Genomic DNA, 60,948 nt, shown 5'->3' with positions numbered 1-60,948 from the left:
TACTTTTTTTTTTATCAAATCTTAGGTACTTAGCCCTTATGAACAATTGTTGAAATTTCTAATTTGATCGTGATTTTGACAAATTTGGTTAAAATTTTAAATTTCAGATGTCATTAACCAAACCCTCATAATTCGTGACAATAATTGTTTCATTGTATTTTTACCAATATGTAAATAGACCTAATTTAAAAATTAATTGAATCTGAATTGTAAAATTTACAATGACCAAATATTTTTTATTTTGGACCCCCCAAAGTACCAACTAGATTCACTTTCTGATGAAAATGTATATATTATTTAAATATTATAAAAAAATAAATGTTTTTAAATTGCATTATATTTGTATAATTATTGCTGTATATTAACATAAATGGTACTACAATAATTTAACCGTGAAAAATGTAGATACATTAGGGTCAAGTATGCTCTTTTGGCAGTCTTTGAACAATAGATACCTGTACAAATCTATTATAATTAGGTGTACTGCATAGTGCATATAATGTTCATCACTTGTCATTAGTTTCTGATTTAATTTTTTCGGCGTTGTCGAGTGTCGACGACTGAAATGGATTTCAATCATCCACTGATTATATTTACTTTGTATATTATGAGTGCAGTAGCGTACAATAAAACTATGACCTGACACCTGAGAGTTATAATAGTAGCTAGGACCAATTATTGATTAGAATTTTAGGTGGAAACTGAAAAATAAACATTGAAAATTTGGGTATAAGATTTAGACATATGATTTATTCAAACTGAACAAACTAAACAACTCTTACCTATTAAAGTTTGTGTTTTATAATTTATAAAAATTGCCCTATTCAAGTCAATTTTCCAATATGGACTATTATAGTGAGGGTTGGCCGAATTGACAGTACAATAAATCCGCCTGTGATTTAACGTAATCATGCTATACGAATATGTCTAAATTAAAGGAATTTTTGTGGCTTGTGTTAAACAAATTGTGAAGAACTCTGAGTTCTGTCAGTTAAAGTATATCTACAAGTAGTTTTCCCCTTGTGTTTCAAACTAGTAAAATACAAATATACAATAAGTTATACAAATAAGTGCATACCTAGGGAATAATTTCTTCGGGATACCAGTCCAATCAATTTTAACGCAATGACTCTATATATTTAAAAAATATATTTTCAACAATGTGAACAAGAGTAATTATATTATTTTTATTTTTTGAACAACTAAAGGGGACGTAACATCTGTTTACCTGTATTTTAATTGAATAACATCTCAGCTTTAGCAGGTGCAAGATCATATCTTTCCACCTGCTACATAACACCGGGTGTAGCGGATGTACCCACAATAATATACGGCACTGGCATGACGAATGTGTTGTAGAATGTAGAGGAGGGCTGAGAACATTTTTTTTGTGAGACGTGCCATATATATATATATATATATATATATATATATATATATATATAATATACCTATAGCCTATAGGCATTTACAACTGTTTCGCTGTACGATATAATATGCTTTATTTGTAGCAAGTGTTCACAAAGCTAAGACGAAAAGCACCTGTCTCCCGGTAACATAATAATGTAATAAATAGTAATATTCAAACACGTTTTACGATGTGTAGAGCTACACAACAGGCACGATACAGATTATTTTTACAATAAAGTAAAATATAATATATTATTATTATATATTATATATGTATATATAATAAATACGTGATATATTATGTTGAATAGTTTGGTTCGTTCAGATAATATTTTAAAGAAACATTACTGTAATGTGTTTGAAAAAAAAAATAAAATTCGAGTCCACAAAGAGTAAAATACAGCACTAAAAAAATATAAAACTATAAAAAAATATAATATCCACAGTACAAATTTGAAATGAGTACTATATACCTAATGCATGAGTGGGTACAAATGATGGATACAGCTGTATAAAGCGGTCGTTTTTAAAGGATTTTACATGACCTTTATAATATCAATAATAATTTAATTATTTATAAAACAAAATGTAAACATTATATAAATAATCATTTTTTGATGTAAATAAGATCCCAATGTAACCAAAATGTAAATTTTTGTCAGTAAAAAAAAATGTAGGTACAATATATAAAATGGGCATCTTCGATCTCACGCCATAATTATATACAGTATAATATATAATAATATAATATTGTATAATAATATAGAATACTTTCTAAGAATAATATGTTCAATGATGATACAGAAATAATTGTTCAAAAAGATTTAATAAAAAAAAAATCAATTATCCTTATATTTATATTATAAGACATTTTTAATTTTAAAAATATGTAAGCAAGATTTTTTGTAAGGATGTGAAGTTTAAATTTTGAAAGAAATCATCAAAATCAAAAACATTATCAATTATTTGGTACCTAAATAAAAATGTATAAAATGTATAGCTAAGGTTTGAAAATGTTAAATCTTCAAAGTTATTCGAAAATATTTCAAATTGGGATCAAATAAATAAATATACTTAAGCAAAATTATAATTTTAGATATTCTTCGTTCAAATTTGGACGAAATTAAATATTTAAACAAATAATAACAATAAATTTAAATTTTCAGTTTTAATTAAAAAACTTTATTTGTGGGTATCTAATGTATCTATACATTCTAGAAACTTTGAAAGTATATCACTATATTATGAAATATATTTTGTACACATAAAGATATTTTCAAATGCAAAATGTTCCTAAAAAATAATATATCCTACTGTTTTATGAATAGACAATAGTAAAATAAATAACTAGACAGAAACAGTGTTCACTTAGAATCGTTTTTCGTATGAAATGATTGATCATTGAAATCAAATTTTAACACATACCTACATTATTGTATATTTTCTTCTCAGTGCTTAAGAGTTAAGGTACACTTGACAACAACTACATAGCAGAATAGTTAGGTACCTATTTAAAGATAGGAGTATTTTTCTTACTTTTTCTGACCTATTAATTATAATTGTTTCTATAGATTGTTCAATGAATGTTACTTGTCTATGTATTATCTCTCTACTTCTCAGACGTAAAATTTAGATAAAACACAATTATGCGAAATCATTTTTTTTTCTTAATATTTTTTAATAGGTAAATGAAGAGTCAAATCATAATTTACAAGATTAATATTTTTATGACTTATGAGTAGAGCGCGGATTTCTATGTAATTGCATATTTTTTTCCTTTTAATATTTTTGGATTGTTGTCAGTTATGTCCACGAATCATCATAATTTGAAGCTAATGGTGAAATTTTTTTTTGCATATTTCTGCATATTTAAAGGTTATTGCATATTTTTGCGTATTATGACAAAATTCAAAATTTATTGCATATTGAAGCGAAAATTTAAAAAAATGTATAAAATAATATTTTGTCAAGTAGAAAAATTAAAACTAAATTTCATAGTCACTAAATATTAATTTATATATATATTAATTTAAACCTTTATAAGATAAATAATCGATTACGATAAAAAATTCATTCTATTTCTGGATCGAAACCCAACACTTACTACAAAATTACGAGCTTTCCAACAAAAATTAAGGTCTGAAGATTCTACGAAAAATTAATTCAGTGTTATTAGACGAAAACGTTCAGCTCGAAGATCTTTATCAAGACCCGACAATACTAAGTTGCTTCAAATATACCTCAATAGCAGGCACGGCGCCAGAATTTTTTTTCTAGGGGGGCGGTAAAGGGCAAGTTAATTTTTTGAAGGGGCATAATGCATATTCAACAATTTTATTTATTTCAATAACAATAAATATAGTAAATAACAATAAATAATAATAGTTGTTGTCGTAAATGTTGAGACTTGAGACTAATAAAATTAAATTTCCACCGAAGACATTAATAATTATTATCTGTTATTCTGTTATATCTAAATACAAACGATATTATTCAATGCGGGTATATATATACAATGAACAATATATATCGTGCAATAACAAGTCAGGGAAACCGACTAATAGACGAACGCTGCTATTTTTAAACATTTTGAATCGTGCCACTTTTATCGATAAAGTAGAGTGAACAATGAAGATAGTCATCTTATTACGATTACGAAATAATACGTCTATCAAAAATAAATACATTCGTAAACTGTATTAACTATAAAGTATAGCGTTACAGTGATTGTATAATAATCATCGATTAAAAATTATGAGAAAATCTGGTGGCCATGGTCTGGTTATTCGAAATCACAGAATATTACTTGTGTTCAAAAACGTTTATGTTATAATAGTTGGGGAACTAGCTTTGTCTAGTGCTCCATGGTCACACACCAGTTAATAAGAGTTAAAATATCTGGGGGGGCGAGAGCAGGGCGAGAACTTATCCTGGGTGGGCAATCGCCCCCCCTCGCCACCCCTTGGCGCCGTCCCTGCTCAATAGCTTCGGTTGAAGTCGAACGTTCGTTCTCAGTCTTTAAAAATATGTTAGCCGATAAACGACACAACTTCACAGAAAAAAAAAATTGAAATGCATATAATAAATTAAATTTTAAAAATAAATTAAGATTTTAAGAAAATTCCCTAAATTTTTTTTACTAAGCATTTAAATAATTAATTATTATAAGTTTTACTATAAATTTTAAATAAATAAAAATGTTTGCATATTTTTTTAAATATTTTCATGATTTTGACTGCATATTTTTTGCATATTTTCATGATTTTTACTGCATATTATATGGCATATTTCGATACTTATAAGTGCATAAAAATCCGCGCTCTACCTATGAGTATGGCATTAATATCACTGGCGTATTTACGGGGGGGGGGGGGGTCCAGGGGTATTGGACCCCCCCAGAACCTCTCCAAAAAAAAAAAAAAAAAAAAACTAAAACTCTTACATATTCGCAGAACCCGATTTACGTAGGCGCGCGCAGTCACGCGGACATAGTATTTTCCCGTGAACAAAATATTATATAAATATACATATATAAATTTATAGTAATGTTATTCTGACGACAGTTTCCAAGTTACGGCTTAATACAAAGTACGATAATATAGTGCGAAGTAATAGGACGTATTAAGTAGGTACCCATATCTTTGAAATATAAACTTTATCGCACAGAAAAACTGATTATTGATGGATTTATGTGTATAGCGATTAGCAATAGTTGTGTAGCAAATAGCCATATACGATATACGGATATAGATATAATAAAATATAAATTAGTGGCTTTTTATCTTTTATAAGATATTACAAATTTTCAATTAGTCTCATTGCCTTCAACAGCTACACGAATACGAGTAACGAATGAACCAGTGAACAAGTTTATTGTATTTTTTTATTGTATTAAGTAAGTACACAATATATTTCTTTTATTATGTCTCAGAAAACTTCGTTAAGCCAATTTTTTAAAAAATCCAACAATACAAATGTTCTGCAATTTGACCATCACAAATCTTTAGTTTCCGTAACTTCTCCAAATAAACGACCAATTTCACCAAATATAGATAATAATGTCAAACGTACCAAACTGTCAAAACAATCTGACAATACTGAAACAGAAAATGAACATAATTTTGACAATTTTGATATTGGATTTTATTTTAACCACTCGTTAACCGTTAATATTAATTATGTATAAACTAAGGACCCCCCCCAGAAAAATTTGAAAATACGCCACTGATTAATATTATCTTGATTTGTGTAAACTTGATACATTATGTTCCTCTAACATTACTAGAATATTATTTAAAAGTTGTAAAACCAGATTTTATGTGAATGCATTTTATACGTTTTATGTATGGATCTAAGAGAAAAATCAAAATAATATATTGGCTTTCTCTATTTTAAAATTGTAAATTATTTGTATATATTAAAATATTCATAACTCACTTTAAAATTAAAATAAAATAAAAAGCCCATGAGATGTCTTAAACAATAATTTTGCTTTAATTTTCATATGAGATCAATTCACTTAAAGTTTTAAACTAACAAAGCTAAACGTGATCTGGTGAGCGTAAAATTTGCTGTTATGCCCTAGTAAGACGGAGACAACACCATGTGAGTATAGTCTTCTTATTTATCAAATGTACGCATCCAATAGTTTTAATTTCGTACAATTATCTAAAATATTAAAATCAATTGACCTATTAGTCAACTTAAATGTAAGAATATTATCTGTGAGCTCTCATTGGTTTTTTTGTATTTTACAATATTTAAATTTTTAAATGAATTATGAGCATTTTCTAATTATAATATTTTACAAACTCATAACTCGTATAAAAAATAAAATATCATAAAAACCATAGAGAGAGCACAAATTATATTCTTACATTCAAGTTTGGTGTTAGGTCAATTCATTCTAGATTTGAGTTAACAACACAAAATTGGAACTACTGGGCATACATTTTGATATATTATGCATCTATGAGTTATTAAAATGAAGACAACACCACAATATGTGGTGTACAATATCCTCTAAAAATTTTCAAATACACACAAAAAAAATTTTGAAATAAAACGAAATAACGTTTGTAATTATTCTTAATTTAAATATCCAACTGTCCAAATTTTATACTAAAATTTCAATGAAAAAAAAAAAATATATTTTCACACAATATTGTTGATTATTTAAACTTCTTATGAAGGATTTTGTATTTACCTTTAAATCCTTAGATTTAAGAAATTAATATTTTGTACATTTAATAGGCTCAAGAACCTAACTATGATCCAAAATGACACTCATATTCAATATTGTACATACTTAATATTAGGGCAAAGATTTTAATGTCCTACAAAATACCTAAAAATATAGTCTTTAAGTTTCCTTCTTAATTATGACCAGAACAAATATAAAGTTAATATAACAATATTTCAATAATGTTATGTATATGTCATAGTAAAGTTTAACAAAAAATAATATAAATTAACTGTAGGAAAAACAACTAATAAAGATTTAAATAAACTGATGATTAGAAAAATAGAAACAAACATAGGTACTAATCCATGTTAAACTTTTTTTTAAACACATAGAGTTTTTGTAGTTCAATTTAATTTGCATCTTCTATTTTTTTTTTTTTTTTTACAAGTTCTTCTTGGGTTTTTAGCATAGCTTCTTCCCTTTTTTCCAACTTATCAAGACTATTAATTATGTACAAATGAATAATTAGAAATAATCAAAATGGTTATTAGGTATCTAATATTTATTTACTAACCAACTATTGAGTTGCTTTGCATTTTCTTTTGCTGATTTCAACTGTCCAATTTTTAATTCCTCAAATTGTTTAATCCAAGAATTAATAATAAGAATTTAATTACTAGTTTTATTTAATAATGATTTTTGTACCAACCTAGAAGTTGGAGGTTCTTCTATTAGACTTGAGAAGATTCGTGAATTGAAAAATCTGATGTTTCGTGGATTGAATTTACTGAAGGTTCAGGCAATAGTCTTGTAGATGATTCGTGCAATAGATCTATAAAAGTTGCATTAATAAATTATAAAATATATAAGGATGTAAACTACAAGAACAAACATTCTACATTTAGTTTTAGGTTAGTAAAACTGTTAATTTTAACTTAACATTAAGTATATGCATATATTTTATTACTAAAATTATTAATTAACCTCTGGGTGGAGAAACTGTTTGTCTTGCTGTTGGAGATATGGAATTCTCCATAGAATCGTAATACTGCCATTTGAATTACCACTTCCCGATACCTTGGATGCATCTCTTACTTGACAAAAATGTGTTAGTATATGACGCCACTTTTCATCACACTGCCTTCGCCTTTCACTGAAATTATGATTTTTTTCTTTTTTTTCTTGTATGTTGAAATTTATCATTATACGTTGATCTGAGTGCAATCAACAATTTCATAGCTGCTGCTGTCCATAAGCCTAAAAAAAAGTATACTTCATATTTTTATCAAATTTAGTTCATGAAACAATATTAAATGTAATATTTACTGGGCATTTCAGAGTTTGGTGTAGTATGGTTAAAGGGGCTATAATCATCGTTCACAATGTCCTCACCAATAACTGGAATAATAAATTGAAAAACATTTTATAATCATAAATTATAAAATATTATGTACTTCAATACTTTATTGTAAAACCATAAAGTTTGAAGGGTTTAAAAATGTTCATACCTTCAAGGTAACTGCCAATCGCATCGTCATCAGAAATATCCCGTGAAGAAATAGTGAATTTATAGAAATGAATCGAAATAAAATTAATGATAGGTTTATTAGGGTATTAGTGCTAACTGCTAAAAGAAAATTTTCAGTCAATCGTTCAGACTTTGAACAGCCTTTTATATGAACTATGTAATTAACCTGGGTGTTCAGGTTAATTAAATATACATGTTTGTATAAGCAACCACAAAGAAAAAATGAAATTTCTTTTTAAAAACAATTCATCACGTAATTTCAACTACCTATTTATATTTAAATATAACAACTTGATATGTAGTATACATATTGTCTCCGTTCATGCAAAACACACAAAGTCCAAACATTTTTCTGGTTTATTATTCTATAGAATTGAGTTTAAAAATGTCTACATTTCTCTAATCAACTAAGTCTGAGTATTATTTAAAGACTTAAAGTTGGTAAATAAACAATTTAAAATTTCAACTAAGTCCATTAGAGATCCTGAATACGCATAACACACTAAATTTAGTTTCATTTAATATGCATTTGAAATTTGAACAAATTGCCAAAACTGATTCTCAACAATTATACTTTTGGGCTTAGTGTGTTTTACATGAACGGGGACGTTAGAGTCACATAATTTAACAATACTTAATAGTAAATACAAAGTAAACTATCGCTATGTCAATTAATATAAGTTTTATTCAAGTTTCTTAATGCAAAACTAATAGTATTAAGCTTATTAATGACAGAAATATAATATAGCTCACATTTTTATACAACTTAAAATATAAAATCTTAAGTACGACAAAAATGAATATCTAAAAACTACTACTTACTTACTGCTTAGTGCTTACTCCAAATCAAATATTGATTTAATCAAGGTATTACAAAATTATTGTATAATATATATATATATATGTATAATCAGCAATCCACTAATCGACGGTTAGTATTGAATACTTATAAAAATATAATGCATTAATATTGAGTACACTGGTTGATAGACTTTAATATGATTAATATACCTTAAAAAATAACCTTATAGACAGCTTCGATGTTCGCGTTACGAACGGGGATGTACTGCTACTGCATCAATGTCACTATTCCCAGAAAATAGTCCGATTGTAATGTATTAACCACACAATCATCATGTAGGGCATGATATAGAGATTGGGGCATTCTACGATGCAATGAGACGGCGTGCTTTAACGGAGGGGACACTTCCACGGTCAATTCTAGAAGAAGAAGTGAGGAGGTAAACAAATTCACAAAATTATTTAAATACTTAATTTAGAGTTATGTCAAAATGTACTAATACCTGAATAACAATTTTTTAGATTTCCAAATGCAGCTATAGAGGTGTCTCGTGAGCAAGCACTACGGGCAATGCGCTATGTGCGATGAAGTGTGAATCCACCAACACCAGATAATCTCAGGGCCATGGGAGAGATTATTGTGTCACCAACATGGCAAAGTCGTCTACTTTATTCCGTAGATGATAATGCACCATTCTTCCATGGAAACTTGGAGTTCATAGTCAATGAAGAATTGATTTTTGGAGGATTGATTTTTTTAAATTTAACATTTTTATGACGCATTGCTCCAAGCAAATCTTGGCAATTGATGGCACATTTGGTGTCATTCCGCGAGTTCCTGCTGATATGAAACAGATTTATGTATAACAACTTTTATGAGTTTCAAGTTAAATTTTCTTAAAACATAATATAAATTATTTATATTGAAATTAATAATAATATATGATTTTATATTAAAAAATATAACTACTAGTTTCTACATTTGGTCATCACTCATCAGGTTACATACTTACAAGTCTTTATAATAACAAATGATCATAATAAATTATATTGAATTATATTTCTCAACTCGGACAGAGTATACTTAGTACAACTTATGTATATATCATATTATATTATATCAATGTAAAATACAGTAGTATTTAAAAGAAATTAGGTACTTTAAAAAAAACTATTAACTAAAAAAAAGTTTTCTAGTTGCCTGTTTTTTTAATGTATTTCAACATTTGTGATTTACCTTAGTCAATAAAGAAATTATATTCTCAAATGCACTATTTGTTTGCAGAACATTTTACGTTTTGTCCAGACCCATAGCATGGTGACATTATTCCGTGAAAACCATCATGCTGCCACAATACTCAAAATGGTAATAAGAAATAACAATTAATGGCGGATGGATTAGGATCTAGTGATATGAGAAATTCTTACATTAATATTAACATTTTTTTTTATATAGATTATGTCTTTACCACACTTGCCACCACAACAGATGCCAGAATTGCCAGAAGACTTCCACATTCTTGGGGGTTTTCTGCCAATCACAAGATTGGCAACACGTATGGGCATACTGAACCGTATTATTCAGTTAGTGGACTATGTCAGACAATACTGGTTGACAACAGTGCGTCCATCCGGATTTTCCGTTTACGGTGTAAACATCCATACTAACAATTAAGTGGAAAGTTTTCACAGCATGCTTAAGTCTACCATAGGCATACATCCCCCAGCCTGGTCTTTTTAGGGTAATTGATTTTTAATAAAAATATATAATTGGCAATAGCTGGAATTTTGATTGGTTTTTATAATTTTTTGCAGATCGATTACGATCGGTTGAAAGTAGAGTACGGAGGGAAACGTTACAAACAATCAATGGCCAGCAAGTGAGACAATTAACTAAATATGGTTTATATTTTTGAAATTAATTTTAATTTAAATAAATCAAACTTTAAAGGTACGAAGATCTTTTGTGTCTAGCAGAGACACAAATAACTGCATTTTGGCTGATGCTCTATGGCCGCTATGACACAATGGCATATTTAAGAAGAGTGTCTTATTCGGTGAGAAGGTATATAGATATGCAAATAGGCCCTTTAACTAATGGTAGGTACCATATAAATTCAATTGGGTGTATAAACTAAATGACAGTAAAATGGAATTTTAGAAATCCTTCTCGAAGATTTTATTCCTGGACAGCTACCAACGGTTGGACTTCAGCCTCTGCCACCTGTATTGCCGCCATTCCACATTCGTGGAGCTGGTAGAGGTAGGAGGGGTTGTGGACGTCATCGGGCAGCAGCAGTTCCAGAAAATCATGGAATGGTTCGGCATCCAAATGTGCGCCAACAACCAGGTGGTGGTAACCTTGGATTAATTGAAGGTCACCATCTTCTGGGTAATAAACAACTATACATTTAAATTAAAAATACATTATATACTCTAGTTACTATACTTTAAATATAAATATTATAGGGAATACAGACAATATTGAGGTGCCAATCCAGATTTAAGGTAAGCATATAGAAATAAAATATGATAAAAAATATATTGCCCTAACAAAATATGACTTTTTTGTTTGTTTGATTAGCAAATAATGAAGACCGAAATGAGCCCCTTGATCTGCCAGAAAACGAAAGCATGCCTTAGAGTATTTCTATAAATAAAATGTTGGAGTGTCTTTGGTGGTTCTCCACCCAAGTACTAATGTTTTGTAATTTATTCTTCTACGCCCATAAGCTTATTGTAACTGTATTACAGATTATATATTATTCTAACAAATTTAAAAATAATAAATAAAATAAACTATGTATGATTAAATATTCACTTATTCTACAATTTAATTTGTTTTGAAGTTGATCAGCCACATATCGATGATACGTTAGCGGAGGAAGAGGTCTATAAAATAGTTGAGCTTGGCATAGATGATGCTTTTACCTATTGACGGTAAATTGATTTTAAATGTTATAATACTGAAACATAAGCTTAATAACTTTCCATTTTGTTTCAGAACAAAATACTCAACCAGCTCACCAGGCAGTTGATTTAGATATCCCTACATTTGAAGGCAAGTTATTATTATTATAATAATTTTCCATTAAGAGGACGTTACACTGACATTTGTTATCTCCGTCTTAGAAGTGCGTAACATACCTAATTTTACTCTCAGAAAATCATGTTTAGCTATACTAGTTTAAAAATTAAAGTGAATTTACCTCATAAAATGTAAAGGTAAGATTATTTTGTAGAGTATCTCATAGGCTTTTTCTTATATTTTAATTTTAAAGCAAGTTATAAAAATGTATTTTTTATATTATTGATATTTATTTTTAATTTTAAAATTGTAAATTTTATGTTACATATTAAAATACTCATAGCTCACTTTAAAGTTAAAATATAATACAAAGCCTACAAGATGCCATACAATAAACTTAGCTTTAAATTTTAGAAGAGGGCAATTAAATCTAATTTTTAAACTAACCGAGCTAAACGTGTTCTATCGAGCTTACAATTTACTATGATACACACTTGTAAGATGGAGACAACAAATGTCCTTGTAACGTCCTCTTAAATAGAATTGAAAAATAAGAACTCACTTATACTTTTTATTCTAAAGGTGACCCTGTAGAAGACAGATGTTTTATTTGCCTTGAAAGTTGTAGCCAAGTAAATTCGGCCAACATTTTGGTGCCTTGCGGTCACGGATAGTGCTGTGATGAGTGTGCGGCTCGATTAGATAAATGCGGAATTTGCAAAATAGAATTTCCCACAACATAGCCCATCCATATAATGCATGTTAACCTAGGAAATGGTAAATATTAATAATGATACAGTAAATTGAAGATTTTTTCTTTTATAATTAAAATATACAATTTTTATTAAAAGGTAAATGGATGTCAAATAATTCTTTACTCGATCTAACTGGAAGTCGTGTCTTGGATGTATGCGCAATGTACAATATGTACCAGACCAGGCGCAATACATACTGTTGGACTGTGGCCATGGATGGTATTGTGCAAGCTGCATCTCATCTACATCTGTGACGTCTGTGGTGATATGGTCGAAGGTACCTTAAGAATATTTTTAAATTGAAAAAATATTTCATCATTTTTTTGTTATTCATTTATATATATATAGATATATTTTTTTTATACATTACAATACTTTTTTTATATATTTATATTATATTATATTTTTATTTGTTTTGTTTATTTACTTAAATAATTTCTTGATTTGTTTAGTTATTTATTTTATACTAAAATGCTAAGATAGCTGAAATAAATATATCATTTTTATATTTTCTTATTAATTATTATTCAGGAGAAAATCTACCAAACTTCAATCAATAACAGATAATATGTTTTAATTGTTAAAATAAATTGTTACAAAAAACGTATTCCAAGAGATAAGATCACTGCATAATATTAATTTATCTACCTATCATAGAGATTGGCTCAAACGACTGTAAGACAAAATATTTATAATTAAATTACACAAAACAAATTTACTAAAACTTTTTTATAGAAACTGGAGTCAACAAATTTTATTAATAACAAATAGCTTAATGAATTTCAAATTATAAGATGTGATTGGGATCAAAGAATATCTAATAGATATTAAAAGTTTTGTGGGTCCAGCGGCAATTGTTTGTTTCAAATTATTTTAAGTAATACAAGATGGAAGAGCTTTAAATGATTACAAAGAGCGTACCTAAGAAAATATTATAATTATTACCTGTCACATTGAAGAAAAAAAATGACACTGAGATTGCCTAAAAGTCAAAACAAATATTTAACATATTAAAATATCAAATTTCTAATTTATCCATGGTATAAATTAAGATAATATTAAAAGTAAATCACATGTTATATACATTTTTATGAAAAAAGACATCAAATATAAATTTTAATATTATACTAGCTGTGACACCGTGTACTCAGTAGTGTGCTTCTGTTTTTCATTTACAAACTCTGAAGTTCTGAATACTGAGAAGATCTACTTTACACCGTGGAGCGTGGATTATACTTTAATAAAATCTATACAATGTTATAATAATGTCTATACACTTATATTAAATATATAACTTATTAATTATATAACTCATAGATATTATCTATATTACCTCATTTACATTCAGCCATTGCTGCTGCTCCTCGCGCTGCCGTATTTAATTTCTAAAGTACCTCAGTGGCAGCGTCGTAGGCAGTGAGTGTTAATATTGCCCTGCTAATATGAGCAGGTTAATTACGCTGATTAACCTGCGGCTCATACTGCTCAATTTACCGCTCTTGACTGGGGCGTCGGGCAGCGGCAAAGCGAGGAGCATGGTCAGCGTGAGTAACGAGTTTACACGCTTATGCTATGCTGCCCACTTCCCTGCTGCTGCTCACTCAGTCACTCCACGAAAATAGGCTGATTATAAATGAGGTATATTATTAATATTATTTATCATGGTTTTTACTTATCAATCATCATGTAGACATGCGGTTATCTCTATCAGTAAAATGCAAATATGTCGGAGTAATATAATATAATATCGTTATAGTTTATGTTCGAAGTAATTGATATCGGAGCAGTGTTATGGTTGACAATAAAAAATTTTGTTCGGAGTAATACAATGTCATAGTAGTATATAGTCGTAGCACTGGTGTTATCCCCGGTACAACACTGGCCGGGTACCTACAACTAGTAGAGTTCTCCCGGAGTGTGATAAGAAATGTGATAAAGCATATACACAGAATAGATGAAATATACCAGGGATCTAGCAGTGATACCAATACGAAATAAGTTACGTCAGTGATGCCATGCTAGCGGCACTCGTCGCTACGCTCCTCGGCGCTGATCGAAAATATCCCTCGACTTGCAGCTGTGCAACACCACCTCAAGTTGGTCACATGGTAACCACAGATTAACCGCCGCATAACCAATCTTATCACTCCGAGAGAACTGGGGTATCACCCAACTGGCCCTAAAACTGTGGTGATTACGACGTGTTATCACCACTTACGCTAGCGCGTCCGTTTATTATTGTCGTTACCATGTTGTTCCTAACCTTGAATTATTTGTACTTGTATTTTTTGTCTATGTTCCTTGTATTATTCACTGCGTGAATTATTTTAACTTATTGTATTTGTATATTTATTCTCTTTGTTACGTCGCCCGCTACGACTTTTAGTGCACTTTTTCTCCCGCCGCGCGTGATAGCTTTTTCGCCGTTACCGGCTCGAAGCCACCATCGCTCGCCGCGGCTCCTTACTTCCTTTTTTGCGACCGGTATGCTCTAACGTTGTTCTTCTCGATCGAACTGCCTAGTACCTACCGCTGTCGTAACGACTCGCGCGTTATTAATAATTATAAAGTATTGTTTGTTCGCTGTGCAATAAACTGTTGTTATTTGAATTCGTCTTTGCTTCTTTTTAAACCTTCTGATTTTCTGTCAGACACGTTGGCTGTTAGTGTTGAGACGGTTTTCCTCTACTAACACCACATTGGTGACCTCGCAACAAACGACGCACGTGTCGAAACCGCCGCCGAGTACACACGCCTTGTGTCTCATCGTTTTTTGGCTCTCGCCCGCGTTTCGACGTCGTGTCACGTGGTTCGCCCCCACGATTCTTACGCGACATTCCGCGCATTGGTGATCTCGTGTTCCGAGGTTTAGACAGACCGTCTTTCCGTTGTGCTTCTGTTTTTATCCGTCGTCATCCGAGTAATCTGACATGCTCTCCGACGTAGGCGCGTCGACTACCGCACCGTCCACCGTTTTACCGATTTCGGGCCCTAATACGGCAACGGCGGCATTGACCACGAGTTCGCCGCTCATGACCACGACGGTGGCGTCCGGTGGCGAGGTTTCCGCAGTCAGCAGCGTACACCTGCCACCTTTCTGGCGTCAGTCCCCGACGCAATGGTTCGTGCACGCCGACGCGATGTTTGCAAACAAACGAATCCGTTCCGACCTGACGCGCGTTAACCACGTGCTCGAGGCCCTCGACGAAGACGGCGTTCGCACGGTCATGGACCTGCTGGGCGCAGACGCCTCGTACGACGCTCTCAAACAACGGCTGATCACGACGTACACCGTTCCACAGGCGACACGTTTGCAACGCATCATACAGCCAGGAGGCATGGGTGACCGCACACCGTCTCGTCTGTTACGTGACATGCGAGAGGTCTACCCCGACGGCATGATGGACAGCACCCTGGGAGCCTTGTGGCTCGGCAAGCTACCCCCCGCTGTACGGGCCGTCATCGCCGGATTGTCGGGCACCACGGATTTTCTCGCCGAGCGCGCCGATCGGATTTGGGAAGCATGCGCCGACCCCGAGCTCCTTGCCGTCGCACGATCATGCGAGCGGACGACCAGCCGCGGGAAGTCGCGCCAGTCCAGGCGCAGTCTTCAGACGCGCGTTTCACCGCGCTGGAGAACGCGATACACGCACTCACGGCTCAAGTCGCGTCCCTCGCGACGTCGCATGCCGCAGCTCTAACGCACGCCCACGCCGACCGCGCTCCGCGTCATCAACGAGATCGTTCCCGATCACAGTCACAATCACGTTCGGGAAACCCAAAGGCCGGATGGTGCTACTATCATGATCGCTACGGCGCGGACGCACGTAAATGTCGCGAGCCGTGCACTTTCCCGCCCGCGACGCGGAAAAATCCATGAGGCGGCGGTGTTACACCAACACCTCGCCGCGCGACCGCAACATCGACTCTTCGTCGTTGACACCCGTACCGGACGTCGATTTTTAATTGACTCCGGCGCGGAAATTTCGGTGTTGCCTCGCCCCACAAATTTACGGCCAAACATCGGCCAAAATACGAGCACCGACATAAGACTCGTCGCCGCAAACGGCTCACAAATCAAAACCTACGGGCCAAAACAACTACATCTCGACCTCGGGTTCAAACGACTATTTTCCTGGACTTTCGAAGTGGCCGACGTTTCACGGTCGATTATCGGAGCCGACTTCCTGCACTACTACGGGTTGCTCGTCGATATCCGCCGAAACCGCCTCGTCGACCTCGCGGTAAAGAGTTCGGTGAAAATTACGCCCGCTACCGTATCGCCCCGTGCCACGATATGTGCCATCGCCAGACCGTCGAAATGGACCGCCATACTTCTAGACTACCCCGAAGTCACGCGTGAATCGCCTGTGCCGACAGATTTTTTACACGGAGTGGTACACGAACTGCATACCACGGGACCAGCCCTTTTCGCCCGACCACGCCGACTTCCGCCCGATCGACTACGGATCGCACGTCAAGAATTCGATTTCATGCTGCAAAAAGGCATTTGCAGGCCGTCATCGAGTTCATGGGCCAGTCCACTTCTGTTGGTGCCCAAAAAAGATGGTACGTTCCGACCGTGCGGCGACTACCGTCGACTTAACGCAGTAACAGTCGCCGATCGATACCCATTGCCGCACCTACACGATTTCACGGCAAATCTCGCCGGTAAGACCGTCTTCACAAAACTCGATCTGGTACGTGCCTATCATCAAGTTCCTATCGCCCCGAACGACGTACACAAAACCGCGGTCACGACGCCGTTCGGTTTGTTCGAGTTTCCCGTCATGTGTTTCGGACTGCGCAACGCCGCGCAAACGTTTCAACGATTTATCAACGATGTACTACGCGGACTGGATTTCGTGTTTGCGTACATCGACGACGTGTTAATCGCTTCACACGACGAAGCCGAACACATCAAACACGTTCGTACCGTTCTCGAGCGTTTTCAAAGGTACGGCGTCGCAATCAGTCCGGCGAAGTGCGTTTTCGCGGCTGACTCAATGCTATTTCTCGGGCACGTTATCGACAAAGACGCGTGCCGACCGAACGCCGAACGCGTTGTCGCTATACACGAATGGGCGCTGCCCAACACCAAGAAGGAGCTCCAGCGATTTTTGGGTTCAGTAAATTTTTATCATCGATTTATTCCGAACGCCGCCGAGATGCAAGCGCCCCTTTACAGCCTTGCGTCGCAAATCAAAAATCGCGATGGACCGCTACAATGGACCGACGACACTCGGACCGCCTTCAATGCGTGTCGCCAGGCTCTCGCCGACACCGCCAAGCTCGCTCATCTTGATCAGAACGCCCCCCTTCGCCTCAACACCGACGCATCTAACGTGGCAGTGGGCGCCGTTCTCGAGCAACGCGTCAACGATCAGTGGCAACCTCTCGGTTTCTTTTCAAAAAAGCTCTCGCCGGCCGAACAGAGGTACAGTACGTACGACCGAGAGCTTCTCGCTGCCTTTTTGGGCACACGGCATTTCATTCACATGATCGAGGGACGCAGAACAACGTTGCGTACGGATCACAAGCCGCTGACGTACATGTTCACGCTCAAGTCAGAGAAAACAATCGATCGACAGGTGCGTCAAATTTCGTTTCTATCGCAACACATACACGACGTCGTGCACATTCAAGGCACTGATAACGTCGTACCAGACGCGTTATCACGAATCGAAATCGCCGAAACAGCTGTACTGCCGACGATGCAACAGTGGGCTGCCGACCAGGCCGCCGACCCGCAGCTACAGCAGTTTATCACAGGTACCAATACGAGTTCCCTCCGCCTTCAACCACGCGTATCACCCGACGGTGTTATCTACGCGGATTACTCGACCGGCAACGCTCGTTTGTTTGTACCGTCCGTACTTCGACGTCGAGTGTTTAACGCGCTGCATGGATTAGCGCACGGCGGAAACCGCGCCACACTACGTCTCATCAAGTCTCGTTATTGCTGGCCGGACATGCACAAAGACATCACGCGATGGACACGGTGCTGCGAACCATGCCAACGCGCAAAGGTAAACAAACACGTCGTTTCTCCGATCACACCTTTCGCGCCGCCCGAACGACGATTTGGTCACATTCATGTCGACCTCGTCGGACCGTTGCCGCCATCCAACAACTGTAAGTACCTGCTCACCGTCGTCGATCGGTTCACTCGCTGGCCGGAAGCCTGGCCACTCGAGAACATGTCAGCTCACGCTGTCGCACAGACGCTAACCACGAACTGGATCGCTCGATTCGGCGTTCCCGACATCATCACGACCGATCAGGGAAGACAGTTCGAATCCGAGTTGTTACGCTCACTTTTTTCGACATTCGGCATTCAGCACGCGAGAACGTCGCCTTATCATCCTCAGTCAAACGGTATGGTCGAACGTTTTCATCGAACGCTCAAGTCCGCGCTCACCGCCCACGAATCGGCGCAGTGGTCAACGAAGTTGCCAATCGTTCTACTCGCTCTACGCAACACCGTAAAGGCTGGTTTCGAATACGCTCCAGCCGAGTTGGTCTACGGCACGACACTTCGACTTCCCGGCGAGATGTTTCATGCCGCGCCCGCGGAACCTACTCCGCCCGGACTGGTAGCAGCTCTCCGCGACTACATGGCTCAGGTACGTTTCACTCCCGGTACCAACCACAACACACGACGAGCTACGTTCGTACCAGACGACTTGAGCCAAGTTAGTCATGTTTTTCTTCGAATCGACTCCGTCCAGCCGCCGCTCCAGCCACGATACGAGGGACCTTTCGCAGTTTTGGAACGCCGCGAAAAAACGTTCAAGGTACAACGCCACCGATCAACGACGTGGGTTTCCATCGACCGGCTCAAACCAGCGTTTGTCGCGCGTGAAGACCCAGTCGCCGACCACTCATACGCCGCGCAATCAGTCGAATTTCCTCACAAAAAACGAGTCCGTTTTTTTCTCGCCGAGGGGGAGTAATGTGGTGATTACGACGTGTTATCACCACTTACGCTAGCGCGTCCGTTTATTATTGTCGTTACCATGTTGTTCCTAACCTTGAATTATTTGTACTTGTATTTTTTGTCTATGTTCCTTGTATTATTCACTGCGTGAATTATTTTAACTTATTGTATTTGTATATTTATTCTCTTTGTTACGTCGCCCGCTACGACTTTTAGTGCACTTTTTCTCCCGCCGCGCGTGATAGCTTTTTCGCCGTTACCGGCTCGAAGCCACCATCGCTCGCCGCGGCTCCTTACTTCCTTTTTTGCGACCGGTATGCTCTAACGTTGTTCTTCTCGATCGAACTGCCTAGTACCTACCGCTGTCGTAACGACTCGCGCGTTATTAATAATTATAAAGTATTGTTTGTTCGCTGTGCAATAAACTGTTGTTATTTGAATTCGTCTTTGCTTCTTTTTAAACCTTCTGATTTTCTGTCAGACACGTTGGCTGTTAGTGTTGAGACGGTTTTCCTCTACTAACACCACAAAACCATAGATATTAAAGAATGGATAGGCCATTGCTATATTAATCGAATAGAGGGAAGTGTGCCGGAATGGGGAAGAGAGAAAGACAGATTTTTATCATTACCTCTCTTTCTGGCAGAGGTCTTATCATAAATTATATTTTGTAATTATTATCATTGCTGGACGCATAGATAATACTGATAATAGATATTTGAATTTATAAATTATAATAAAATAATAATTATTATAAATGTAATATGTATATTTTATTATAATATAAATTTAATTGTATTAATTGAACCTGTTGGATGTTACCTAGTTATTGCATAATTTGACTAATTTACTCCATTTAAGTCCAAAATCCAAACTGAATATTTATATTAGAACTTACTATGGTTCATATTTGCAAAGTGTGTAATGTTTCATCTAAAGACAACAAAGATTTACCATTTCATAGGTAGGATCATAGTCCCTTATGGGTTATTTTAAATTAGTAATATCAGATATTTAATGTTAATTAATTAATAATTATGATGGTTAGATTTCCTAAGAATTTGGAAAAAAGGAAAAAATGGGCATCAGCATTAGGGTTCGGGTTGCAAGAAATTGGTGATTGGCAATATGTTTGTGGAAATCACTTCACAAAGATTGTTATATTTTTAGTAATAAATAATTATTATGTGTGATTAAACCAAATTCTGTTATCTATTTGTGTTAAGACCTCTATAACCTCAAAATAATTTCATATTCATTCCCGTATGATAAGCTCAAATGGCCTATCCATTCTTTAATATCTATGCCTAAAACTACAATATTAAAAAACATAAAATTGAAATTTGAATTAACTATAAATTATAAGTGATAACAATAATATGTAATACATGATAACGGAATGCCTGTTGAGGGGGAAGTATTAAAGTAAGGTGGGGACAAATCTCGATCGGTATTTCTCACGAGCGGATCACTGCAGCAGTGCAGCTGCTAGTTCTAAGTTCCGTACGCATTACACGCATCCGCGCGCGCTAAAAAACGAATGGATCTTCGCAGGAAAAAATTTTCGTGTCCGTACATAATATTGCCTACATTTAGCCCCTTTTTTGCAGCTATCTAAATGTAATAAGATTGATAAAATTATAACATAATTTTCATTCTTCTTCTTCATCTCAACAGCTTAGCGGTCCATGAAGGTCCATCGCTGAAATCTATTAAATATGATAGTATATATAAGTCCATCTACCATAATTTTCATTATAATTAGATTTAATGGTTTTATACATCGCTAAATTCAAATTAAAATAGTTAAATAAATTTAATGATACACAATTCGTTGCGAATACTTCAAACGAAAATATAATACACATGTTATAATTAGGCTATATTTTGTATTTTTGTTATAAATGTAAAATCGTCTTGTCCAGTATTTTAAATTCAAAATTGGATTATAAATAAATTTTACTAACTATTTGGCTCATAATTTAACACTCATATATATAATAAGCGTTTCAATGTTGTACCTTCCACAGAATCTTGAACATCATTTAATACCCTTTGAACCTAACCAGTAAAGATGATACTATACTATTATATAAAATAAAATAATATAGCTACCTGCCAATTTTGCTCTATCAGCTAAAAGATATTTTAAAACATTGCAATAAAATTATTGAATTACAAACGAATCAAAACCTATGCAAATTGAAGATAGATATGAATTCAATTAACATCAAAAAAAAAAAAAAAAATGTTGTAGCCAATGTAAACTTTACATAAAAATGACAATATTTCTATGAGCTTACCTTGAATGAGCACCTTGAAGAGAATATTAAATAGCTTATCACTTGCTCGCCGAAAAATTTTTTCATCCATTGCCACTGTCTCTAATTTTTTGTCATCACTAGTCCAAGGTTCATCTCAACTCCATGGCTATCCACACAACAATATTATGTTACACAAAGTTAAATAAATATTTCCAAAAAATATTTAATGATTCATAAATTATAAGATTTTCATTGATAATAAATGTTTATATATTATCTAATTTCTATTAAATATTGATTGAACCCTTTAGATAATTATGAATCAAAATCAAAAATTAATATTTAATAAATATAAATCATTACTAATACATTTATATTTATTTTTGATTTTGAAAATGGTTAATAAATGTACCATCAAACTTAACTTACATTGAATACCAGGAAAACAAATGTTAAATAAATTTAATATAAACAACTGACATTAATAATAATTAAACATTTTATTCTTATTAATATTAAACAATAAAAATTAAGTAATTAATTTAGTTATTTTTTTCAATTTACCTCTTCAGGTTAAATGGAGCTTGAGCAAGTATATACATACTTTATTATATCTGAGTAACTACCGTGTTTAAACTTTTCTTGAGTTTTGATGTCATCTAAAAATTAAATAAGTTATTTTCTTATATCTTAGGTAAAAGTTTTAAAATAATTTTTTTTTGATTAAATAAGATATATATATATATTACACATTTTATTTAAGTTAAAATTATTAATTATATTACAAACAAACTTTTATTTATAAATTATTTAATTTTTATCTCCAGTTTAAAAAACACATAATAAAATAAACGAATATATTTATGTACTTGATAATATTGTATTTGTATTATAATAGTTATATGTAGTCTGAATATGTACCTATTATTAACTGCTCTATTGTCTTACAAATCTTACTAAATTAATAATCATACCCACCCCTAAATTTTGAAAGACCATTACTTAAAAATGATGCATTCCCCACACCATTACTACTACATAATAAAATCAATGTGTTATGTATAAATATATAGTCATAATATATCTTACCAAATATTACTGAACAAGTTGCTAAATTTGAAAATTTCTGTTTTCCTTTCTTCCCAGTATATGAGAAGTCTTTCAATAACTTATCTTTAAATAACTTAGCCATAATCCTTTTTACTATAGATTTAACATTTTTTCCACCAATATAAGGTAATTCATTCACTTAAATAATGTGTAAATATATTATAATAATTATTTTATATATTTTATAAACCCTATAAAGGCAAAATTTTCAAAAATTTAAAAACCGTGGATCAATCACCATCATCTCCCTCATGATACAGCTAATATTTACAATATAAATACAACTCATCATCTAGGTCAGGGGTCGGGAACCTGCGGCTCCAGAGCCGCATGTGGCTCTTTAACTAGCAACCTGCAGCTCTTTGGATAATTATCAATATATCGATATCCGTAAAATATAAATTATATTATACTAAATAATATTATATTTGTATAAACAATAATAATATAAATATAAATAATAATGAATTAATGAAATAAAGTTTTCCATATTTTCTAAATTTAAGACGTATTATTATGTTTTTATTGCCTACTAAAAAAAGGTTGTTCAAACCTGCAGTGTGGCTCCTGGATATCATAGTTTTTTATTTTTTTGAAAAAATGGCTCTTTCCTACAAAAAGGTTCCCGAACCCTGCTCTATAATTTCTACAACAGAATAAACAAATAATGGTCAGTATAGGTAAGAGAAACTTGGCCATGTTCTTCAAAGTCCTTTAACTATAACCATATATGATTACTGTTATAATATCCTTAGTAATTTAGTTATTAATTAATTAAATTGCTTTTTTAGAATATATATACATAAGTAGCCAAGTAGGTATACAGCAATAATGTATTCTTAATACTACTATATTATGTAGCACAGAACTTTTATTTATTGTTTCCTCGGTTAGTAAACGCTAAAATTACTATATTTATTTGGTTACATAAGTTGATTTAAAATTCATTAAAACTTAATATTTCAACCATTTAATAACTAAATCAATGATTGTATAGTTTCTTACTAAGTTTGTGCGGAATGCTCCATCTCCCAAAATATTACTTTCCAATGTATCAAGATCTGTCATATTATCGATGGACAATGGACAACAAGTCATGTCATTTAATGATGAGGATATCTTACTATTGACAGAAGAATCTTTTGTTGGCATACTATTTAAACGTATCTCAATAAAATCAAGTCTTTGAGCCATATCTCTTTAAATTAATTATGATACGACATAATTCATGTTTGATAAATGTCAACATGTGTAAAGTTTCTTTTGAAAATCTTTGCCTGTATGAAATTAGTAAATATGTAATACTCGTATATAAAGTATATTTTTGAATCAAACTGAAGCATTACCTGGTGTACTACTGCCATGTTTTACTTTAGTTACACCTTCTGTAGATACTTCCAATAATTTAGGTGTTCTGATACATACTTCTGAACTTTTTTCATCTGTTAAAATGTAATTGAGATTTAAATTAAAAAAAGTAACTTTATTTTTATAAAAAAATATTTACCTCAATGACCATCAGAAGACTCTAATTTATCTTCAACAATGTCTTCATTACTATCTTTATCAGAGTTTGATTTTGGCACTATAAAAACAGAACATGATTAAATATATAATATTTTCTGACATATATAATTTTTAACAATTATTAGTGAATAATAAATACATAATCACTTACCTACCATTCTTATAGTTATCTGTCACATTTGACAATATATCATAATACAGCTGTTTAACTATTTATGGTTTTTGTTGACTTTTAAGCACTTAAAAAAAATATATACTTATATATAATACATGTTAAAAATAACACAGTGAAAATGTATTTATTAAATAAAAACTTACTTTTAAACTTTTTTGGAGAAGGAGACAAACCTGCATATTTTATTAATTTATGATCAGACTTATTACTGTTGTTGGATTTATCATAATCAAAATCTATGTAAAATAATAATCGTTATGGGTAAAATAATTTAAAATAAACAGATATATTATTATTTAATCGGGTAGTTAAACAAGTAAAAATAATAACCTGAATACTCAGGACAATCTGTTAAACAATTTATTTTATAAGTTCTTTTTATACATAAAATTAATAATTATAAATATAATACAACTAATTAATTAAAATATAACATCAAGAGTACCTATGTAAAATTGGGCATGCTACATTATTATTATCATTATCAAATAATATCATATATTTAGAAAATTCTGTTAACTCTATATCAATTATTATTGTGTAATCTTCTGCAACTGATAATTCATCAACTAATGATATACCTAACTTTAAGCTATTAATAGGTTTTTCAAAGAAACAACAAATTGTATTAAATTTTTTAGCCAAAAATACATAATATCTATCATTAATAGAATCTTTACAAATATTTATAACTTTAAAAATACATAATTTTTTATCATATTCATAACCTATATAATAATCTGAAATAGACATTACATCTATTTTAATTCTATTTTAGATTCTGAACAAAGTGATGAATGTATTGATTTTACAATGATGTGTGTTTTTTTTTTTTGTGTGTCTGTGTACAGCATAACTAGTCAAAATAATGCTTCGATATCAAAATTTGGGGGTGGTTTCCGATGTAAAAGTGAAGATCCTTGTGGCGTTATAGAGGTCAAAAGTTAACATTTTCCAACAGTTTTCAAAAAAATCGAAAAAACAAAAAAAAAAATGACAGAAAAACGGGAATTTTTACGCAAAACCCGTTTTCGAACAAATCAATATTTTTATATGGTTGCTTTTCAAAAACTAATCACTGTAAATACTTGAAATTTTCACCAAATGTTAATGTTAGTAAAATCTATATACAGTTTAATTTTCAAACATTTTCGACTTTTTTTGAGTTATTTATAGACCACTGAAATTTTTTTGAGAATTTTTTTTTCAAGTGTCGATAAAAAAATGTTGGACGACCAAAAAAACTTGAAAATTTAATACAAGGTTCCTTATGAGTTGTTCTTATTGTTGCTAAAAGAAAATTAAAAATCGTAAGTCACAATTTTTTTTAATAAGCGTTTACAGTTCAAAATTTTACGAAATCTGTCGAAAACGCGAAAATTTGCAAGTAATTTTGAAGTTGAAAAATCATACAATTTTCTGCGTTTATAACTAAGGATTGAAAATTCAACACTAAGTTTTCTATAAGTTTTCCTTCAAGTAGCTATAGAGAAAACTCGAAGCATCATTATAGGAAAAATTTTAAGTGCGTTTGAATTTTAAATTTTTACGAAATAGCGTAACGATAACGATTTATCCTCAAATGATTTTAAACATATGTTATTATTCAAAAAGTATAAGTCATAGACACTTGAAAAATTTTACCAGTTATTAAGATTGGCATTTTCTTTACATGATTTATTTTCAAAATATTTTGACTTTTTTTGAGGTATTTATAGACAACTGAAATATTCAATTTGTCTGAAAATTTTTTTTTGAAGTGTCGATAAAATTTTTTTGGCCCTATCAAAATACTTGAAAATTTAATACAAAATTCCTCATAAGTTATTATTATAGTGATTAAAAAATTATAAGAATACATAAGCACAATTTTTTTTTATTAGTATTTGAAGTTCAAATATTGACTTAATACGTAAAAATTACGGCGATTTTCAAATTATCTTAGATCGAAATTCATAAAAGTTTTTCTTTTTAATTCTAAGATTTGAGAATTTAATACAAGGCTCATAATATATTTTTACAATAGCAGTTGAAAAATAAAATAAAAGTATAGCCACAATTTTTTTTTACATGTCATCAAATTTTAATTTTGATAACATACGTAAAAATCACAAAAATTCGTAAATTATTTTATCCTAAAAATTCATAAAAAATTTTCCTTTTATACCTAAGATTTGAAAATTTAATACAAGGCTCCTAAAATAGTTTTACAATAGCATTTGTAAAATAAAAGAAATATATAGACACAAATTTTTTTTATAAGCATTTACAGTTCAAATTTTGACGAAATACATAAAAATTACGGCAATGTTCAAATCATCTTAGATCGAAATTCATAAAAGTTTTTCGTTTTAATTCTAAGATTTGAGAATTTAATACAAGGCTCATAATATAGTTTTGCAAAAGCAGTTGAAAAATAAAAGAAATATATAGCTACATTTTTTTTTACATGCATTCAAATTTTAATTTTGACAACATACGTAAAAATCACGAAAATTCGTAAATTATTTTATTCTAGAAATTCATTAAAAATTTTCCTTTTATACCTAAGATTTGAAAATTTAATACAAGGCTCCTTACAAGTTTTTCAATCTTTATAACAAAAAAAAATGTCCACCGGAAATTCAAATTAAATTTTTATTAGCATTTGAATTTCAAATATTGACAAAAATTCGTCAAAACTATGAATATTTGTAAATTATTTTGTAGTTCAAAATTCATAATATTGTTTGTATTTATATCTAAGGTTATACAATTTAACACCAAGTTTTCCATAAGTTTTGCTTCAAATAGCTATAGAGAAAATTTGAAGTGTCATTATAGGAAAAATGTTTTGAGCGTTTGAGTTTTAAATTTTTATGAAATCGCGTAATGATTACGATTTATCCTCAAACCAGGTATTCGTATATCTATGATAATATGAAGTATTATGAATTATGATAACTATATGATAACTACACTAATTGATTAACCGTGCCTTATGCAAAATGCGTCTTAATTGAAAAATAAAATATTTGTTTCAAAATAGAATATATGACAATATTAAAATATAATATATCCTAGACTGACAAATCATCTCCGTTAAGAATCGTTTTTCGTATACAATGATACCTATCATTGCATTCAAATTTAATCCCATCCATTACAGTAACCTACTGTACAGCAGAGCGACATCCACGGCTTACCCGCTTTTTTAATAATGATTTGGAACTGAACGGTAGTAAAATGTTCAAGTAAAGGTCCATTAACATGTTTTTTTTGTAAATTATTTCATTGTGTAGATTTTTATTTAATTTATATTCACTAAAGGTTAAAAATTCTTGATAGCGTTTAATTACTTGCTCTAATGGCCTCTCATGTTTTCTTATTATTATTTTTTTAAGAACTTCGTGTAGTTTTTAAAGGGAAAACATGATCATTCCTTTAAGGAGCCGAATTTCCTATAATCATCTTCTATATGGATTAATCCATGGATGTTATGAGATGAAAATTGAGGTCCGTATATTTCTTCAAATTTTCAACAAAATTTATTAAAAGTTTTTCACTGAAATTGGCCAATTTTTCAGTACTTACTGGGAATAAAAGAATTCTAAATGCTACATGTAAACACGTGAAATTAATATAACATTCATCTAATAAAATTCCTTTTAGCACTATTGGGCCAGTATAAAGTAAGAACTGTCTAAACTCTGTTGCTTTCCACCTCACTACATCATTTAATCCTCTAGATTTTCTTGAAAAATCAACATATTTTTTTATTAAATAAGAGACGATTGGTAATTACATGTACATTTCATCGGCTTTGTATGCGAACATTTACAGGGGATTTTTTAAATATACCCAACCATAATAAAATCAATTTCTTAACAATGCCTAAGCATAAGCATACCAAACGCATATATTCAATACAGAAATCGTCCACCATATTTATATAAGGTATTTCAGTTAAAATTAATATTGTATTGCCTATATGATGTTCATCATCGACACGGTTTATAAAATCTAAATGAGTATTTTTCCGAAAATTTGTACCTAAAAAACACATGGTATTATTTATACGTTCACCCTCAACGGTGCACCTTGGACAGGAATAATATTCAACATGCCCTTTGGTGTTTAAAATAAAACTCTTACAAAGCATTTCTTGCCTTGCGATCAGCCTTGACATCAAGAATGCGTTTAACTCCATCAAATGCCCAGGGATCTTGATAGCACTTGCAAAGTGGGATGTCCCTCCTTACCTGTACCGCATGTTCCAGTCCTACTTCTCGGAACGGTTCGGAACGGTTTCCACCCGCAATGGAAGCGTGGGTGTCGACATTTCGGGAGGTGTGCCACAGGGCTCCGTCGTTGACCCCCTTCTGTGGAATGTCACTTTTGATTCCGTTCTCAGAGCCACACTACCTCAAGGAATAGAGTTGCTTGGCTTCGCTGACGATACTCTGATGGTGGATTCGTCCAAAACCGTTGGGGAGTTGGAAGCTCTAGCGAACGATGCTCTACGGATAATGGGGGATCGCATCTCTAACCTCAGTCTCCAGATTGCAGCAGAGAAGACCGAAGCAGTACTATTCACTTTGAAATATAAACATGGGATTCCAAACATAAGGGTGTGCGGCAACCACATAATCCTATCGTCGAAAATGACATATCTTGGTATGACCATCGACAGCTCTCTTTTTCAAGGAGCACTTCGAGACAGCATCGACAAAGGCGGAAAGGATCTCCATACAATTGGCGAGGATCATGGTCCGTTCTTCTTCGGGTAGGTCTTTCAGGCACTACCTAAGGAAAATCAAAAAAGTCGACCACCCTCTCTGTGTCGACTGCAACGATCCCCTTGACAATGCCGAGCACGCTTTTTTCAAGTGTGACCGGTGGTGGCGGGCTAGGACTAAACTTGAAGCTGAAATCATGGTCAACTTCACGCCAGAAACCGTGACTGTGACAATACTGAATTCGAAGAGCCACTGGACTGCTGTAGCCAACTTCGTCAACCTTATCCTGTCTACCAGAGAGGAAGAGGAGCGCGAGAGACAGCGGCGGGGGCCAGCAGCTGCAAACACCTAGTTAAGAATTACACTCTTTGGGCTGAATGCCAGACTTATGGGAGGGTTAGAGGCCCTCCGCATGTGTATAAATATATAGCTTACTGTATTATATTGTATTGTACTTAATAAACGATGAGGGGAGTTGGCAAATAGCCTCACCAGGTATTTCCGGCCCCCTACGTTATAAAAAAAAAAGATTAGGCTGCCATCGGGCCTGCATGATCATATAAGCAATTTTATTAATATCATTAATATTATTAACTCAATAATCACGTTGATTCCCATAACTAATGTCTGATAGAGCATCTAAATTTTATAATTCATTCATTTAATTCTAGGAATAAATACTTATTTTATCCTTTTTTTGGTTTTAGTGTATACAATATGCACTCACCTGTGAATACCCTTATGTTGGTTGGTAATTCTATCTGTAATATTGAATTATTTTAATACATCACTCATCAATGAGTTAAATAAATTATCATATCAATTGTAGGGATAATGATATTTGTAAATTAAGTATTTGCATTAACTTTTGTAATTTATATATTTGTATGATATCAAATAGGTAGGTAGATAGGTTAGGTACTTGGTACTATATAATATAGACTAAAGTATACATTTGGGCTCTACTTAATATGCTTTTATTATTCTAACATTATTTTTATTAATGTTTTTTAGGTAGGTTTGTACCTAGTAGGTAGTAATAGTTGTTAGTTTTAAACTAAATGATTTTGAATGTTATAATTATTTATCTAATACACATAGATGTATTATGATACACAATGCAAACTATATACATACATAGGTATCTACTATTGTATATACATGCCATATCGCATCAGTATACATTATAATAAATATAAATTACGGGTTTAAAATAAATAATAATTTATATTAGGATTTAAGACATTAGATAAAAGATACTTTTATAAAGTAATATCAATATTAAATATTATGCAAGTACCTCTACATCATATGCCTTTTTTTACTGAACAAAATGTAGTATATTTACAATCTGTACAAGTTATACAATGGCTAATTTTGATGATAGTTTGTTGGCGGAAATGTGAAGTCACTCTTTGACGGCACCCCATGTCCCCATGATATATATAATATTTATATCTACATATAATCTACACTAGGTCCTACACATCATTATACGTTTTTGTTGTTAAAGTATTTTAAATATTATAAATCAAAACTACCTACATTATACTATGCGCATTGCATATTTATTATATATATTTCTAATTTCTATACCTAGCAAAGGTATTGGTCAATATATGAATCCTATGTGCTTGTACTAACCTGTTTACTGTCTGCTGAACAAAATACTAATGTATTATATTGTAAAAGTGCATTTGCTTCATCAAGTATTATGTTATTTAGGCAGTGTTTTAAGGAATAATATAATTCCATCCTTATACATAATACATATTTAGCTTATTGTAACGTCCCAGCATACAGGAGGACGAACGACTGGTGTTGAGGTAGATGGATTGAGGGAAATAAGTATAACAATTTGATTTGTGATTAGTTATTATATATTTATTTGATTGCTATGTAAATAAAGCACTTTTACTGCACAAAATGGTTTAATTCAAAATATTCCAAGTCCAAATGATTAATTTAGAATGGTGTCTGGCGTGAAGGTGCTTGCACTGACTCTGGTGGTTCACGTCTGATTTTGGTCTATTCGGGACTCTCCTATAATATAGTCCTACTGTTTGCATTTCCACTCCTATCGATAAGATAAGTATGTGTTCATGGTCTAACCGTGGAAATGCGGACGTGCATATCACTATAGGATACCGTAGCATCCCACGCTCGTGCGGATTTTCGGTCACATCCTACTATTCGTGAGACACGCGTAATCTCAATTTCGTACAATGAGCTTCTCTTATTTTAATATTCTACTCGTACCGGCTATCGAAGTTTGACACAATGTGATCGGTGGTGAAATCATATGCCTCAGGGACACTCACGTACACCTACGTGCAAATGCGTATTTAGTAGTCTTAGGCTAGGGTTGTCGGTTACTATGTATGCGAGTTCTGACGAATAATTGTTCTGACGAAATAATCAAACTTGTTTGAACGCTCAACTGTTTCTGACGACGTCGTGTATGTTGTGACGTACTCAACGCTACCAGTGTAAACAATCTCATTAGAAAACATGCGTTTGTTTGTTTAGACGAATACGTCAGAACTCGTCAGAACTCGCATACATAGTAACCGTAGCCTTAGCGGGACATCAGTACATAGCATTATTAGTTATTATAAGTACCTTTTTTTTTTTTTTTTTTGATATTAATCGATGATGCCCCGGGAACTGCGAGGCATTACTTCCGGGGGACCACCCTCTTTTATTGTGAAATCAAATACATATTTGTACATAATAGGAAAGATAAAACACAATACTTTTCTAACAGATGGGAGCTTCTAACCACCCTGTTAATTTTGGCCTTCGGCCTACATTCTATATTAACTTAACTAGCGATCCACGTTGGAGCCTGGTTTGCTTTTCCATTTTGCCGTTCCCTTTTATCTTCCTCCTTTGAAATCACGACCACTTCTGCGTATTCTTGTACTGCTTTCCAGAACTGTTCCTTTTCCAACATCCTCTCCGCCAGATTGTTGCTGTCCACTTGGCCTAGTATTTATAGTAGTCTTTCTCTTTCCGTTTGCCATGCAGGGCACTGAAACAAAGTATGTGCCACATCATCTTCTTCCTGCGAGCAGTGCACACACAAGGCTATCTGTGCTTTGCGAATGAGCTTCAGATATTGATTGAAGCAACCGTGGCTTGACATTATCTGAGTCAGTCTAAGCGTGAGTTGGCCGTGTCGGCGCTTTACCCAATTTTCAATGTTAGGTATTATGGTCCTGGTCCACAGTCCTTTTTCTGCCTGTCGTATTTGCCTATTCCAGATTTTCAGGGTGTTATCTCGATTCTTTCTTTTTTCTTCTGGCGTAAGTTTTGTTTTTTCGCTCTTCGCTGATTGAACGTTATCTCTCGTTCTTCTGCTAATAGATCAATCGGAGGTATTCCGGCCAAGATGTTGGAGGCTACATAACTGATCGTGCGGTAACCACATATGCTTCTGAGGGCTATTCTTCTTTGCACCTGACGTAGTTCCAGTTTGTTTTTCTTTTTGTATCGGAGTGTGTTGTTCCAAACTGGAGCTCCATATAGTAGTATTGAGTGTACTACGCTGCACAGTAGGCGTCTTCGTGGTTGCGTCGGTCTCCCTAGGTTAGGCATTAGTCAACCTAATGACGTCATAACATGTTGGCTTTTGCAGCAGTGGTTTGGATATGGTCACTGTAGTCAAGCTTTTTATCAACAATGAAGCCTAGGTATTTCATTGTCTCGCTTATCTTCCATGTCTTGCCATTAATTACAAGCTTGGGTTTGTTGTACTTGTACCTATATGCAAATAGGACTGCTTCTGTTTTCTCCACAGCCAGGCTGAATCCAGTTTGATACCTCTTCGATCGCCTTATTTGCTTGCTCTTGCTTCTAGCTCTTTGATTGTACCTGCTTCTGCTATGATGAGTGTGTCATCGGCGAAACAGATGGTTGTGGTTCCCGGAGGATCTGCACCCGCAGTACTCCGTCGAACATAGTGTTCCACAGTAGTGGTCCAAGTACAGATCCCTGGGGGACGCCACTTGTTACCATCTTTTCAATTTTTCGAGACGACGTTTCTATTTCGATCGTTCTGTTTCAGAAATACGACCGCATCATTCGCATTAAATAAGGAGGTACATTGATGTTTTTCAGTGAGGCTTAAATTCTTTCCCAGCTCACGCTCTTAAAGGCGTTCTTGATATCTAGGCTCACAGCAACGCTGAATCTCTGGCGGAAACATGAGGGTGAGACAATGCTTTCTAACTTTTTCACTGCATCCTCTATCGATCGACCCTTTTGGAACCCGTATTGTCCATTTTAAATGTCTATATTTTTCCCGCAAGTCCCCGGATTCTGTTGGCCAAGAGACTTTCCAAAATCTTTCCTATGTGATTCATTAGACACAGTGGTCTGTACAAGGAGGAGATTCCTTCCTGTTTTTGCCCTTTCCGCAACAGCACAAGTCTTCCCCTTTTCCATCGTTCAGGAAAAATTCCCGATCTGAGGTAATAGTTGAAGATTCCTGTTAGTAGTGATGGACAGGTATCATGCACTGCACCCCACATCTTACTCTGTATGTTGTCTGGGCTGGGTGATTTTTTTCCTTACTTTGAATTTATTCACTTCTGCATTCACTTCTTCCTGGCTAAAGTTTTCAATTTCTTTAATGTCATTTTCATCAGTTGCGTTCATCGGTTGGTGAAAAGGGAATAGTCCTTCTATTACTTCATTGAGTACTTTAGGTTCTAACCGGTTCGCCGCAGGGGGACCTTGTAGCTTCCTCATTACGATTTTGTAAGGTTTGCCCCATGGATCATCGTCCACCATCTTCGTGAGGTCATTCCAGCATTTGTCTTTGCTTTTTTGTATGGATATTTTTAGTTGCTTCCATGTTTCCCTGTAGACGTTGGCTTCTGCGACAGCCTCTCCTTGTTAGGTCCTTCGTGCTCTGGTTAATTTCCTCCTAGCTTTGACACATTCCTTTCTGGCCGTGGCGATTTCATCATTCCACCAAGGGACTGGTTTTTTCCCCGGTGGCGGAGCTTTCTTCCGCTTAAGGGCAATATCGCTTGTCAGCGTGATACCTCTTTCGAGCTCCATTGCAGTTTCTTCTGGCCCTAGGTTCGTTGGGTTGCATTTCCTCGTCGATTCTGCAAGGAGCAGCCCAGCCGCTAGTAGGTCCGGATCAATGCGCGTTATGGCCCATCCCCTATGGCTAGTTGGTTTTGGTGCTTCGTGTTGTCCTATCGGGTTTTCGAGCCAAAACGTGATATAGCGATGGTCAATCATATTTTCGTCATGTAGCACTTCCCAGTTCTGTATCTTCTGTATTAGCGTTCCCGATGCCAGGGAAACATCAATGATGGAACCTTTTCCTTTTTCAACAAAGGTGGGTTCACTTCCCGTGTTTGCTATCTCTAGGTTGAGAGTGTCTATCAGAGACATGAGTTCTTCTCCTCTTGTGTCTGCTGCCGTGTCCATCCACGCTGCGGCCCTTGCATTAAAATCACCTGCTATGATTGTTGCCTCTTTCTTCACACGAGCACTATGCTCGATCTCGTATAGTAGTCCTTTAAATGCTGTAATTGGTGCGTTGGGTGATGCGTAGTAGCTGTATATTACTGTTAAATTTATTGTGACCACTACATAGCCACGTTCTCGTTCAATTCCGCTCACCATGTGGGAGTTGTTAAGAATTCCAATTGCTGCTCTGCCTGTTAGATCAAGAATCCAGTTTGGGTTCTTTACTATTGTTTTCGCATACGGTTCGCTCACAATGGCTACGTCAATGTTTGTTTGTAGGAAGCGGATCATTGATGGCTGGCCGTCGTGCCTATGGGTTTTGCTTTACAATCCTTAGCCACGTGTCCTTCTTTTTTGAATCTGAAGCAGAATTTGGAGCGATCTTCTCCTTTGCACATCGCTGCGAGGTGTCCGGTTTCTAAACACTTGAAGCAAGTTCTTTTCTTCTCTTCTGGCAGTCTTATTCTACAGCAATTTCAGACAATCCTTATTTTTTGACTAGATGCTATCCTGAATGCAGTCGCTATTGGGGCCTCTATCCTTGCTGTGCACCAACCATTGAATCGTACCCGAATGCCAAATGGTTTGATATGGGTTAATTCTGGGTAAAGTTTCGCAAGTTCCGTCCGCAGTTCTTCCGGGGTGATGGACTCATCCAGTCCCAAAATGAGTACCGGTGTCGTTTTGGTGGCATGTCTTACTTGCATTTCAGTTCCTAGTTTCTCTGTTAGCTTTTCCGTGAGAAGGTTGGCCTTTTCCTTACTGTTAATTTCGAGGAGGATGTCACCTGCCGCCGTTCTTTTGGTTCCTACAACTTCTATTCCAAGTTCTTCGAGGTTCGGAACTGCCTCTTTTGCTTTTCTAATGAATTCAGCGTATGTTGGTCCATTTCGTGGCACATTTAGGATTATTGCCTCGTTTTTGGGCAGTTTTTTCCGTAGTTTGTTGGCTCTTTTTTTCGCTGTAATCTTTGCTTCTCTTTTTTCCTTTTTGTCTTTTTTTCCCTTGGTCACCGTCACGCATCGTCCATGTACTGTTCTCACTTTCACTTTCAACCTGTTCTAGTGATGGCCGTTGTGGTTGTTGTTGTGTTTGGCTCTCCTGTTATGTATCTCGCTGTTGTCGCTGATGGTAGTACTGTAGCGGTGGACTCTGTTCCTATTGTTGTTGTTGCCGCTGTTGTCCCTGCTGCTGTTGTCTGTTTATCTTCTGTATTGAGGGTTTTTGTTGCTGCTTCTTATCCTTGCCCTGCTGTGGCCGGTCCAACAGCACCTGTTGCTGATTCTTTTGCACCTCCCTCTGTTGTTGCAATACCTGTTGCTGATTCAACTTGCATGATCAACTTGGAAGTATCCTCGCTTTGTTTCAATATGAGTACCCTTAGGATTTTTATCTCCTCTGTGAGTTCTTCTTTGAAGTTCTCAGTTGATGTAGCACGGGGCTCTGGAGATGGAGACGTCTTCTCCTTTTATTTCACCAGTACAAACTGGCTTAATACCAACTTAGTGTTTGCCGTGTACTCTTTTAGTTCTCGGTGGACATTCTTGTTGTTACTGGCAAAGAGTGCCATGGTGCTCACATATTTCTGCAGCATGTTAAGCAGCTCCTCTTCGTTTAATGTTGTTATATTAATAGTCTTCTTGGCATGCTTTTCTAAGCTAAGGTTAGGTCCGATTCAGTCCGATTCTCCAACTTGGCCGTGGTTCCGTTGCGAACCCATGGAAATGGGTTCGACTGTCTCAGCTGTTATGTTACCCGATGGAAGGGCCACGCTGGACACCCCCCCTGAGGGCTTCAGGGCGAGATTCATTTTTCTTCGTTGTGCTGTTCATGTTTGTATGGTTGGCTTGTCAGCCATCGACGAAGCCAGCCTCGCTCCGTCCGTCTTGTGTCGGGTGTGGTCCTGTTGGTCCAAGCACCACCGAGGGTCGACGGTTCCCCCGGAGGTCGGTTTACTGTTTTCCCCAGGGTCCTTTTACTGGTGGTAGCAAGTGGTTACCATGCCTGCCACCCCCAACAAAAGGCGGTTCTGGATGATCCGGCCCCAACTATTTAAAGTCAGGACCGGAGGTTGGGTACCTCTTAGCACCGATCGGAGTCGGTGAGCCCCCCACCACGTCAAGGTGGGTCCCTTCGGGGGAGTATTATAAATACCTAACCATCATAGACTATAGATTATTATATTAGTTTTTCTAGGGTGGCCTCAAGTGTGGCTTGGTTATCAGTACCTAAGTCACAGTTACTTTTAATGGAGACAGGTCTTTATTATTTATTTTGGATGATTATAAAATATTTTTTTTGCTTATCAGTGGCACGAATTTGAATAGGGCATATTATTATATTCAGGGGGTGTTTATTGGCTATTGCTTGAGCAACCAGAATATATTTTTAATTTATATATATCCACATCCAGTAAAAAAAAATACTCTGGTCATAAACTTCGATGGAGGTTTTTGGAAGCAAATTGGATCTAGTTGGTACTTAAAGGATGTTAAAATTTAAAATTCCAAGTACTTTTTAAAGCAATCAAGAAAAACAAAAATAAATAAATGAATATTTGTTAAAATTGTTCGGTAACTTTGGTTACTTACTAGTCAAAAAGATTAAAAATATAATACAAGCGGTTCCTCATAAGTTTTTATTATGCTTATTTCAAACTATTAACGATATATAGGCATGATTATTTTTTATAAGCATTTAAAGTTTAAATGTCAACAAAAACACAATTATTAATAATTTGTAGTTTAAAATTTATAAAATATTAAATTTGTAAAGCTAAAAAGCTAAAAAAGCATTGCCCCCTACACCCCCCAAAAATTATTACTCTTTATTAAACAAATATTATATCATATTTATAAGTCCATGTAAAATTTTTGAGTTTTTAATTATTTTATATAATACCTATGTCCTATATATTTGTATCATAAACTTTGTAAATATAATAAAACCATTATTAACTAACTAACTAGTTATGTAAGCAGTTCACCAAAAGCAGATGTGAGCCACCAAAGTCAGTGCAAGCACCTTCACGCCACTCACCATTTCAATTTAGTCATTTGGAATTGGAATATTCTAAATTAAATAATTCTATCTATCTAACACTTCTATTAGTCTCAACTCTCAACTGTCTTCGACAGTTAAGCTACTAGCAGTGTTGTATCAGTAACGGTGTTTTGTACAAGTCAATAGCAAATAAATATATAATAATTAATCACAAGCCAAGTTGTTATATTTATTTCACCCGAACTATCTACCTCAACCCAAGTCGTTCGTCCTCCTGTATGCTAGGACGCTACAGTTGGTATTGGCAATGCGGATCAGGTCGAGACGAAGGAAAGGTTTAAATGAGTCAAAGGAGAGAAAAGATTGAAATATTATAAGGTTTTATTTATTAAAATAAAATCAATTTGTGGACAGAGCGAAAAGTCCCTGCCGACAAATATTAGTTACACTGTTTAAAAATACTAGGAATTGTCGAATCGACTTAAGCTGGCCGCTGGCAGTGATGGGGAGGACTTGCTCCAAGACCAACTAAGTCCTACAAGTGTGTTAGCTAGACTAATTCTGATTATGCTATGAACAGTGTTGCATATTCATCATTTATCATATTTATATGTTATTACACGACTATACACGTATACTGTTTATACTAACAATAATCATAAGTATCATATTACGATCGGTGTCCATCGGTTATTAGCGAGTATAACTATAATGTACGTCTTTACGATTTATACTTCTAACAATAAATGTCAATATAATACTTTTATGTTTTTATTTATATTAATTGTTGGATCGTTGCATTAATATGAATGCAGCAATTAAACGTTAATCAGTATAACTACAGTTTATAAGTATGAATGATTATAAAGTGTTTATTGTAGAAACAACATACGTAAACTAAATGTCATGCGAGACACATACGTCGCGTATGGTAGGACATTAATAATACATAACAAACAGAATATCCCTTAGCTTATGGGTACAAGATAGAGAGTAGAGAATAGAAGGTGGAACACCGATGCAGGTGTTGTTGTTGTCATAACGTCATCTCGTCCTTGGTCATATTCGAAGTTTTGAGTGATTTGTTGAACAAGAATAATAAAAGCAGGCCCAGCTCAAGGGGTAAGCGTCATAGGCCCACGCCTAGGTTGGCACTTTAGTAAGAGAACGGCATTTTCAAAACTAAAATTTGATTTTGTCTAGTGCGCTATTTTGATTGAGCCGGCCCTGAATAAAAGTGTTGTTGTACATGGGTACTTCTTAAATAAGTCGTAAACGTTTTGATCCGTCTCGATTCTTGGAATCGACGAATGGCGTTGTTGACGCATATAGGTACGTGCATTTGATATTTCTAGTATGATAATTTTGTAATAAAAAGTAACACGACGGCATGGCCAGACTGCCGTGCTTACCTAATGCATATTTATCCCATCTAATATCATGGTTTTGAAATATACGTATGGTATTTATAGTAATAATTAATTTATAATATAGTAAATCGCAAAATTAATTCTGCACCTACCCGTATTCTTACTAACGCGTCCCGACGAAGCAGCTTTTTAACCCTTGGCACGGCCGCACGCAAATACGCGTCCACATGGTGTGGAATTTGAAAAAAGTTGGTTCACCTACTTAATAAATAATATAAAAACTTAAAAATAAGTACTGATGCTACGCATTTTTTCTAGAAATTCGTCCACACACACACGGCACAGGCGAGCGGCACACAACCCGCACAGCTTTCCTTTGATGTACACCGCCTACTAGGCCGATCGGAAATTTCGCCGGACGTAGGTATCTGAAAATTATATAGCTTAAACTTTTCAAAATGACATAATAATAATATAAATTATAAATTATAAACATAATAAAAAACGTAAAATCGCAGAGTATACAGGACCCATTTTGTCCAGTTTTTACAAGGCTATTCAGTTTTTATTGGGCTTATAATCTCTTTTCCCCCTTACTGTTAATTTAAAACTTTTTGAAATTTATTTACAGTATTTTTTTTGTTCAATATTGTTGTAACTTACATATTATAAAAAAAAAGAACACAACCTAATCTAACAGAAGAATATGCGAATCTATACTTTTCAGTTTTTTGTGGTATTTTTGAATTCTTGTGTTGACCAATTACTGCAGCTTGCAGGTGGAAAATTTAAGGGAGTTTACCAATTGCGCTTAAAATTACCTTTTCATATACCAATTGCGCTCTAAACATTTAAGGGTCGATATACCAATTGCGCTCTAAAAATTTTAGGGTCGATAGACCAATTGCGCTCTAAAAATGTTAGGGTCGATAGACCAATTGCGCTCTATACATTTTTTACATGTATTATACAGTTTTACAAGGTTTATGCAGTTTAGTCAATGAAATCTAAAATAAAATAATATTAATAATAATCAGAGAATAGGTGGTTAAATCATAAAGTAATAAGATTTTGAGTTTATATGATGTTTACATGATATTTGTATTTTGCATGCTTTAATAATAATAATATTTTTTTTTAATTATAATTTGAACATGGCATTACAATTTAGAATAATATAATTTGGTTAGTTTACAGAATAATATATTTGTTCAATAATACATTTTTTCACTACGAGGAAAGGAGAATATAATCATCATAAGTATAAAAGAACAATTGCCTACATTAAGATATTAAAATAATTCATTTAGTCACCACGAGGTATAATAATAATATGCTAATTTAAAAAAATATATAATACAATTTTCGTACATCACTCAAATGCATACTTCCGTGATCAAAATATGTGCGTGATAATAATAATGTTTCATAAAATTCCCGATACTGGTATAAAATATATTAAAACCAGTCACTTTAGCTAGTAATCAATTGATCAATAAATATCAGGCAAATTTTAATACAAGCGCAATTGGTATATTGACCGTAAAATATAAGAAGCGCAATTGGTACACTGACCCAAAAATATATGCAGCGCAATTGGTACACTGACCCAAAAATATATGCAGCGCAATTGGTATATTGACCCTTAAATACAAATTTTGTTTTAGGCGCAATTGGTCCATAGCCAAATTTAAAACTATTATTGTCTCATTGTTCTTAGCAATGTTATTGTTCTGGGGTAAAAGGTATACCTACATAATATAATACGTCATCACCTTATTATCAATTAGATAAAATCCCACCCGCCGAAACCAGTTCATTGTCAAATGTGTGCGTGTTGCGCACTATAATATCTATTTATATTTTATAATCATTGGCGCAAATAGGTGGGGGGCTTATATACCATATTTTTGCCAAGCCCCCCAGTTAAAATGTCATTAATTAGTACTGAGAATATATAATTTTTAGAAAATATTATAGGAGGGGGTTTAGTCCCCCCAAAATAGTTTGTCTATTTGTGACTATGTTTATAATATCCACAATATTATATTATCTAAGTAAAATTATAAATACCTATTATTTGTTATAAATATTTGTACACCAGTGTCGACTATAGTACACGACAGTCATTCAGTGTAATCAGTGTCCAGTGGTGTAATTGAAAGGAGTTGTCGCTATTATTACAAAATTGTTCATTTCGCACATTTGAATATTTGACGAAGTGAAGCTGGGCGCCCCTTGACGAAGAGATTTAAAAATGATATAAAAAAAAAAAATTTAATTTGAATAAAAAAAATTCAATAGAGATTTGGAGTAGGTACCTGAGTTAATGACTTAATGTGGTTAATGTGGTTTAGTTAATCTTTACGGCACTAAAAACTCTGGAATTCAAATTTTAAATTCGATTAGTAGATGTTTTTTTTGCAACAAAACAATACAGAATAATAATATATACTTAGGTGTTTAAAATTTGTTTATATTAAGAATCAAAAAAAAACTGTGCCAAACTATTTTTGCCTGTTGGGCCAGAAGGGCCGTAATTTGATTATTATTATATTTTATTCTCCATTACCAAATTGAGTTACCATTTACTTAGTACCTGTTCGTCTAGTAAGTTTCTACACACACACATACATACACACATACACACAACACCGCACACCAGCACTCTCTGGTTTTGCTCGGCGACCCCGTCCACTTCCTTTAAGTCGCTATATACACGTACACAGTATACACATTTACACAGGTCGGTCGGCGTGTGCTTGCGCTACGAAGTAGCTGGTGACCGGGTGCGCGTACTATATCCAATATTATTATACGACGATCACGGCCCAAACAATAGGTTTAATGATTTTCTTGTTATTTCATAACTCATTAAATTATTCTTTTGAAGATTACAATATAAATTATAATGGTTAATTTTATTTATATCAGATCATTTAACTAATTTAAATAAAAACTACCGCATTATTGTCAATCAGCTGAACAATAATTTAAATCCAACTAGGCATTTAAGATTCAAATTTATAGCCAATTCAATGCGAATCAAATATGCGACTCAACAGCTAAATTTAGGATTGATTTCCAGTTGGCAATTTTTGCAGAGATGTTTTTATGTCGTTGAAGTGTACGAATAGAGACAACGGATTTGGACTCTGCGCAACAATGATGAGATGGCCGATGAAGGACAGATTGAACATTTTGAACAAAAAATACCTCCTGACGAATTACCTTTAGAGGTTGAACTTAATGTTGGAGACCCACCATCACGATGAAGGACTAGGGAATTACCTTTAGAAGAAAGGGTTGGTGTTGCTGATCCGCCAACAGAAAGTTCTGTATGCATGGTGTGTATGGTAGTAGCGGTAAATGGCACTGCAGCCGAGTATACCAATACCATACTTACCATGCGGCCATGCATGGGTATGTGCATCATGTGTAGAACTCTTAGAGGTGCCAAACTCGGTTTGTCCGTTGTGCCGATCACCTAATATTTCCTTTCAAAGAATTTTTTTCTCTTAAATATGTTCAAGTAAATCATAAATTGTTAGATTGTATTACATTATTATTATTAATTATAAGATGACAAAATAAAAGATTAGAATGTCATGAGTCACATTTATTTGTTATCTTAGTAATATTTTATTTAACTAAGTCTCACAGAAAATATAGTATAGCAGTATATTTACTTATTAGTTATTTTTAAGAAATATAGGTAACTGACTAAATTGTATATTGTTGCCGAACTCGGCTTTAATATTGAGTATATTAAGGCACATTTACGGCGGGAAGGCAGGCCACCCAAGATGCTGCACTACCAACCATATAAGTACAAGGAAATAATGAAAACAAATAATATAATATGTATATTTTATTTTCAGTTTATATTCTTATATGACAATACAATTTAAACTATGAACTGACAGTTTGGAATACAGATAATAAACTGAGTAAAGTCTAGGTCTTCGTAAAAATATTCTTTAACTTTAACAAGTTATTTAAAGTTATGTTTAGGGGGTAAAAGTTTGATTTAAAAGCAGATCCCCAAATACATATTCCATAGCTAATCATAGATTGAGCTAGTGCAATGTAAATTTTCATATCATTATGAAGATTTAGTTTTTTTTTTAATATTTTAAATTTATGAAATAATTTTCTAATAAAATTAGAAATATTGTATGTTATGTGCTCTTTCCAATTAAGATAATGCCTAAATAATTTATTTTGAAAACATTTTCAAGTAAACGGCAATCAAAAATTCTATTTTACTTAAACAATTTTAACTAGTAACTATGACATATTTCTAAGGTAACTAACCTACATTAGTATTATTTATACTAAAAAACATAGATTTAAATTTGTTAATACTAAGTTCAAGACAATTTTTATCTAACCCGGGTTTAATGTTGTTGATACATTTATTAGCTAAGGTATATAGATTGTCAATATGTCTACGTGGATATTTTATGTAATTGGTAAAAGATGAATCCACGATTGACAAATATATGTGGATTTGTCATGAAAAAGTTGGTGGCAAAAAGAATAAAAAGACATGCAACTATAGGTAAGTACTACCTACTATAATTCCCTACAATTAACAAAATTTAAAAAAATAATTTAAACAAAACTTAAAACTAAAACACAAAAATTAAAAACTAAAACTAAAAATTAAAGAAATTAAAACTAAAACTTAAAATATTATTATTATTTGTAGCCTTTCACTCCGATATAAAACATTTTTATAGTGATGCTCGCGTTGCTACTCGCACTGGGTAACCGCCGTATAAACAATATAGCCCAAATAGGTAAAATCACGATGAGTATGACAGCTGCTAGGAACTTAATTGCGGTAACAAAATAATATTTGACCAGGTCACAAAATAAAACCATAATATTCTCTAATGCAAAAAATAACTACATTATTAAAAAAAAAAAATTACATAAAAAAGGGTGTCCGGTAAAATATAACCTAGTACCTACTATATACTTTTATGTCATGCGGAGGTAGCCACTATATAATAATACTTAATATGTTACTTTAACAGGTGGTTGAATCTGGCAGCCGGTTAGGTTAAGTTAAGGGATAAGGGCGGTGAAGTTAGGTTAACCGTCTGCCCGAAGGGCAGGGATGCTCCCCTCTCCGCGACCCTGTAGGGGTGCCAACCCCCTCCCCCGGTTAGGTTAGCTATTTTAGCCCCGGGGGGTTTGGGAGCTTTTGTGTTCAGTGCTTTAAAACACAAATTTTTTTGAGGGGGGGGGAAATCGAAAAAATCAGGTGGGTACTAACCTGCATATGTTCCGAAACATGAAACAAAACAAAATGGGGGTAAAAGAGTTTTAGTGAAACTTATTGGAGCACCAGAAAATCCATTTATAGCAGCAGCTAACAAGTGACAGAATCAGTAAGCATTAACTTTTTGATTGTTAAATGTAAAATAATATAATACTAGATTTTTTAATTGTAAAAATATGATTTGAGTGATTTTGAATGTATAACATTAGTAATTTATTTAAATTTTTTTAAGGATTTGCTTCAAACAACAGAATCGAGAACTAAAAGTTCTGATTAAATAAACACAAAGGATAAAACAAATATTTTGGAGCCTCTAGTAAATACTTTTATCATAATCATTTTTATTCTCCTATATTTTTAAAATTATAAGTTCCAAATACATATTATATATTTTATTATACTTATTTACATTAGATTGAAATTCATGTTGTAAAATCAGTTATAATTGAGAATAATAGCAGTGAAACTAAGCATGTTGGAGCATCAGAAAATCCATCTACAGCAGATGTTAGGCAAAAGCAAGTGACAGAATCGGTAAGCATTAACTTTGTTATTGTTAAAAATAGAATATTACACTCTAAACATATTAATTGTAAAAATATGATTTGATATATTTTCCTATATTTTAAAATTACAATTTAAAATTATATATAGGTATATATTTTTTTTATTATAATTGTTTACATTAGAATGAATTAATTCGTGTTGAAAAATCAGTTGTAAATGATATTAATATCAGTGAAAATAAGAATCTTGATGGTTAAGATATAGGTATGTAAACATCAATTATCATTAAGTAGTAACATATAAGTAGTACATAATAAAAGTGGACTTTTAAAATCATGTATAATGGTACATAAACATTATAGAATTTATACATACCAATCCGATAAATGTAAAATATTTTTAATATTTTTAATATTAATAATAGGTAATTATCAGGGCTGAGGTTATATTAATAATTACTTATGTATATTTCGTATATTATTACGAACGCGCTTTCAGTAAACTGAAAATCATTAAAAACTATTTACCTACGATCAACTATGGGCGCAGATCGCCTTCAACATTTAATGTCACTTTACAGTAGGTAATAAAGACATTTTGGATTCTTTAGATTTAAAAAGTTCAGTAAAATCTTGGTCTCTATTAAGGGAAAGACGGATTCAAATTTGATTTATTAAATTATGCATAATGTTATAGATTTTGTATTTTTATAGAATATAATATAATAATTTTTATTCTTATTTGTTTTCATTTTTTCTATTTATAAGAGAGCGTTACATGGTGTAACTTACACCCCCATATGTGGCGTCGACTCTGTTTTACACACGCGTAATATACCACATTTTGCGTTCAGTATAATATTGTGTTAGTTCGAACACGAGCGTTCTTTATGCACCGTGATGATCACCATGTTTATCGCAGATTTATTTCACATATATCTTACTATAATCATATAATCATAGAATAATATAATAATATCTATATAAATACTATAATGCTAGCTTATTGTACATGATAATATACTGAGCAGTGAGCACTAAACTTAACCTACAACGCACGTAATGAGCACACCTGCTCGGTCTGTGCGTGCCCTAGATAGTGTAAATTTAATTTATTGTCATGGAGTATACACGGCTTAACTCCAGGGCCGGCGCTAGCTAATATAAATTGTGGGGGAGGGGGGGGGGTATAAATATACAAATTTGCCGACTAATTTATAAAAAAAAAATAGATATACACATGTTTTCTCAGTCAACTTTCTTACACACAAGTGTAACATGGCACATTTTTGCGCTCCTAATAATCTATTTAATTGCGTTATTTTAAATGCAGAGTAAATGTATAACATTGTAAAATTTGAAGATAAATTATTACCTGGACATATTTGAAAGTTTAATTGATATTTTAATTTTGAAGCAAGTTAACATTTCAATATTGTAATTATTTTTGTGTAGTTTTTCAAATCATTATAACTTGCTTCATATTTAAAATGTCAATAAAACCCTCTTAAATGCCCTAGATAATAATCTTAACTTTAAATAAATTGTATGTAAATTATTGATAAATTTACTATTATTTTAAAAATAAGAGTGACATATACTGAACATGTCATGTTCGGTAAGTTCGTGTTCTGCACTATATATAGTATGTGTACGCAGCGTTACGGAAACGTTTCACGTTTGTGGCTCGTTGGATCAAGACTAGACCGTTTTGGTGCGGACAGCGCCAGCCCAACGGCCCAACGGTACTCATGCTCGTAATTCGTTACCAACTATCAATATCGCCTATTACCTAAACTGAATCCAACTGTTGTAAACGGCGGCCATTTGGAAAGAGGTCAAAGTTTTGCCGCTTGATTTAATAAAATATAATTCTTTATGTTATTTGTTTTTATTATTGAAATTTTTTAGAGTTGGTCGAGTGCATTTGAAAATTTTTCAATTGAGTACTCGTTTCACTATTTTAATTTAGAGTTGGGCTTAACTTTGGAAAAATTTTCAAGTCAAGTTCGAGTACTCAACATTTGGACTCGAATTGACTAAAAATAATTAAAACTCGAGATTTGAAAGAAATACTCGCCCAACATTAGATTTTTTAAATGCCCTTAATTTTTTGATCAGGGGTTAGGTGTAAAATATACTTAAGCCATATAGAATAAAGTAATACATATTATAATAAATTGTATTTAAATAATTAAACAAAATAAGATAAACCGTAGTAATATTTTTAATGACTGGTATAAGTAATACAAAATGTACCCGTAAAATTAGTTATAAAACATAATAATAAAAGTAATTTTTACATGCATTATGCCAATTAAAAATGAATTTTAATGACTTGATGATTATTGGTTTAAAAACAAAACAAGTTTATTTAATTTATTTATTTTAGTAGGTATTGCAATTTATAGCCAAAAAATGATTTGTTGCAAATGCATGAAATTTCATTTTTAAGTACATGCTAACAATAATTTAATTAATTCTTGTTAATGTGGGCTTGTCAGCATATTTTCCTCTTCACAATCTAAATCAAAATATATATTTGAGGATTGAGAGAAAAATAGTTTTTAACTTATATCATAATTTTTGTTGATATTTTTTTTAACATTCACATTGTCTAAGTTATTCATTAAAATAAAAATTATTTTTCTAGTATCATTAATTATTTCAAAAACACTAGATGATGCTGAAACTAAACTCCCAACATTTTTAATATCAACAAATTTCTTATAATAATCATTTTTGCTATAGTTATTGTCTGTTTGCTATTTTAATAAGCTTTTCATGCAGGAAATACAGAAAACTTTTGGTGAAATTGTTTTTACGATAAAGTCTGCTATATAATAAAATAGATTTAATTTTTGGTCATATAAATGAGTCCTATAACTATATTCATAACAATTAATATTTTATTTAGTAACATCTCATACCCTAGTTCATCATAATTGTTTTCTATACATCTCTAACTTCTTGATCACTTAAATCTAACTTACTAAGGTGTACGTTTTTTGTGTCCATTTAATCTCAATAATTGTCCCTACATGATCATAATCAAGGCTTAAAATAATATTTAAAATAAAAACTATTCATAGGTAATTTATATTTAATAATAATTGAAATTGAAATTTGTATAGATACTTTTACAGAACATTAAAATTATAGTAATAAATATTACAATATTATATTTTAACTATTTAGTTTAAAATTTATACAAAAAAGTATGAACAAAGTTTTAAAATTAAAAAATTTATTTACAAATGATTTTCTGTGTGACTATTGACTAAAGAAATCATTTATAATATCTTCAAAATATATGTTGTGTAAAAGTTCTGATTTAATTACTAATAAACTTAATGGATTTCATTTTTGTAAATCTTAACCTATCAAATAATTTTTATTTGTTTAAGGTAGAATATGATCTTTCAGCAGTACAAATAGTTATTAGTATGCATAAAAGCATACATAGAACGATATCATTATTCAGAAATATGGCTTGTAAATGTTTTCATTAAGAAGTAGCGATATCTCAACAATTCCAAGATTATTTTCAATAATACAGAAATATATGACCGAAAATAAAGATATTCATAAAAAATCAAGTTCTCCAAAGCATCTCTAAAATATGATTGAAGTTTGATTGCCTTTTGCATAATTTCCTTAGTCAAAAGTCTACTTAATTTAGTATTAATAAATCATTAATCGACTCGTTTTTAATATTTTTACCTGGAGAATTTTCTGATAGTTAAATTTCTTAAACTTCAGTTCTAACTTATTAGTTCTATTTGAGCATCTTCAATCAGTCGAACCAATAACAAGATAAGTAGAAATATTAACATCTTCATTCTTTTCATTTTGTTAAAAAAAAAAAATTATCGACTGTTTAAAAATGTTGACTATAATATACAGAACAAGGTAGATGATAGTTTGATTACAACTCGTATTTCAAAAAATTTTATTGGATACTTGAAAGAACATATAATAATTTAACTAGTTTGAGATATTTTTAAGGTACAATTTATCACTTATATAAAATAATAAATATATATTGAATAGAAACAGCAATGACATTTTACTCATACAATGCTATTAAGAGATAGAATTCAATGATAATAATAAACCCCACATTTGTATAATATAATGAATTTAGGTACCGTTAGATGTTTCATGCTAAATATTATTGTCGATGGGCAGATAGTAATATTCTAATAATATTTTTGTCAATAATTTTTGCACAAATAAACAGACATTTTGTTATTTAAAATTGTTTAAAAGAATTTTAATAATAAGTATAAATAAAAATCACCAACAAAAGTTAGTGAATAAATGAGATTGTAAATAATTGAAATTTTCAGTTGTAAGCATGTGCTTGTAGTACTTACTGGGAAATACGGCACTATCTCTAAAGCCAGGATCCCATAACTCGCGTATTTGTTAAATATTTGGTATTTGTGAATACTCGACAAGTAGTCTGAATGGAGTAATTTTATGAATATTCAATATTCATTATTCGTTATTTTCCACCTTCTCGCGGAATGTCGGTAATTTGCCGATTCTTCATAAAATACACAAGTCGTGAGATCCTGCTTTAATATAGAATAGTGATAGGAATGTAAGACGCAGATATAGATGGTAAATAAGTATTATCTCCATATCTGTGATACAAGATTTTATTTATTTCAAATATTATACTGAATATTGTAGGGTAAAATAAAATAACTAATCATTCTTTATTTTAATTTTATATAAATTAATATATCATACAATTGTTTCAGTGAAATAGTTAAAATAGTAACATCATTATTCATTATATAATACTGAATAAATTACGGTTTGGAATCATGATGAGTGAAGTATAAAGTAAGTAGTAGTTATAAAATAAATTATAAGTTAAAAATAAATAATTATAGGTATATAATATATTACATTAACTTAAATGTATTAAAAAAACATCAATTATTATTTTTTTTCTTTGCTTTTTGATATTTAGATAACCTTGATGGTCATTTAGCTTGTACATTTAGATAGCTAATAATATTTTCATCGTAACTGTATATGTCATCTGGGAGTAGACAACCAGATGTGCCATCATTATATACAACCTGGTATGTATAATAACATTAATTTCAAGTTATTAAAATTCAATATATAAATTAAACTTACTGAATACATGGGTTTATAGTTTAACCCCAGGAATAAACCGTTGTCACCAGATTCTAAATGTATTTCTTTGTTAATGGCTGGAAAATCATTTGCATAGTTCTAAAACAAATAATTACAAAATAAAATAATTTATGAATAATTAAGGATTTGAATTCTGTCATAAGGGGTATATTTTATTTACTTTAAGCGTATTAATTTTCTTACTTTCAGGTTAATGAAAAAGATATAATCATAATAAAAATAAATACTTCATAAAATAATGCAAGAGTCAAAGAATTAAGATCCTCAGGATCAAGTTAATTAATTTAGAATTAGCATTTTAATACTTTTTATTTTAAATTGATCTTTGCTATGGAATGGAAATCAATTAAATTATTAAGTGGAAATATAATTGTTAGTAAAACTAGTGATAACTAATAATATTTATATTAGTGGTACAATCTTCTAAGATCCTTAAATAATTCTGAATACTTGAATAACACAACATATTATAATTACTATCAGTAAACTCTTTAACATAAAAAATTATATTATAACAGTCTAAAAATAATAATGATACTGTTATTCAGTTAATTTCAGGATTAAGTTGATAGAGCTAATGATTTAAAAATTGCAACCTAGATGTATGCAAAATTAAATGTTGTATGATGATGACAAAAGACTTTATGTTTTAGGCGTTTGAATATAATTTTGTGATTTAAAATAAAAGGTGTTACATGAAAATTATAATAATACAAAAAGTATAAAAAACAAGAATACCTTAATTTCTTTTAGTGTAATACGATCTGATATTGTACCATCATTGAATTTTACAATACCTAAAGGAGTCTTTTCAATTTTTAAAATACGACATTGAGAGATCCTTTTATGTTGCATATGCCTTGCCCATACTTTTTGGTTTGTCTGAACAATCAATTGCTAAAAAACAAACATCCAACATGAAATAACTAACACGAGTAATTAAAATATAAGTTACTTTATCTGGAACATAATAATGATTATTGCAATGAATTAAAATAATGTGCTTGTTGTTTCGGTCAATTTGATAATCAAATCCAGCAATTATTCCACAAGAAATATGGAACCATGTATTGCAACTGTTTTCAGAGCAATGAATAAAATTACCAACTGTTAAATTACATATTATACACTGTAAAATATTTAATGCATTTTAAATATTGTATAATATAGGTATAAAAAATACATCTTAAGAATGAAATCTTATACCTTTCTGTTAGTTGAAGAGTTGGTTGGAAACGTATTGATAGTTAATGGGCTACTGCCATGCACTAGAAAATGACATTCTATATGTGACCATTCATTAGTTTTAAATTCTTTTAGAGCACCACCTTTCAATGGACAGTATACACAAACCTATAGATATAAACATTTAAATACTTATTATTTTATTAATATTTATTATAAACTGTTTTAGATAAATTAAATATTTTTTTATCTGTATTGTCTTCAGCCAAAAAATAATTACATGCACAAAATGAAATAATATAGAAAAACAGTTTTGACCAACTGCAGATTTTTAAATTATTTTTCTAGCAATTAGAGATCAAGTTATTTAGTCATTTGTTGCATTTATACCAAAACATTTGATATGTACAGATGGTTATTAATAATAACTTATTATATTATTAATAAATAATAATCATAATTCTATTTTAGGTCTATAAAAGTAAACAATTGGTGAAAATTTAAGTATCAAAATAAAAAATCATAAATATCTATTTAAGAATAATAAGACCTTGGCAATTATCTACACGATATGAATATTATTATAATCATGATATTATTATCAAAATACGATTGCAAATTTGCAAGTGTTCAATTATAAACGTTACCTTCTAAGTTCTAATGATAAATCAAAATTCTATTGGTAATAATAATAACATGTTTAGGTACCTATGTGTAAATATTCTATTTTAATAAAAAAAGAAATAAAAAAAAGGTGCCTATGTTGTGCATTTTATTTCATTATCCTTCAAATTAAAATGGAAAAAATAATAATATGAGAAAAAATGACCAAGAGTTCAAAATATCACTTAGTCATTTTTTAGTTTTTTACCCATATTGAAAATTGAATTTTTTTTATTTAAGCTTAAAAAGGAACTAAAAAAAATACTCAACATATTAATAATATACATTACTGTGGTTTAAATAATATTAAGTTTGAAAAAATGGATAAAAATTGAATTTTTCAAAGTTTATCTAAAACTAAAATTGATATAACAGAAAACTATGAAAATACATTTGGAAAACTATACATATATAGTATATACATATAGATTTATCTATAACTATGTGTTATTTAAAAAAAAAAACTAAAACTTAATAATAAGAATGAAAATAATCTAGCAACTATACTTCATTTATTAATTTGTAATATACTTACAGCCAACTTAGGATTTTTCATGCATCGATCACACAACCAATGATTACTAGTGTATACATTTATGTTATAACACACTTTGTGAACAGACAAATAACATTTTGCACAACTTATGAGATCTGCCTTAAAAACCTCACCACTGCCAGAAAGTGCATGTTTAAATAGTGCTTTGGTAGATTTTTGAAATTCGGGCAATTCTGGATACATGATAGATTTAGCGATAACTTGCCAATCCAAATTGAAAGTTAACTATTCAAGCATTAAAAACATGATTAAAAAAAAAAATTACTTTATTTATTATTGATATAAGTAACAATCATATTTTAATTAATGCCAAATCTACATATTTATAAGTAGGAACTAGAAATATGATATTACCTTTTTACGATTTAACATTATACATATTGAACAATGTGGATCATCTATACTTCTATATACATTAAACAGTTTCTCAATCTCAAATGAACAACAATTGTTAACCATATCACTTATATTATTTTGTATATCTGTGAAGAATAAATATTCTTATTTAATTATAAAATTCAAATATATACTTATATTCCAGCGATTTTCAACCTTTATATATCCGTGTACCACCTACTCAGTTTGAAAATTTTTATGTATCACATGACCAAATAAAATTGTTTTGCTTATATAAAAATAAAATGTACAGGTTATTTTACATGAGTGGAATCGTAATTTATTAGAACTATAAAATGATGATAATATTCAATGTGAATACCAAACTATTAATTATATTCCATTTTATTTTATTTTTATGAAGGGAGATTCTCTTAGGATACCACAAGAGCAATCCGGGTACCACAGGTTGAGAAATGCTGTTATATTCTATTCAATGTAACAAGTAACCTCGGCGACCAAATTGTGAGCAAAGGTATAGCTTTAAAACACAGCAGGTGTACAGGAGGAACAAATAAGTGTTGACCAGATGTTTATTGGTCACCTGACAAAAACAGGGTGTCGCCGGGTTAGGTTTAATATTGAAAAGAGTTAAATTTTCTAAATAAAACTGAACCAATACAATTATAATTAGGTATTATTAATTATATTATAACCATTATTATTAGTATTATATATATTAAATAGTATTCTTAAATTTTGATATTTATTTTCATTATAAGAATAAAATTTAATGATTAATGATGGTTGTTATAATATAAGTATAAATTAAATGAAACATACCATCAATTTCATGATTTTTTTCCTCAATCTGTATAGGTTCAAGAAAACAATTTGGTGAAGATCCCACATCTTTTATTTTTTTAGTTTGAGTCATTAATTTTGATTTCATATATTGATTTTTTGAATTAACAATATTTGAAGTGGTAAGAGATGAATCATGTGGCTTTTCCAACTTTGGTATAATTTTTGTTTCATGTTTTTTAGACTTTCTTTTCTTGACATTTCTTTTATCTGACCCATCACAATCATCACTTTCACCTGTACAATCTACAACTTCTAAAACTGAATGATTTTTATTCAAAATTCTAGATTTTCCTTTCTTATATGAAAGTTTGGTGACATCTAAAAACAACCATTTAATTAAAAATAATAATTGTAGAAACCAAATCAATATGAATGATGCCCACCCATTTCATCAGCTTTTTGCCATTTATCTTTCATTAATTTTCTTTGTTTAACTTTAAGTTGTTCATCTTTATATTCTTTTTCATCTAACCCTTGTACACTTATGGATGAAGGTGCATCTACAGCCTTATTTGCATTTGTTGTATCATTAGACAATTTAGCATCTGAACGCTGATGTGTTGAACTGCGACGCTTTCTAGCTGCTTCAGTATGTTTATGAATACCTGCATTACTGTAGCATAAAAAACCGAAATTAAAAAACTATTTATTTTTGAATTATTATGTATATCAACTTACTTGTTGTTGCATAATATGTCAGATCTACCAGGCAAAGATGTTGGTGGAGTAAAATGAGGATCTTCTGGATGAGGGCCAATATCATTCCCTTGAAGCCATGATTCATACTTTTCAGGTTGAAAACGTTTTACAAAAGTATCCATATTAATCTTTACTGAATCTTCATGGCAATGACACTGTGAAGCTCTTTTCCCATACTCCACCCAACGTGGTAATGCAAAATTGGTCGATTCAGCCATATTAAATCCATGATTAAAGCCAGCATGATACCCAAACGGGAATGTTATCATGAATTCACCTTTTTCTTGAGTGATCTAAAACGATAGTATTGTTCATAAAAATTCTCAAGTACTAAACATCTAGTTTAAAATTAGTAATTCTTAAGTACTTACTTTATCAAATGGTATAGAATATTGTTTTAATGTAGAAGGAGATATAATAATCATTTTATGTCTAAGAAAAGCAGAGCAATTTGAAGCTTCAGATTCAAATAAGCGATTAATCAAGTTTTCTAGGCGGTGACCATGTTCTGGAGGAATTGCATACCTTAAGTAAAATAAAATAAAATAAAAAATAATTAATTAAAAAGGTATACTAACAAAATTTAAGGATAATATTACCATGTCTTTGGCATGCCATCATGTATGTAGTTTATACTGTACAAGTCCATATCTTCAGTATGCCATGCAAATGAGGATTTCCACATACCAAAATATAGATAAGCTGTATTTACACCTTCAATTCTAATACCATAATCTTCATTTACATAATCTAATATTGTACCCAATTTGTTAATATTCCAAACCTTAATTTAATAAAAAAATAAAAAATATTCACTTAATTATACATTTAAGATAAAATAAATTATAATTATGTATAAATTTAATACATACATCGACATCTTTATCAGTAATAGATCCAGATACATCTGCACCATATAATGCACGTTTGTAAAGAATATTTTTCCAAAATTTTCTTTCAAGATCCTCATAATCAAAGTAATTAGGAGTCTTATGTTCATCGGATTCTGCTAGTTGTTTATATTCCAATACTGTGATAGGTTTTTCTTGGACATTAAATTGTTTATACAGACCTTGTTTACCTTTTACAATCTAAATCAATATAATAGTTAATGAACATATTTAATTTAAATTACTAATTTAAAAAAAAAATACTTGAGAGATAGGAGATGGAATTTTTAAACTCATAATATCTTCATCATTATAACTTGTTTTTCTTGGTACCCATCCAGGTGGTGGGATAACCTACAAGATTAATATTATACACTTAGAAGAGAAAAAGGACAATTTTTTAACAATTAAATCTGAAATTGATATAAAAAAGCTACATTTTTTAAATAACATACCTTTGCCACTCCTGCCTTGTGAGCTCCTTGTGACTCCATCAACTGAATATAGCTACTGAAATTTTGAAATTCGCTCCACGTAGGTCTGAAAACCATGATTCTAGGCATATTTTTAGAAGAAGACATCTTATCTAGAATTTAATTTTTAATAAATCATTATTATAATCAATATGTTTTAGGTAAAAGTTTATTTAAATTTTTAAATCATATTAAAATTGCTAAATTATTACATTAAAATGTTTTAATGATGGCAATAAATATATTGTTGTGTTTTGAATATCTGATAGTAAGTTTAAAACTATTTAAACATTTAGTTTTATTTTAACTAATTTAAAAACTAAGCATTAAGATGCGCCATACCAACGTGTGTAGTCACCGTCTTAAAAATGTGTAACATAACAAACTTATGCTCAGCCAAATGCCAATCACATTTAGTTATGCTACCTAATTTAAAAATTAAAGTGCATCGACTTCTCATACAATTTAAAGGTAAGAACACTATCTCTGTTCGCAACTACGTTGAGTTTTTACGATTGTTCAATTTTTTTAGCAAGTTTTAGCATATTATATTAAAAATGCTCATAACACACTTAAAAAATGAACTATCATAAAAACCCACCGTACGATAACAAATATTCTTACCTTCAAATTATATAAGAGGTCAATTTACTTTAATTTTTCAACTAACGAAGCCAAGCTCGACGTACCCTAGCCAAAATGTCGTATATCATGTATATAATATTACTTTCGTTCCATCCGATACTCATCGGTAAAATGCAATACCTGCTTGCTAGTGGAGTCGATCGTTTGGTAGTTTAGGAGCACACGAATGTATCGATTAACGATGTGTCTATCAATGAAAACTTTTATCATCGGCGAACTAGCGATGCTATAAGTTGTGGTAGCCACTTACTACGATTTAATATTAACGTTAACCGTGTACCAAGTTTATAAGAGAATATGACAAGAATGAATACGGTAGATACACATAATAAAGATAAAAATTAAGGAGTCATACAGTTCTATATACTATACAGATCAAAAAGTACGTTATTATTGTTATTGTTGTTACTTATTGTCCACTGTCATTACCAAAACACTGAGAATTTCGTAGACCACCACAGACGTATTCGAATTGGTGCGGAACGTTCGACGTCCTAGTCGCATCGGGAGCCGGGACGTGACAACTGACAACCGACAACGTGCCTGTCGCGATTAGGCGCTACTCGCTGCGGCACACGCTCAATAATTATCGTTGACCCATACTATTATCAGTATTATCAAGGTTTTCATGGTAAAAATTTTGGTGAATCGATTACAGATATCTAAATGACTATATTGCACTAGATAGCCAACTATTACTCTCTTCTATTCAATGACATCTAGCGGCAGCCGTAGGCCCCTAGCCATATTATCACAGGACAATATTGTTTTTGTTATTGATTAATATTATTATTATTATTATATTATTATACAGATCGGCAATGTTTACAATATTAATGTGTTTAATATAAAATATTTTTTATCGAGATTATTTACATAGGTATTAATATTTAATTTATGTTGGCAAGATAGCCATTATTCACTATAATTTATTATATTTGCATTTAATAACTATCAGTTTGTGAACATTGCCGTAATAGAAAATGGGCATATGGCAACTAATTTCATATTTAAGTGAACAATATTACATTACCATAGTCTTATAGAAATGAACGAATATTAGGTATGATGATGAGTGGCGAGTGCAAGTGGGTGGAACTTGTGACGAGGATCGGGCGCTGTTAAAACTATGTATTGGTTTGTCCTTAAAACAATACCATTTCTCTCACTCCTATGGAACAACTCGAGCCACCTCTCGTGGGCTGTATATCATTTGCGCATTGTCTGTTTACATGTCCAAAAATATCGCACATCGTTTGCGCATCATCGATAGATAATCGTTAACGCATTGTCTATTTACCTGCTCCAAATCATCGTACATCAAATGCGCATAAATAATATTCTGAACAATAATAAAGGGTATAAAAAATGGTATTGCATGATGTATAACAACTAATATTTTATATAGAGAATGAATAATTTAAGATTTTTAAACTTAAAAATAAAAATAATAAACACACATAAATATATTAAATTTAAATTTTGACAATATTCATCAAAAATAGAAAATTTAATTCTAAAACATTACATATTTTATACTTGGTATCACATCATTATATCTATACAATATTTGAAAATTTAATGTTATATGAATATTATTAAGAGATTTTAAGACCAAAGTTAGAAAACAACTTGCGCTTTGGGTTTACACCTTTTTTCATTTATATTGATGATAATAATAATGATGCGCAAACGATGTATAACCCAAAAATCGAACGATGCGCAATGGTCTAACAAATAAGGTCAAAATTAACAATAGTGATGTGCTAACGACAACCGGCGCTATCGTAATTCGTTTGGCACGGCCACGCCTCTTAGTCCCGGGGGGTTATTTCTTTGAGTCTATACCAATAGGCAATAACACGTGGATTCGGCTACCTAATATACTATAATACCTGTTGTATTGATACTAAAAAATATTCTAAAAGGAGCTGGTCAAGATGGCAGCCATATTCTTTCCATAGCTGAAAAGTAATGATAGCTAGTCATGTTTGATTAATTATGTATTTTATTAATGTTTATTGTGAAATTGAATTTTAGTAGTTTATTAGGTACCTACCTATATATAAGAAAACATATATTTTCATGATTATCAACGATTTTTTGTAAATCTACTCGTTCTGATCTACATATTTTATAGAATTGTATTAAGTTAGTATTGATTTCAAGCGAAAAACAAATGGCGGCTGTTTTACCTTAAAGAACCCTATCGATACTTCGATCTACGCATCAATTTTGAGGGTTCAAAAAGTTACACATACCTTCATTATAAATTTATAAGCAAGCGATACGTACCGACTCGTAAGGCCATATCGGTCCATCGGACTCAGATTTCGATACAAGTCGGCACATAATAATACTGTGTGTGTGTGTGTGTGTGTGTGTGTGTGTGTGTGTGTGTGTGTGTGTGTGTGTGTGTGTGTGTGTGTGTGTGTGTGTGTGTGTGTGTGTGTGTGTGTGTGTGTGTGTGTGTGTGTGTGTGTGTGTGTGTGTGTGTGTGTGTGTGTGTGTGTGTGTGTGTGTGTGTGTGTGTGTGTATGTATGTGTGTGTGTAGAAACTTACTAGACGAACAGGTACTAAGTAAATGGTAACTCAATTTGGTAATGGAGAATAAAATATAATAATAATCAAATTACGGCCCTTCTGGCCCAACAGGCAAAAAAAGTTTGGCACAGCATGGTTTTGGTTTTCCCAGCAAAAACATTTTTCGCTCTGGCGGGGGGGGGCAACTTCACCGTACCCCCCCCCCCCACATTAACTCAAAAACTTCAAACCTCTTTAGAAAAATTGCTACTTATTTGCTAGAATTTGCTATGTAGTTTTTAGAATTTGCATGGTTTTGGTTTTCCCAGCAAAAACATTTTTTATAAAAAAATATTTTTTTTTGATTCTTAATATAAACAAATTTCAAACACCTAAGTATATATTATTATTCTGTATTGTTTGGTTGCAAAAAAAATACCTACTAATTGAATTTAAAATTTGAATTCCAGAGTTTTTAGTGCCGTAAAGATTAACTAAACCACATTAACCACATTAAGTCATTAACTCAGGTACCTACTCCAAATCTCTATTGAATTTTTTTTATTCAAATTAAATTTTTTTTTTTTAATATCATTTTTAAATCTCTTCGTCAAGGGGCGCCCAGCTTCACTTCGTCAAATATTCAAATGTGCGAAATGAACAATTTTGTAATAATAGCGACAACTCCTTTCAATTACACCACTGGACACTGATTACACTGAATGACTGTCGTGTACTATAGTCGACACTGGTGTACAAATATTAATAACAAATAATAGGTATTAATAATTTTACTTAGATAATATAATATTGTGGATATTATAAACATAGGCACAAATAGACAAACTATTTTGGGGGGACTAAACCCCCTCCTATAATATTTTCTAAAAATTATATATTAAAGAAATTTGTTTCTTAATTTTTAAGAAGGTATTGTTCCCAAAATATTTTAAATACATGGACGTAGATATAAACCTTCTTAAAAAATAATATTTATTTCTGAAATTTAGTAATTTAGTAGCTAACAAGTATGAAATTATGTTTGGATAAATAAAAATAAAAATAATGTATTTAGCCATTTAAGTATTTATACTTTATAGTATTAACATTATGAAATTCACGTTTTCGTTTGAAGTTCTATGTATAGAAAAATTTCGTTTGATTACTACAAAAACTAATTTAATTATTCATATTAAAGGAATTAATCACAAATAGTAAACATATACAGTTGTAAATATTAACATTATGAACAATTTTTACACATTACCATACTATAATAACTATTAAATACCCATATAGTAAACATAAATATTGTGTTTTGATTAAAAATAAAAAAAGGCGGGTAGGTTGTGGATGTCGCTCTGCTGTACATTAGGTTACAATTGGTTATACTGTAATGGATGGAATTAAATTTGAATCCAATGATATTATATCATTGTATACGAAAAACGATTCTGAGCGAAGACGGTTTATCTGTCTAGGATATATTATAGATTATTAAACATTTTCAAATCTTAGATTTAAAAATAAAATTTTTTAATAATTTCTAGTTTAAAATAATTTGCGAATTTTCGTGATTTTCGTGATTTTTACATATATGTTGTTAAAATTCAAACTTTGAATGCTTGTAAAAAAAAATTGTGCCAATATATTTCTTTTATATTTCACCTGCTATTGTAAAAATATGTTAGAAGCCTTGATTAAATTTTCAAATCTTAGATATATAAAGAAAATTTTTTATGAATTTCTAGCATAAAATAATTTATGAATTTTTGTGATTTTTACGTATGTTGTCAAAATTCAAACATTGAATGCTTGTAAAA

General features: G+C 32.0%; 2 protein-coding genes, 1 long non-coding RNA gene and 2 pseudogenes across 5 annotated transcripts; 2 read left to right on the top strand and 3 right to left on the bottom strand.

Annotated features, from left to right (window-relative positions):
• Positions 1-5,274: 5,274 nt before the first annotated feature.
• Positions 5,275-9,569, bottom strand: LOC149059942 (uncharacterized; annotated as a pseudogene). The gene is made up of 6 exons (XR_016189357.1): positions 9,428-9,569; positions 8,104-9,344; positions 7,922-7,993; positions 7,580-7,852; positions 7,305-7,427; positions 5,275-5,507 (listed from the first exon to the last, which is right to left on the bottom strand). The product of XR_016189357.1 is annotated as an uncharacterized LOC149059942 (transcript).
• Positions 9,570-9,680: 111 nt separating this feature from the next.
• On the top strand, positions 9,681-11,864 carry LOC107168895 (uncharacterized; annotated as a pseudogene). Its single transcript, XR_016189356.1, has 8 exons — positions 9,681-9,785; positions 10,210-10,290; positions 10,381-10,666; positions 10,740-10,804; positions 10,876-11,024; positions 11,086-11,316; positions 11,394-11,432; positions 11,509-11,864. The product of XR_016189356.1 is annotated as an uncharacterized LOC107168895 (transcript).
• An 8,480-nt stretch (positions 11,865-20,344) lies between these two features.
• On the top strand, positions 20,345-20,844 carry LOC149059941 (uncharacterized). Its single transcript, XR_016189358.1, has 2 exons — positions 20,345-20,611; positions 20,696-20,844. It is a non-coding gene; the product is annotated as an uncharacterized LOC149059941 (long non-coding RNA).
• Positions 20,845-34,343: 13,499 nt separating this feature from the next.
• On the bottom strand, positions 34,344-35,225 carry LOC107168896 (uncharacterized). Its single transcript, XM_015518445.2, has one exon. The coding sequence runs from the start codon at positions 35,223-35,225 to the stop codon at positions 34,344-34,346; it is 882 nt and encodes a 293-aa protein (XP_015373931.2).
• A 14,658-nt stretch (positions 35,226-49,883) lies between these two features.
• LOC149059940 (lysine-specific demethylase 4C-like) lies at positions 49,884-57,136 on the bottom strand. Its single transcript, XM_089215670.1, has 16 exons — positions 56,722-57,136; positions 55,939-56,069; positions 55,748-55,837; positions 55,466-55,684; positions 55,193-55,377; positions 54,965-55,118; positions 54,573-54,886; positions 54,278-54,507; positions 53,871-54,212; positions 53,046-53,173; positions 52,671-52,916; positions 51,494-51,640; positions 51,243-51,416; positions 51,026-51,184; positions 50,267-50,365; positions 49,884-50,205 (listed from the first exon to the last, which is right to left on the bottom strand). The coding sequence occupies exons 2-16, from the start codon at positions 56,062-56,064 to the stop codon at positions 50,107-50,109; spliced, it is 2,712 nt and encodes a 903-aa protein (XP_089071796.1). The 5' UTR covers positions 56,065-56,069; positions 56,722-57,136; the 3' UTR covers positions 49,884-50,106.
• Between the last annotated feature and the right edge of the window lie 3,812 nt (positions 57,137-60,948).

The sequence above is a fragment of the Diuraphis noxia genome, unplaced genomic scaffold (genome assembly GCF_037042655.1).
Source record: "Diuraphis noxia isolate RWA-SAM2 unplaced genomic scaffold, SU_Dnox_SAM2 contig0001, whole genome shotgun sequence".
In the NCBI taxonomy this organism is placed as follows: domain Eukaryota; kingdom Metazoa; phylum Arthropoda; class Insecta; order Hemiptera; family Aphididae; genus Diuraphis; species Diuraphis noxia.
The sequence above is the reverse complement of the archived record's forward strand: the minus strand, read 5'-3'. Positions and strand labels throughout refer to the sequence as shown.

What these genes read in the sequence shown, in the direction of transcription:
- LOC149059940 (XM_089215670.1), bottom strand. Translation starts at nt 56,064, where the DNA reads ATGTCTTCTTCTAAAAATATGCCTAGAATCATGGTTTTCAGACCTACG. An exon ending in TTACTGATAAAGATGTCGAT is followed by an intron (nt 55,378 to 55,465) that starts GTATGTATTAAA and finishes TATTAAATTAAG; the next exon opens with GTTTGGAATATTAACAAATT. An exon ending in GCAAAAAGCTGATGAAATGG is followed by an intron (nt 54,213 to 54,277) that starts GTGGGCATCATT and finishes GGTTGTTTTTAG; the next exon opens with ATGTCACCAAACTTTCATAT.
- LOC107168896 (XM_015518445.2), bottom strand. Translation starts at nt 35,225, where the DNA reads ATGATCCGCTTCCTACAAACAAACATTGACGTAGCCATTGTGAGCGAA.